General features: G+C 40.4%; 2 protein-coding genes across 3 annotated transcripts; one reads left to right on the plus strand and one right to left on the minus strand.

Annotated features, from left to right (window-relative positions):
- Positions 1-27,091: 27,091 nt before the first annotated feature.
- lbx2 (ladybird homeobox 2) lies at positions 27,092-29,509 on the plus strand. The gene is made up of 2 exons (XM_041048358.1): positions 27,092-27,698; positions 28,415-29,509. Exons 1-2 carry the CDS (start codon positions 27,374-27,376, stop codon positions 28,876-28,878), a joined length of 789 nt encoding a protein of 262 aa, XP_040904292.1. The 5' UTR covers positions 27,092-27,373; the 3' UTR covers positions 28,879-29,509.
- Positions 29,510-34,744: 5,235 nt separating this feature from the next.
- On the minus strand, positions 34,745-41,905 carry pcgf1 (polycomb group ring finger 1). Of its 2 annotated transcripts, none has more exons than XM_041048221.1 (9): positions 41,798-41,905; positions 39,822-39,927; positions 39,519-39,671; positions 39,248-39,319; positions 38,571-38,676; positions 38,365-38,407; positions 35,711-35,794; positions 35,223-35,303; positions 34,745-34,945 (listed from the first exon to the last, which is right to left on the minus strand). In XM_041048221.1, exons 1-9 carry the CDS (start codon positions 41,882-41,884, stop codon positions 34,895-34,897), a joined length of 783 nt encoding a protein of 260 aa, XP_040904155.1. In that variant the 5' UTR covers positions 41,885-41,905; the 3' UTR covers positions 34,745-34,894. The 2 variants fall into 2 exon arrangements, with proteins under 2 accessions (XP_040904155.1, XP_040904154.1); XM_041048220.1 differs by having other exon boundaries at positions 34,747-34,945; positions 35,711-35,797; positions 41,798-41,887.
- Between the last annotated feature and the right edge of the window lie 30,184 nt (positions 41,906-72,089).

A 72,089-nucleotide genomic window follows, 5' to 3' on the forward strand; every position in this document is an offset into this window, starting at 1 on the left:
GAACCAGGATCTGTAAAAATGGGAACTTAAGTAAAACATGCCATAAAATTCTGAAGTCTAACCATAAACTAAGCAATTTCTTTCATTCTTTTAAAGGGAACTCTAACTGAAACCTCCACGTAAACTTTTACGAGGATCCCTGGGGTCACCCGTAAACCCGTTAATAGAGATGAGATATGAGCGGGGTGCTTGGGCCTCCCATTTCGTTTGCATTTCTTTCTCTCTTTTTTTTTCGTCCTCCTGTTCCATTGCATTCTTGGAAGAGGTCACATGCTGTTCGGAGGCAAACACAGCCAAGTCTCCACTGTCGTTTTTATCAAAGGGCAATATGAAAATTCGATCCACGTGGACAGATTTGAGTGGATAAGTGTCGACACGTTCGAGCTGTTGGTCCACTTTGCACTGCTCGTGCTCTTTGCACCCTGCTCACTTTGACTGAGGGGAGATTGGTGCCGAGGTGTGAAAAGGTGAAGCTCACACTGTTTTAGTGGCCATCGTGCAGTGAGGGTTCTCTTTCATGTTCAGTTTGAGGCAATTCATTAGCCTCACTTACCCCATGATTGACAAACTAACGTTTTCAGTGACTCACAATGTGTTCGAATACATTTTTTATACCAAAAAATGTACACATGTTCATTCTCAGTCTGCAAACTGTGAAACTCGATTTGCAAATACAAGGAGAAAACAACACTGAAAGGCAGATGCCCATTAACAGCACATAACATACATAAACACACCAGGATTGCTGCTTCTTAAATGCAAAGTATTACACCATGGCTCAAATGACAGTTACAATTTTAACTAACACTACAATAAAGTAGATCACATCCAGACAACAGAGAAGTATCTTGAGAGTGTTAGAGGATTTAAACCCTCCCTAGACAATAACAAAAATAAATAAATAAAAATAAAGAGATAAAAATCTATGTTCTGGCAGGTCTGTAATCTTGTTAAAAACAATCCTAGGAGAGCTAATCAGTTTATTTGTTAGCTTTTGTTGCGTTTTAGTCCAATCTGTAATTTTAAACACATGATATTATTGTGGTTTGCAGTCTTGTTATTAAACACTGCAAGTGTAATTACCTTGACATTTTATTTCCTGATTAGTGCTTTATTAAAGAGAATAAACTCATTAACTCGTGGTCTTACTGACCTTACAAAATCTCTCTCCAACTTAAACATATAAGAGGGAAAAAAAAAAGGAAAATAAAAGTCTTGGACTGCTCCTAGTGTAGTGTTGGGAATCATTATCTACTTAAATGCTCCAGCCTCGGTCTCTTTGTTGCTTTACTCAAAGCATGAGCTGTGTTTCATATCCCGTTGAGACTAATGAGAACAGTCTTGGGACCGGTTGCGGTTATTTTGACAAATTGAGCCTGTAGTTGTTTTTCCTTTTACTCCCCCGTATATTGCAATCGAAATGACTACTCTTACTGTTATAGAGCTGATTTGGATCTTTAGTTTGGTGCTTTCTGGGACAAAATTATAACAGTGAGCATTGTAACCACATATCCTGGGAGTGAAGTAAGTGGTCACTGACTCATAGCAAATCTATTAGCACAGGAATGATGGTGGTGCTGAAAAATCTGACAAAACAATTGGTTAATTTTACAAATGATAATGATTTTTTTAAAGTCAGATGGCCCCTCCGGGCAACCAAAATATAGGCCTCGGTAAGATGTCAAGTCACAAGAGTTCATAAGTCTGCGATGCCTTTGGTCGACAGGACAGCCGCCCACATTTTTTAGTGCGACGCTAATGTCTCAAGTTACGCTGTAGCCCGAGCCAAGCAATGGCCTGAGACCACCCTTCAATTAATCTTAACCTTGTAGCGGCTTATAATTTGCCATTACAAAAGCCATTAAACCTGGGGGCCTGATTCCGAGCTCCGGGGACTGCTTTGGGAGGAGGGGACGGGGATCGGACAGGCCTCCAGTTGGCCCCTTGGACCCCGGACGAGCCCCCTTCCAGAAAAGAGACAGGTACTTAAAAACAGGGTGAAAAGATCACCTTAAAGAAAACAAGGATGATTAATGGGGAAAAATGAGGGCCCTTTAGGTTGCTTTCATCTGGCTCTGATTCAGGTCTTCAGTGAGCCATTAACCCAAAGGACAACTGTCCACCGCCAGCGTGAGAAATGAAGTCCCCATACGCCGGTTCAAACAAAAGTTGAACCGCCTCAACGCTTACAATGACAAACTTCACATCCTGTGTGAGTATACATCTTGCTTTTTGGACCTGCATAAATCTGATCACTAATACAGAAGTTCTGTTTACAGTAAACAATTAATTTTTATGGGACCACAGAAGAAGTCGGTGTGAAACGCTCAAGTCAATGGAGCAGATGAAAAGGCCAAACAGGGGCAGGTCAAAATGAATCAGAGTCAAGACTAATCTCTGCCCTGTGGAACACATAGTGTGTGACTTATTCAAATGACATAAAATATGATTTAAAAAAGGAAAGAAATTTAGAGGACTACTAAACCTGGGACAAACTGTTTTTGTAAATACAATATTACTACTCAAAGAAAAGATCGAGATACCGCATCCAAATGTTTTAACCAGTTTCTTGGGACACAGCATCGGATTTGATGCTTTTGGCTCTTCGCTCCACTGAGGACCGCAATTCCCCCTCATCCAGTTTTTGCAAATACCTCTCTGTTTAGCCCACATCAGTACCAGGTGTGGGGGGTTTACCACAACAGGCGACCTGGTAAATCTTGACAAGTACATGGGAGCGTTCAGAAGTCAATTTGCTTTGCTTATCTGTGATTAATCACTTACTGTACCTGACACAATGTGAAACATTGTGATGAGATAAATCTCAATCATCTGCTGCGGCAGCAGGCTCAAAGAAACTCTCAGCAAATTTCTAAGCAAATACTATTTTACCCAAATAGAAGTTCTGTTAATGCCATGTTAATAAAGAGAAGGTTCTTATGGAAGCTCAACAATGACAAAACTACAGAGCGAGCACAAAACAAATGTAATAATAAATGTAGGAGATGATTTCAAGCACAAGATGAATTGTGTTACCAGATTTCAGCGAGCAGTAGGACTTTATGTGTGTGCTGCTCCATTTGGCAGTTTGTAATCTTCACATGAGAACTCACGAGCAGTGGAAAGCCCATCAGATTTGACCTGGTAGTTTCATCATGAAGCATCATCCTGATAGACCTGCATAACATCAGGCTACCATCTCCAAGCCCGGTCATGTGTCCGCAGACTTCACTGTGAAATAAATTTAGTTAGCATGTGCTTCTCATGTTCAGAAGAACTTACAATCTGCCAAGACAGCTGGACAAAATTATGAAAAAAGCAGATTTGAAGATGAGTAAATGCAAAAACAGGATTTTTGTCTTGAAATGTGTTTTTACACTCACAAAATTGTGACTGGATACTGTAAAACCTTCACAAACTCAGACTGTTCCATACATGTCAAAGAAATGGTCTGCACCCTGTATTACCTGTAACATATAATACATAAAACCTGTAAACGCCTGGATACTGTTACTATTCGGGCATCGAGTTTTGCAGAAAGCGATATGGTGGACACCTCTTCCTGTGCACTTCTGATTTAGGCATTAGCAATTACGTTGTCACGCAGCCTCCAAAGGTGGGTATAAATAATACAGCGTTGGATGGGAAGGCCGGAGCGCCTGTACGGTTCGTGGCAAGTACAAAGCTCACACCTGGCCCCGGAATGAAATCAAATCTATCCTGAACTCTGTCTCTCCTCTCATTTTGCTTCGCCAGTTTTCCGTGAGCGCGGTTCTGGGTCAGGAGTCAGGAGGAGTGATTTGGGTTCAGGTCACACACACAGACAGTTTCACACAATAATGTGTTTCAAAGCTGTTGCATCACTGGGATAAAAAAAAGAAGCACATTAAAGTGCCTTTTTATTTTTCAAAAATTTCTCAGCATCATTGCTTAGATCCCTGGTTTGAAGAAATAAATACTCAATCCTGTTGATCCACCATTTTTCCTGCACTGCATCTTGTGAATCATTTACAGTTACACAGGCGGGCCCTTCACTGATAATGTGCCGTAATCACTGACCATTAAACCACTTTCCATGGATTAACACCCACTGAATCCTCTGTAAGTCACTGTGTTTTTGAAGGGGATCAATAAACCAATTCCTCTTGGTTATGTTTTCCTTGTCTGTGGCAATCAGTTCAGTGCTGATTAAATCACAGCAAATTATCTCCCTGGGATTTATCTTGCCTAAATTGAGTTTCTTTCACCCTCCCGGCCACGGGAGAGTGGGCAAAGCCTGCTGGGAGAGAGAAATAATCATTCATTAACCTCTGACCTGGAAGGAGTGTCAACTGAGTCACCCGACTGTGTTTTTTTTTCCCCCGCGCCCCCTGAGCGCCCAGCCAAGGCAAATTGACAATTTACACGCTGCAGCCCAAACTTTATTAACCTGTGCTGCAGTTTGATGCAGTCACTTGATCAGCTGGTAAAGCGAGGCGCAAAGATCATCTCAGATCTGAATTACATTTGTCGAAGGAGGAAATGATTTGTGCCTGTTTTCTCCTTTTGATTTTCAGGGTGATGTGGAAACACACCAAAGGGAAACAGTGGGTGAGTGGAGGGATTGCATGTGAAAACATAATTTGAGCTTAATTTATGGAGTGTGACGATCTCAAAGGGATGGACATGTAGATCATCTCATCTGTCATCATGGTTCCTAGCTGTCTTTCCTTCTTTTTGAACACCACATAGCTGCAGACCCAGTGTGGAGTTTTCAGTCTCAGTAGGGTTTGATGTCTTCATATGGTCACAGTGGGAGAGATAAATTACAGAAGACCTATTTTTTTTCTCTTCACCACATGGATGTCTTCATGTGTAGGCTCGCATTTGATTTTTTAACATGTTTCTTGCTTCAAACGTGTCCAAACAGAAATCATTCTGAATCAATTTTGTCACAGCAAGTGGCAAAATAATAAGCAAATGTTGCACAAAACCAACTTTCTTCTGACTGAAACTCAGCGTCTTCTTTCTCCGTTCTTTCACAAAACGAAGAAAAGCAAACCACCAAAAAGCTGGAAGGCTTGAATACACGCATTTCTGAGTAAAACTGCCACGTCTATGAACATCAGTGCCAGTTTATATATACTGAGCTGCACAGATTTCATCAGTGCAACAGTGCACCGATCATCATGCATGAAACAGAGAAGCAGAAATCTAAGCCAGAAAATGAATTTCCTCTGACTTTAAAAGCGTTACCTTGGGTATCGATTGTGTTGTCGATGGTAGCCTTGTGATATGAGTCATAACGTTATTTCTGTCCCTGCACGGTAGCAATAAACACAACCAAGCTGCCCCGAGATCTTTCCCTCTGACATTATTAGGAGCTACAACTGTGTGAGACTCAACATGGTGTAAAAACAAACCAAATGTCAGCACCGCTGCCCAAGTGCCTCTGCTATAGCCAACAGCAAATGTAATGAAAGCTTGGAAGGGTCTGTTAGTACGCCGCTGACCTTTTATACATTTATTGTTCTCCTGACATTTCTCCAAGATGGAGGAGGTGAAAAACAGAATGAGGTGCTAAAGCAGAAATCAGGATTTTCAACTTCCATCTCACCCCCCCGTTAGGGAATGACTTTCATTGATCCAAACTCTTGGACTTTACCAAGGGTCGATGCTCTGTGATTGCCAACACTAACTAACTTGCTGCTGCTCTCTCTGTAGACACGATACAGTTTTATTAGCTTTTGTGTCACTTTAGTGTTACTGGAAAGTGAAAAGGGAAGAATACGGTTTTCTTTTTCCTTTGGAACTAAATAGTGAACATTAAATTGGTTGGTGGTTTTCTAGACTTTACTCTCTTTTGACTTTGACATCAGTGTAGAGCAGATTTAGCAGAAAAACAAAATGACTATTTAAACCAAATAATGAAATGGACTGAGTTCTTCCACTTCCCGCTAACAACCATTTGTGACATTCTTGGTGAGGGCAAGAAGCTATTAAGTGAGCATTTATGAAATTTAGCATTTTCGGTTTGCTTAGTTTTTCTTTGTTAGCAGATCAGAGTTTGAGTTAAAATCCATTCTTGGAGACAGAAATCGCTCTTGTTAACTGAAATAACGTATGCGGGTTAGTTGGCTGACCTTGTTCAAATTAGCTATAAAACCTTTTCTTTGCAGGACGTCCAGTTCTGTTTTGTTCCATTGTATTTCGTTTGAGTGGTGTTCCAGAGCAACATTTCCATTAAAAAAAAAAAAAAAAAAAACAACAAAAAACTGAGCATTAGCAACTGCCACAGGGTAGAGATGAGTACTTTCCACATTGAATTTACAAAACTACAGAGCTTTCTTGAGAGCTGAACTGTCTGATGGGAAGTCAAAACTGGTCTATCACTGTGTCAGACAACATTATGTTCCTCTCCAAGAACCACTGGCACCAGTGTTTACTGGTTTTTAATTCACTACAACTGACTGTTATCTTTTACTTCTGCAGCCTGCATATCACCGGGGGCCTCTGCCCAGGGACTACGGATGGAAATGAGCTTTTAGCTCTGGTCCAATAAATGTGTGGTCCATTGTTCCGGTGAAATAAACAATAAATAAACACAATTCAAGGCAGTAATTTCATCTTCACTTACATAAAGCTACAGTGTAGAGGTGAGCTACATGACTTGCTTTCTAATCTTCAAAGCATTGAACTTCATGCATTGAACAAAATTATCTCTCTTTTTTTGACATTTAAGTTTGTTATGAATGGAAAACGGTACTTCTTTGTCTCTGTCAGCTGATTTTTGAACCAATTCAAGCCAAAAAGATGCTTAAAGCCGCATAATATGTTTGCCCTTGACCCCTTGTTTAATGTTCTCCTCTGAAGAAGGTTGTATTTTACTGCCGATGCTTGAAACTTAAAACAAGCAAAGAAATAAATAAAAGGTAAATCACATTTTTGCTCAATTAAAATTCGTCTCTCTCTTAGAAATGACAAAAAACCCACACCTAGAGTTACAATGTTAGAATGAGTGGTGTGTGGTAGACCTACCTGTGCTGGTAGACCTACCTGTGTGTTTCAGCATTCATGGGGCCGATTTAGAGCTCGTCACCTTCTACCTGTCTGCTGGTGCTGGGCAGCCGGCTTCTGAGAGGAAGTGATCTAGAGAGAAGGGAGAAACAGCTGCTTAATAATTCAGGATGCTGAGATTAAAAAGTGAATTTGCCGGGCGCGTTATTAAAAGGCGGAGTAATTACTTCAGAACTCCATGTCACCGCTTCAATGAGAGGCGCCTAATTTGGTTACTGCCACCTCACGTGTAATTGCTGAAGATGAACAATGCCTAGCACACAAAGAGAGGTCCAACCATAGTCCCCACTACAGTCCCCACACCAGATTCCATAAGAAGAAACCTCTGATAATGGTAATTGGGATTCTTTGCCACAGTGTTACAGACAATGGTCTGCTGCTGGATATACTGCACAGTATGAACAGTTCACACTGTGTGTGTGTGTGTGTGTGTGTGTGTGTGTGTGTGTGTATTTATCGCTGTATGCCTGTGTTATCGAAGGGGGCCCATGTGGGAGCTTCTTGTGTTAACATCTTTCTAAAGGAAGTCTGGTGATCTCATTCCGTTGATGTATATGTTTTTTTTTTATAGGAAAAAAAAAAGCACAAAATGAAAACAAAGTACGGCTGTTAAAGGATAAAGTTCATGGAAGACGGAACAACTTATATTTCAAGAATACTGCAGGATTAATTTAATTTTCAACGTAATTAAGGTAATTTTTTTTTAAACAAAATCTTGTGTAGTATTTTGGAAATGAGCTCATCAGAAGTGCATCACTCAGGTCGGCTGCTTTCCTTTAGCTTGACCCTGTCAAATCAGCAGTGTATGTGTATGTGTGCATCCATATTGGGACTGGACTCCTTCCCTCCACAGGCACTCCATCACAAAACAGAGGGAGTTGCTACCAGATGGTTAAACAAACACATCGCCCAACTGCCCATAACTCAAATCCACTTAGCACCCTCTTGTCAACATGTCTCTCACTCGTTCACTACCTCTCCCGTCTTCAGAGGAGAGGCGAGAGGAAGGAAGAGAGGAGAGAGAGAGGAGAGAGAGAAAAATAATGCGGAAATAATGAGAATCTGCAAGAAATTCCTGGGGGGTGTGTGTTTAATTTTAATCACCAAGACTATCCATCCTCAGTAGCTCTCATCTCTCCTCCTCTCTCCCTCCCCTAGAAGTATTGAAATGAAGGGGAATAGCGAGAACCTGGAGTGACAGCACGTGTAAAGGTCACAGAGACAAAGTCCAAATGTGATGTTTGACTCAGGCTTTTTTGAGACCTCTCAGGGAGGCGCCCAGGACTTAGGCCAGGGGTTAAGAGTTTGTAGGTCGTCGGGTCACACGATTTTCCCTTTTCCTTTGGCCTCATCCCTGTGCTTAAAACCTCAACGGTGTACTTGAGAGGGTAATTTATTATCCTGAGTGCTGTCCAGCTTGGACAAGAAGTTTGGAGCAGAGAATTAAGCTTCCCACTTTTGAGGACATAATGTCTTCTCTCTCCTTTTCCATGAGATATGACCATTACATTTTTGTCATTAGATTTTTGTCCACATACATGTAGCATGACTTACAGTATAATGCTCACAAATGAGTTGTTTTCTCTTATCAGCCACTGGACTGTAAATGTATTAACTCATGTTGTCCCTCTTGGTTATTTATCTTTTCTTGATTATTTCCCTTGATTTCAGGATTCTTTGTTATGTGATATGACAAAGAGGTCAGGCAAAAACAAAACCTCTTAGTCATGAAGGCTTTCTGCCAAAATGCATGTCTCTACTATTAACTGTGTATTTTTAGAGCCTGTATCAGCCTTAAAGATTAGCTGAATTTCTTATTTCTTTTTGCCGATTTTTTTTTTAAACTCATCTTGGTTGTATGACAGAACAAGGATTTATCTCACGAATGCTTTTCTAACAAGTGGCATGACTAAGTTCAAGGCTGCGGCACCCTGTATGGTATCTTCGCCACGTCGATAGCGCAGCCTTGCAGCGTTTCAGCACAGGTGAAAAGGTGAAAAGATAAGCATTATCTTGGACACATAATTGTCAAAGGCATGGATAATTGACATGCATGCCACTGATGTGCAAAAGTAGGCCTGCCGATGACAGCCAAACTGCATTTGGCCCCTGGAATGCGCAGAGGCCGTTCTCAGACATCTGAACATCAAACGGCGCTCAGCTCTGTCAATCTAATAGCTCTGGATGTGGGATTTATTGGCTCTCACAGGCCAAAAGAGAGACGAGGGGCGAAAGCAAAACCAGATTTTCTCTCCCATATCAGTTTCTCCTCTGTCAGTCATGCTCTTATAAGAGTGCTCAGGAGAAGAGGTGTGTTATATTATCACTTCAGATTAGCAAGATTAAAATCCATAAAATACGTGTTCCTGTGCTCAACTACAGAGAGTCTAGAGAGAGTGCAAAGTAAAATAACCTGGAAAAAACCATATAAAATAACAATGCACATAACCCATAACCTTGCAGACCACAGCCAGAAACCACATTTCAGCATGTATGTTTACTGCAGCCAGAGTTCGTTTAAAACCAAACAGCTAATAATAAATGTTTTCACTTTCCCATCAACATAATTCCAGCTGGTTTGTGATACAAACTGGCAAACGTCTTCATTTCTCTACACTCTGCAAATACTGCACTTGCTATTCTTACTTTTCCTCAATAAATCAAGAAGGTTCAAGTCGAGCTGTAATGTTGAGCATTAGATGAGACATGTGTGTTGAAGATGGGTAAAATTTGCAAACTATTTCGAGGGTGGATTTATTGATCATCCTGGTGGGTCTTCTGAGATCGTGTTGCACGTAGCAGAAATCAGCTGCGGTCTCGCATCATTAAACTTTTTTTTCAGGCTCTGAGACACAAACACGAGCTGAACGGCAAGCGGAACAACAAAGTGTGTTGCTGATGAAAACGAATGACAGACGGCCAAATATGGGGGAAGAGAAGCGCAGAGTGGGGCCAAAAGCTGAGGACACAAGTCAGGCTCGTCGTCCTCGAGCCTTGATAAAGACAAGGTTCTCATGGAGAAGGATGGAACCAAGAGGAGTTCTATTTATCTCTGTTAGCCCTCTGAAAAACTCCCCGTCCCTGCTTAGATAGCCCTGCCAATGCGCCATGATGTCATCCCCCTGGCGTGCGGTGATTGATGCATCCTGGCTGCCAGCTCTGCGCTAGCAGAAGGCGGGGGAGTGGGGATAGGAGGTCGAGGTGGGGAAGGGGTGAATTTTCCACAGATAGAGACATCCAAATGTGAACAGAGCCCAGCGTGGGGTCAGTTCAGAGCTCAGGCCAATACGCTGCATACCTGCAGCACTGTGCTGTTTTCAGTGTCCTGGCTCCCTACGGTCGGTCAGTTTTGATGTTTCAAATGTGCTCACGAGCAAGAAATTGAGGTGAGGGTTTTGCTAGCAAAGGTTTCATGGAGACACAATGGGGGGAAAAGGCCCGGCTCTGATTATGTACGTCAACTCCATCTTCCCTCTGAGTTCTGTTACATATCAAGGCCGAGGGAAGAAGGGAGGGAGTGGAGAGATGGAAGGGGCTATTGTGAGTGGAAGAGTAAGTGTTTCACAGATAGTCATGGAGACGTGCTGAGATGAACTCTACAGGGAGCCCCCGTCCTCTTGTCAGCTGGCCAAGTTAGTTCTGGTGCTGTAATGGCTCTATCATACGCTGTTTCATAATATTTCATAGTTATTCGTGTCCAAAGGCAGATACAGCGGAGATACAACCTTTTCTGGGCTTGAAGATTTTTAGTTTCCATGCGTGTTCAGTTATTTTTAGATGTTGAGGCATGAAATTTCTCAGATGTCTATTTCTTTTCATTTATATTTTTCTAGTCGTGCATGCAATATGGAAGGGAAGGCAGCAGGAAGTGCCGCACATAAACCAAAACCAACCAATCCATGCAGCAAGACCCAGCTGGTCAGCCCAGGGCTGAACCCATGACTTAGAAAAATACAGAGCTAATGATTACAAAAGAAATCTGCTGGATCACGCATCAAGCGTGGAAGTGTTTGTCTTAATTTACCAAAACATTCAAGACAAACTGCTCAGCTCCTCATCTATGTGGCTTTTTAATGGCACCTTTCTCAGAGGTGGTCATTATTACCTTTGGATCAATATCATTTAAAAATAAACATCCACACTGACATAAAGTCAATGATCCTTCACTGAACGTGTAAATGAGTAAACACAACCTCACGCATTTCAACTCAATATTGACAGATTCACATTTAATTAGGGCCTGTTTTCACTGCTCCCCATTAAAGGATTACAGAGTGTTTAAAGCTGCGTTTATTTAAAACTCAAACACGCTTCCAGTTTAACTTCTAACCGATTATAACATTTGGTCGAGTTTAACGTTTGAACACACTGTACATTTTTATTCACCAGCTTTTCTCAAACATCTAATGTTGTGTTTCCTTATACTGTAAGATAGATATAAACAACATGTAAATAGTTTTGTCTTGTGTAGTCGATGTAACGTCTACCTGAAAGGCTACTTTTGGAAGTAAACATTAGCTTAAAATGAGACAAGGTACATTTCAACATTACTTAAAAGTAAGAGTAAGAACAGGATTTTTGCTTTTTAAACATGGCATCACAGTATTCTGGTAACTGCAATGCCTGTAACTCTTTTAAAATGCTGAGCAATCTGCAGTCAGATTAGCAGCATGTTGTTAACCTGAGATACTAAGATTTTTATGTTTATATTTCTTGAAATGGCTGGTCTGTTTCTCCCTCAGTCTTCTTCAGTCTAATCTTTTATTTGGATGTTGTCTCTTAAATTGTGAAACAGTGATTTTAGTATAATGCATAATGTGTACCTACTTGAGCCACAGCTTTATTTAGCTTTGCCGGGGTTTAGTTTTGTAAATATGGATGTCAGATTATGTTTTCATTCTAGTGCTCAGATGCACAGTGCATCTATTTCTGTGCCTCTGCAGGTATTTAATATGTTTTAAGTGCGCGTGTCTGGAGATAGCCGTGTATGTGTTTGTGTGCTTGTCCGTTGTGTGCTTGGAAGTTTACATGCAGAGTGCTGCACATGTATCAGAGGGAAAGTGTCCACTGCTACGCAATCAGTATCGGCCCCTGCTCCTTTTCACTGTGGTCCGGCAACTGAGACTGAACATGAGGCGCAGGGAATTGAGGTGCATTGATCTGTCCTCTGCAGCGTCTCCCTGGACGGGTGAAATCATTAACCTCGCTGGCACAGACACAGGAAGCAACAACAGAGTATCTTTGAGAGGTTAATTAAAAATAAAAGCACAAGGGGGAAGGGCACGGGTGTATTCACCAGGGAAAAGCACACTGACTTCCAAATGAGCTCACTCCAATCGCTTAGTGGAAATGTTGTGGTCTGAGTACAAGAAAATATCAGGAGTACCTGGTTTTTATTTCTCGTTGAAACAGACCAACCAGGTGAGCCCAGGTTAAAGCTGCTAAACCTTATTTATTTTTCATTTTAGTCATGAACAACCTGCCTGATCATGTGACCACTCATGTTTCTTGGCCAAAAGTTATCCATGAAATTTAATGGACTATGCAACTCATTCATTTTCATCTATTCTCAGCTACTGTTTTTCAGTGATAATCTAAACTATTTATGTCCTTCTCCTCTCCTCTCCTCCATGCCCAGCTATCCTATCTTCCTGCTTTTCCTCCTTTCACCCAGCCCAGCTATCGGCAGGAGTGTCCCCTATATGAGCCAGCTTCTGCTCAAGGTTTCTTCCTGTTAAAAGGGAGATTTTTTCTTGCCACTGTCTTAAGTGCTTGCTCTGGGGTCAGGCTCTGGGTCTCTGTAAAGCGCTTTGACACAATTTTGATTGTGGAAGGCGCTATATAAATAAAACTGAACTGAATATGCTCGACAATATTTGTAACTTTTTTAATCAAATACACCGATAAGTTGGGTCCAGGTGGATGCTATTGAATTCATTTCTTTGTTGTTTTAGTCGTGGCTGAGAGATGAAGGTAATGGAGAGTAAACACTTCAAAGAAGCAAGATTGAAATGTTAAATTACGGAGGCCTGGACTGCACAAAAACTATTCTGTGGACTATTGTCCAGTAGAAGAGTGAATTTTACAGCATTTTTGATGACTTTCTGTAAGTGGTGCTCAGATTATAAACTCTGATGTTCCACAGAGTAGATGAAAACAAGGTTATCTTAATATCTACCTATACAATAACTTCAAAATGCAGGTAATAACAGTCCGTGGCCAGACATTATCCAATGAAACGCCATTCAACTGAGAGACCTTCAGTGTCTGTCAGTTCCCAGTGGGTGTGACAGCTTCGAGACAAACAACAGCTGATGTTTAAATGTCAATAAGATGTCAGATCAGCCCGTGTGATGAGGTTTGTAAGTCGACATCGATGAGAGCAGTGCTGAGAAATTTTGGACTATTTTAGTTTCACAGGACAGTGACACAAAGTGAACCGAACATTTTGGCAGGGCTCGTCGACTGCGATGGCCCGAGTTCTGCCTGAATTCATACATTCTTTATGAATGTGTTATTGAAAAGTCTCATTATGTTCATCAAAGACCTATTGGGACCAATGTTTCTTTACCCAATATTGTGTACAGTACAAGAGACATTATTTAAGAAGGCACTTCATTGGATTACATCCACACACAGCAATGAGTTGTTTTATTAGCTTGCTGCTGTTGTTTACAGCATAAATAGGTTAGGTGTTTGCAATTGTGTGAAAATGTGATGTGGATCAACTTGATAGGCCTATTGAGTAGTGTTATTGCAGTCTGCGGTCCCTGGGAACACTCGGGAAATGATGCTCCCCCTGTCAGCGCTGCAAAGCCCCTCTGCCTCTGGATCTATGGGTAATTACTGAGACTCTGCTGACTCAGGACACACACACACATACACACACAAACCCCTAGACACAAGCAAACAGCTCACATATGAATACAGACAGATGGACAAGCTCATTGCAAATCTCACACATGCTATAGAATAACACTGCCACAGACTGCAGATGGGACTTATCGTTTCACAGTGGGAGAGCTGCTCTGGAGGCAGAACTTATCTTGTTGGGTAAGTTAAACAACAATGTACAGGGCTTTAATAATAAGCTATGTAAATGTCAAAGATAACTAGCAGTGAAGCAGTTCAACATTTCCATGATCTTGGATAAACTCAGCAGGTGAGCTAATTAACTTACCTAGACCACTTATTCAACCCTGCACACACTACTCACTCATTCTGAGCCAGAATTCAAACTGGACGTCATACAGAAAGGTCCTCAAGCTCAGAATGTCCCATCAACATGGTTATTGTATACCAATCTCCTGTCACACAAACTGAGACAACCTCTGTGAAAATGTAAGACCAGCCACACTAACTAAACAACTTCATAACCGGCTTCACAGTTCTTTTGCTTTGGAGCATGATAACCATTTCTGTGACTCCACCCATTAACGTTTAACTCAGGTGATATCATTAGTTCTTGTTCCTGACCAGCTCTGCCTGTGACAATTATTTGTCCGCCAGACTTTCTCTGGTGATAATCCTTTTGATCCGAGATAACAGATTCACCAACTTCCATGGCAACCACCCACGGGACCTCATGATGTTTAAGTGAGAGAAAGCCCATCCCTTCTCTGACACGAAACGATTCCCAGGTTTATTAGCTTCTGGAAATTGGCTTCATTGGAAGGCGGAAAAACAAATCATTTGAATACATACCCGGGTGTCCTAATGTTCATTTCAATGCTGTCACTTAGAAGGGGGGAGGGAGGAGGGACATTGTGCTGCTGACAGGATTGGCTTTGTGTGTGATGAATGGGGCTGTCACAGACGGTGACAGGTTTGTGTTCAATACATGTGGATGTACAATACGCTCTGCATCCCGTGACAAGCTGGGAGGCTTTTTGTCCTGATAATCTCCATATAGTTTCAGCTCTGGCTGCTTATGGCGGATGTGGTCACTGAGGGGTGTGCCACGGCTGCTGCACACAGACTGTCGATCCAGTGGAAGCAAAAAAATGGGACACAAACTTGACTGATTTCAAGTGTTTTTTTTTTTCTTGCTGTTTTCAAAATCACTGAGAGTCTGTGGAAAATTCAGGTTGGAATTTCCTGTTCTACAAACATTCCTGATGCCCTGTTCACACATGACACCATGTGTCTGAGGTGAACTGATCACAAGTGAACAGCAACTGAATTAAGGTTTGAGTGCACCTAAAATACTCAGAGGATATACGTGGAAAACTAAGACCCCCTTTGAAAGTAGGTGCAGGGCGCATTAAATCAACAAGATCAACAAAACATTAGAAGATCTCAAATATAAATCTACAGCCAGTCAGATTCATACAAAAGAAAAATAAAATACTTAGATCCACTCAAAAGGAGCTGCACCAAACATCTGCAAAATACATTTTTTGGGAAACATAACCCCACCTGGATCAGGTTTTTCTTCAATCTTATCTTGAAGGAACGTATATGAAAATATCCAGGCCAGCATTTTTCAATTCTGTATTTTTTGAATACATCGAAACTACAGGATAGTAAAGGTCTGGTTGGGGTGAGGGAACGTCTTCCATTACCCTGTCACCCCTAAATTTTTGCAGCTGCATGTTTGCAATGCAGTTAAATAAACAGAATTTGTGGAGGAAACCGTTTAATTTACAGTAAGTTGCATGGTAAAAATAAAGAGTAAAACACAAACCAAATCACTTTTGAGGTAAAGTACTAAGTGCACAGCTTTTGTTTCTATCTGTACAGCTTTACAGTTTCTCACAGATAAAATCAATCAAACATAAGAAGGGAAGCTATGTCCTGTTACAAGTGTTCACCTGAGACACATGTATCCACATCTGGATGCATGTTGGTATAAAACCTAAAACTGCACGGCAGGCAGAAATGACTGAAAAAGTTCAGAGCTGTCTTTTGTTTTTGCTCTGGTTTTTAAGTGGCAGTCATGCACATATGAAAACTAAAGCAGGAATGGAGTAAAGAATGAGTAATAAAAATGCTAAGCACAATAAATTAATTTAATTTCATTATTATTACTAGTTTGATTTATTCACTGTGTTAGGTCAGCAGCAACTCCAAGCTTGGTGTGGTTAGTTTCAACATGCAAGCGAGCTCAGTCAGTGAGCTATGCTTTCAGTTTTTAACAAGAGCAAAAGGACTCTTAATATTATTGTGGCTTCCTCTTCTCTCCCTTTGCCTCTTCTTCTAAGCTTCAGGCCTAACATAAAAACTATGCTTCTGCTAATTTATGTCTCTTTTTCTGCCTCTAGAGCATCTCCTTCTACTGCATGAAAAACATTTCTAGGATCGAAAAAAGAAAGAACTGGAGTAGAAATACAGTATCTTGTGGTGTATTTAAGCTCCTCACATTTTTAAAATGTCTACCGTACTTGACGCCTCATAACTGGGACAAACGTAGTTTTGAAGAATCTACTGAAAATCTCAGTAATGAGAAAACGTCATCCAAAATTAACTATTTCATCAAGTGATTCAAAAGGTGCCTTTAAAAAATGTGTCCAGTAATTCCACAACTGGGCTGCACACCCGGGTGATGACAGCAAAACATGGAAAATATGGTAAAAGTATAATAACATTAGAGGAAATGGAGAAATTTATTAAAATGGCTGTACTGCAGGAAATAAAATCATAGAGAAAGTGACTGGGAGTGTGAATGCAAGCATGTCTGTCTCCCTACAATCTGTCTTTATGCAGGCAGAGTGTTAAAGGGAGCAGGGGGGAGAGTGAAACTCGCGTTAAGTTATAGTGGAAAAACCTAAAGCAGGACAGTTCATCATGCATCAGACAAATCCACTCAAAATTCAAAACTGACAATCACCAATTAAAAATGTTTAAATACTGATTACCTCTATCTGTTGTGCATCAAGAGACTAAACTGCTCGACACTGGACAAAATTTTTGTTCGGTTCCTAAAATATAACAGAAAACGCTCCGGTGGTTGTTAGTTTCAGAATCAAAATCTGTCTTGATACTGATTTGGGAAAGAAAAATAAAACTGACAAAAAAGGTTTGACAGTCAGAGGACGCAGGAGTTTTTCTCCATGGATTCATTGCTCATGGTTGCAATGGAGTGTGAGCCTATTCTTAATATTTATGAACTACTGTGACAGAGTAAGTTATGGACACGGATCGGGCCAAGACCTTGCTTAGTGTTTTCACTCCCCTAATATTTATGCTTCCCGACATTTTTTTCCCATTGCTATTTTTCCTGTTTTCGTCTCCATTAAAATATCTCAATCTGAGAAATGAAGGAAGCCAGAAGAAAGAATGAGTGTTGTCATATGGGAAAAGCACTACAGTGATGTCGGATAAGAAATTTATGAAAAGCGAACAACTCATTAAATCTCACTGCCTTTTCCAGTTGCTTGATTGTCTAAAGGTCTGTCACGTCTTTGCTTTTGAAGTTTTTCATGTATAATTCGTTGCAACTCGGATTCATGTAAATGGAACAAACTATGCAAATGTAGGAATTTGCTAAGATGGGTTTCCTGAGAGAATAACAATTCCCAATCATTGTTCTTGTTCTGGTAACTATCGTGCATGTGTCTGTTTCATAATAAATGAGTCATTATTTTCACAGGAACTCCAGCGTCTACAGCTGAGGGTTCCCCTAAAGCCTTGCATGTCAGCATAGCGCTAACAAAAGACAGGTTTTATCATCTGGCTAAAGGTTTTACTTTTGAACTTCCTGCACATTATCATGATTTGAATGCTTCAGGAAAAGTAGGAACGTCTTCCAAAAGGAGCAACTTCAATTTAAATCTTGTAAGAAAAATAGAAGGCAATAATAATGATTTAACAGCTGGCCAAAAACATCCAAACACATTCCAGTATGCACTGTATTGCACCTCAGCTGCGATACTCTTAGTTTAACATCTTATATTTCACCTATGTGGACATATTCATTATTCCATGAAGTGCATCTCAATTAAGGCCAAATAGCAGAGTATCTGTCAATAATTCTTAGTGCTTGTTTTATCCCGCTGGGGTGTGAGGTGGCTTCTGCGTCAAGACGATTCATACTTCACATGAAATCTTAATCACAGAGATGTATAATACAGCTACTGTCATCATGACTAAACTCTCTGGCAGTCATGTCGTCCTGTGTGAGCGTGGCTGTCCAGATAGGCAAAAACAAACAGGAGTTCAGACAAATCATTTTTAAACCTGTTGTCCTCGACTGGAAGAAATAATGATGCTCCCTGAGCAGTCTAACTTTTCAGCGCAGTGTCTATTAATAGAAACATATATACTGTACATGCATTGAACAAACACTGACATGTTCAAAAGTGTCAGAGTTGAAATTAAGATATGCCAGTGCCAGTGACAGCTCCTCTGTAAGAAAGATGATGTTTTATTTTAAACCTCCCTACTTAGCATTTATAATCAGTAAAGTAATAAACACGTGGTGCTATAAATGGTTTACATCACACTGCAATGTAGCTGTAAGTGGATATAAAATCAGACAAGTTTCTTTACTCCCACTGAGAGTGAGGAACATTACTGTTCTCATATACTCATATACTGAGACACTGGGAAATAACAAAAGCATTTATACAATATACTGGTGAACAGTATGAAATGGAGTTCTACCCAGCAAGGCCTATCATGCAGTAGGTGGCTTGGACATGTTTTTATCTGCACATTATCCCCTGATTCACTCTGCACCCAGTGTGTTGCTGAAAATGATGAAAAAGGTCCTTTAAATTCTGGACGTTTCCCACCGCAGTCCTCTCCTCTGAATATTAATAGAGGGCAGGTAAATTATACACAGCGCTTTCACCTTTAACCTCAACTTTAAATAGAAGATAACACAAACTCAATCAGCCCATTCACCCATGGGGATTATTCAACTTTCATCAGAGACAAAATGATGAGCCAATGACCACATTCGCATCTATAATGTGCTTTGGAAATGACCTCATATCCTGATTAAAGGCCATAAGATTACATACATCTTAATGTCGGGATCATAACTTTGCTAAGAGATACATCACAGACTTCAGTAACCGTCCGTTTACGATACTATACAGTAAGGTAAGTAAGCTGCCTTTAGTCAGTGTCTATATTTAATATCTTTAAATTGGACAAATATAAGATATTGATATGAATCAGGGTTCTGATTGATAATGGATTTGCAGCAATCGCATTCACGTTTCTGCTAACACTTTGTTATGGTTGGAATACTCTGCTCCGAATGCCATCAGAATATTAATGTGATTTTAAGTAAAAGCACTTTGTGTGTTCTTCATGTCACCTAATTAAATATCATAAGTCTTAAATGCTTATGTGTTGTACGTGTTGTGTGTGTTTACCTTTTGTGGAACTGCTGAATTTGCCAAAACATGACGCACAGGAACACGAGAGAAAACGGACGGCCCTGCAAAGTTCTGCCTCTCAGCCCTGGATATGTACTTATCCTAAATATTGTTTGACCTTCCCAGTGCCCGGCTATTACTCTCCTGTGAGCCCCCACCACCCCTCCCAGCTCCCCCCCTCTCCTTCTTTTTCCACAGATGGATTTTTTGTTGCATTAATCCCACAGATCAGGTGGGTTTTGTCAACGTGTTAAACTTTAATACTTTGGGTCATTTATCTTTACGGCCAAACCCGGGGTCTGTCAGCGACCAGACGAGCTATTTCCTCATTTGGTTTGGGAGCAAAGTGGCGCAGGAGAGAGCAAAGGAGGAGGGGGGTGGGGGGTGGTGATGGAGTGGAGTGAATTGGGGGGAGGGGGGGGGGGGGTGCTCTGTTCACCACTTAATGAAATCCTGATGTGAGGAGGGAGAGGAAGACTTGGTGGAGGGGTAGAGGGGTGATCTTGGAGGTCAAGGCGCCACACCATCTCAAGAAAACGACGACCCTCCAGAGAGGTGGCTTCACTTACTCATTTTTTTTCTTGTTTCGAGGAGCAGCTCAGGCTCGTAAAGAGCAGCAGACGACGTGCCCTTCATTACCTCTTGGACGCTGCACCAGGGACTCGCTGGGCGCCCAAGTGGACAAGGATAGAATTGCAAGTGATTAATTTGTCGAAAGCTCCCCTGGAACGTGGTGTGCTCACAAAAGCATTTGTCTTCATTTGCCAAGATATGTACAATGATATGAGAAGATAGGCCCTATAGGAGTCCTGAATGGAGCCCATGCCTTTTTTTCTCTAATCTTGGAAAACAATAGTTCAAGCTTTTGTAAAAAAAAAAAAAAAAAATGAAACTCAGCCAAAAAAAATTTGTTAGCTGAGTTTGAGTCTCACTGTCGCTCGTGTTCACGTGCTACTGAAAAACAAATTTCCTTGGTTGATTTAACAGTTAAATCCGTGGAACTAATGGGCAGATGATGAGTGTCATTATACTACTACTACATACATTATGTTTTGTTGCTTGTGCAGAAACAAGTGAAAAGTCAGTGGTGTAACTGCAACATATTCACACATACAACTCTAGATACAACTCTAAACACAATGAAGTAAAATTAGTACATGATTCCTCTGCAACAAATAACAAACTTAACCGGAGCTAAATTTATTCTACTTGGAGTTGGACAAAATGAGAAAAGAATTTTTCTGCACATTGTTCACTCAGGTCTAATGAGGTGTAAAGCACAGGATGAAATCATCTTAGCTCTTTCTTTGCAGAATTGTCTCCTTAACTTTCAGGCAGACGTAATTCATCCTGAGGAGAATCTACAGGAACAAATTTAACATTTAACACAACAAAATTAGGTGACGCAATTCTGGGCTGAGATCATCAGTGTCTTTTTCTGTCTTGATAACAAACTGCAGTTCTTATTTTACTTCTTCATCAAAGGTTATGAAGGTCTTAACTTTACTCGCCAGTTTGGCCTGTTGAGTGATCATGCTGTGGTCATTCCTGATCACAGAGCAGCTCAGCAGCAGACTCCCATCATCACCTATAAATAGATCTGGCTACATGCACTGTGTGTGTGTGTGTGTGTGTCAGTCTGTGTGTGTGAATGTGTGTTAACAATATGCTGAGTTGCTAAACAATGAGAAAGGTTCATCAGTGACTTTAATCTCAAACAGAATGAGACTCGATGGTAATTATGCTTAATGGTAACAAAAGGGTCCCACTGCCGAATCTCAGTCACTGGTCTTTTCTGATGCTGTGAAATTTTGTGAAATTTGTTAAAATTTGAGTTAAAAAAAAAATAATGTTTGCAGGTATAACTCAAAGGCCAAAGGATTGTGTATTTACTTTTATCAATATTCCCACATAAAGACACAAATTACATATCTGGTTAAAACAACATTTTTTTTCACTATTATTAACAGTAATATAATTAGTGTTCTGTCATCGGTCAGTCTCAGCTGCTCTTTTTGGCCAAGTTGGCTTTGGACACACACACACACACACACATCAACAATATAAATCTAATGTCTGGTATCAGATTCCATGCTGTTTACCTACAGTCAGTGGACTAATTACGTAATAATGAGGCTAATCAAGAGTCAAACAGGAGAAACATTCAGCCTTAATGCTGTAATCCTGCTTTAAGCCTCCACATATCCTTCTTTATGGTCTTAAATGGGCCCAGTGGGCCATTAGAGAGGAACCAGGACGACCACAGTCCACTCTCAAGAGAGAGGGGGGAGTAGGGGGTGGAGGGTGTGTGATTTCAGGCCATGGAACAAAATGAAGCCTCAGAGGTCTACAGTGGTGTTGTGTTCAGAGGTGTTAGAGCTCTGAAACGCTTTGCTGTTATTTATTTGGGAATCTCTGCCGGCCTGTGGGGAACCCTCATGGCTCAGTGTGTGTCAGTCCGAGGAGATCAGTTGTGGTGGCAGATCAACACAAAATAATCGATGCACGACAGAAACTACAGAGTTCATTCACTTCATCCCACAGTTGTAAATGACTCTGATTTATTTATCAAACTGTTACTGTAACAACGTCACCGTGTCCACTATGTCTGTAGAGCAGTTATTTACACACTGTGCACTAATGCTGCCTGTTAGGATACAAGAGATGACTGTAATTTACAATGTTGTCATAACAAGAAAGGATACAAGGTCTGTGCTGACAGATGCCAAACAAACCAAACGGTGAATACGCATGCTGACATTAGCTGCTGTTCATTTTGTTATATCTGAAGTGCCAGTGTTAAACATTATAGTATTAGTATATTATGCTGAGCGCATCACGCCTACTAATGTAAGGAAGACATAGGATAACTATGGGTGGTGGTTGTACAGGTGTCACTTAGAGCGAAAAGGATTTGTCGACTAATCAATTCGTCAGTCAAAAGAAAATTATTCACCAAATATTTTGATATTCGAATAATGGTTTCAGACTTTTTTTTCAAGCAAAAATGACAAACATTCACTGGCTTCAGCTTCTCAAATCTGTGATTTTGCTGCCTTTCTTTTGTCATATAGTGAAGTGAATATATTAGTCTGACAAAACAAGGGATTTAAAGACATCACCTCAGGTTTTGGCATAAATATACCTAAATTTCTGAGTCCAGTGTGTGGACTAGATTATTACAAAAGGCAAATATAAAGCAGATAGAACAGGAACTGATGAATTGGCTGCAGCAGGCACAATACTCCCTCTCAGGAGCTGAATTTTATGTCTGATACTAATCACAGAACAGCATCTTCATCCTTTCAGAAATCCAATCAACACCAGCAACACCAGATATAACTGAAACAAAAGGGCCCTGAGGATAATGATGTAATGGAAAGCCTTAGCCAATGAGAACTCTACGTTTGCAGGCGACGCATCACCTCCAAACAGGGTGAAGCTGCTGTGAAGATGAACACCTGTGCGCCTCAGCCGATGGAGCGACGTCAAACTGCAACGGTGCGTTCGAGGACAGCTTGGAAAGAGCAAATCTCCAAGGGTGACACCTACGCTCTAGTAATCTGATATCGGACTGATAAAACGCGCAGGGATCCACACACACACACACACACACAGAGCAGGTGGGATGAGTTGGATGAAGGCCGCTGTGAAGGATGCCATGCCTTCATCATTACGCACGAAAAAAAAACCCCCACCACTATAAAAATGTGTGAATATCTACTCATATTTTTCATTTTTATTTTCTGATTTTAAAAAAATGCATTCTCATTCTTTTTTTTTATTTAACTATTTTTCATTACTACAATTTGTAGTTTAGCCTTGGTCATTTATTCTACCTATCATTTGAAATAACATGATTTTAATTGTAAAACGCCATTAATTCATACATATTCATAAGCTATTGGTGCTGCAAAAATAAACTTAAAAGCTGTACACACTGTCCAACGCACGGCCCAGTTAATTTGGGAGCAGACGTGCTGTAGAGCCTCATCAACACACACCTTCATCAAGCCCCTCAGTCAGCCCACAGTGTGTTTTACAGTGGAAACAGCCCGGTTAAGAATGGAAACAAACACACCCACAGCGCCCTGAGCAGCCTTCTCCTGTATCATGTTATACTGAGAGGCGTTTACAGCTGTTTTGTTTCATAATACAGGAGGACACGCTGCGCTGTGAGAGCTGCCTCTTTACAGCAGCAGTGGAGACAAAAACGCAGCCTGTTCGGCCTTTACAATGATCCTAAATAACATCTGACCCCACAATAAACCCCTTATTTTGAAGGGATAAAATCATAATAAAATTCTAAAAATAAATAAATAAACAAACAACCCCAGAAGCATTTGAAAGGGGCTGAAAATATCTGTGGTGCTCAGAGCTTATTTAATGGTGACCTTGTCCTTATCCTTATTTATGTTATTTTTATTTAGTTATTTCTACAGTGTTTCTGTAGGTATTTGTAGTTTATCTCTGGTTTCCATCGTGAGGCAATGATGACCTTAGGTGATATTTTATCTCCTTATTAGTTGCTGGTATATATTTTGTGAATTTCCTACGGGAACTGTGGTGGAATTTTTGTATTAAAATGTTATTTTTCCCACAGCTTTTATTATGCAAATTTTATTTTAGACAAAAATAATCGATGAAAGAACAAGCAACGTTAAAGTATCTGTGCTTTACTCCACACTGAACTGCGTTAGGCCTTTGAACCAATCGAAATCGAAAAAAAAGGCATTAAAAAGAATCTATTCTCGGCTTACAAAACATTTTCTCTGTGCAAAGCACCCGGGCTGAGACGTTGGATCTGCATGGCTGTTTTCATGGAGAGCCGGGATGAGCGGTAACGCGTTACAGCACTGTAACTAATTACATTTTCAGGATTATTATTGCAGTTGTTGCGTTTGTCATCACCCTCTCTGGGTCTCCGATGGAGGCTGAATCGGATACTTTAAACATTCCCCGATATTCGCTCCGGAGCGTTGTGAATTAATTCGGTGATTAATGACAGAAAGGCTGACCTTTACCGGGTGGGCGTTTTCCCATTGCTTTGATTTTTATCGAGCTACAGGATGACACGAACACCGCGCACTTGGCCCTCCTGATTATTTACAGGGGGCCAGTGGAATTTAAATGTAAGAGAGAACGAACCGGGGGAGATGTGGTGCTGTTTGATTAACTGGCCCTCACAAAGAAAAAAAAAAAAAATCAAATATTCTCTTTAAGTGACTCAGTACAACGCACCACCTTTTGGGGTAAGGAGCCCGCTGCTGATAGGAGGTAAAAGCGAAGCGAATCATCCAATTAAATCCCCCATGAACTGATGATTGATGATGTCAGCTGCTCTGCTTCTAATTAACGTTTAAATTAAGCCAAAAAAGAAAAAAAAGAAAGAAAAAAGAAGAAGAAGAAAGAGAAAAAAAAAACTTTCGGACCAGCTTCACTTCAGACCTTAAAGCCCACTGGGCCGTTGTGTGGGGAGGTCTTGTGGCTATTCACGCTTAAACCAGATTTGAGGGTTAATAATCTACAGCAGCGCGGGTCCTGGTGGTCCGCGGAGCTCAGCTCAGGTTTATCTTTCGGAAGATCAAATCTATAAAATTGCCGTTGAAATAAAAAAGAAACAGAAGGGTTTCCACTTTCTCACAACTGGGCATGGCCCCTGTGTGGATGATAGAGGCCTGCAGGAAAAATGGCGATAAATGAAATAAAATATCTAAATCTAGTTGAAAAATGTATTTTTTCTGTCACAGTTATCATAAACAAACAAGTAGAAAATAATGTTACCCATGTAAACTCATCTCTGCTATCTCTAATAAAACGGAAGCATTTCTTTTCTTTTCTTATACTGTATTAATTTATTTGTGTGACAAACGTGCACAATAATAGTATAAATAAATTCCTTGTATGCTACAGTCTGCCTTCTTCCGTTTCTAAAATCTTAAACTCATTTCGTGCTCAAGTCTTAAAACGTCAAAATAAATCTAAATCACTGTGACATGAGGAGCTTCTCACACCAGCCTGAATCTTCGGCTTCCTGCACTTTCATCAAAACGATGCATGCTCCTGTCCAAATCCCCAAACTAAATTTACTGCTACAAACTCCTGCTTGTTATGGAGAAATATATATTCAAAGCAGCCACAAAGGGTAGACCCCCAAGGCAGCTAATAGAATTTCCTGCTGTTTTATAACTCTGTCCCTAAACCAATGTCACCATATGCTCCTGTTGGCACAAGAATCTCCGCAGTGGTTTCCTGGGCGGCAGGCTTTATCCGAATGGGTCAGAATAAGCTGATTGTATTTTGAAAATACTACATTTCTTCAGTGTTTGCTTTATTCAGCCTATGTCTTGTGGCGCCTAGATTATAATACAGCTGTTAAAATAAAGGTTAAATTGATATATTTCGGTAAACTTAGATTTTGAATGATGAAGCTTTGGTTCCATATTGGTCTAAGAAACGTCTATTTGTTATTGTTTTTTATTCAAATTGGTGAAATTTTAATCCCAGGAATTTCAAAGAATGTTGCCATGTACCAAACATTTCACAGCTGTCTTTTTTCCCCTATAATTGCAAAATGCAAATTTCGTTCTGCCTGCTGGTCGTGTATAATGTCTAGAAAAACATTAAAACGAATAAAGTGTCCACGTGGCGAAAATATCCAAAGTCTTAAATAAAACAAGGTGTGTTTCCTCTAAACAGACCTACCTGCTGCTCTCCTCACGGTCGGAGCCGTTCCCGTTTTCTGTCCCTACATCCTAAACCTCTTTCAGTAAAATTCACATTCTCCGTCCTCAGACTCTGAGCCACAGCTCGGCGTCACCTTTATTAGACGCTTGTTTCACGCTACCGCATTAAATTACACTGCAAGTCTGGGATTTTACCTGCAGGGCCATACTGATGCACGGACAATTTACCTAGGAAAGGGGAAAGAACATACGACAACAAACGACATGAACAATAATATAAATAGGTTCTGCAAATAAGGGATTTTTCCTCAATTTCTGCTTTCAAAATCTAAAAAAATCTAGTGTCTTGGTCCCAGAAATGTTCTTTCCAAGCCAAGTATTTAGTCAAGTAATGTAAAAAGTAATGTATAATATATAATAAAGTTAGAATAAAATAATATATATACATACATTTAAAAATCCACCACCTGTCATGTGGAAGAACGGGTTAACCTGGACAGGTTCTATTCATGAGAAGGAAAATATTTTTAATAGACTACAAAATCAGGTCCATGAATGTGCTCATTGCGGCTATTTTTAAACCAAATTCCCGTGCAGCACTGTGTCTAATGTGCACATCACGCTTAACGCTCTATGCGTAATTACGCACCAAAATAAGTATCTCTGCTGGAGACCATTGTTGCCTCGGTGTTCCTCCAAACTTTCCCATAATGCAAAGATGCTGGTGGCAGTACTTTAATGGCCATCAACTCTCCCTTTCTAGAAGAACAGACCAGCAGAGGGAAACAGATGCATAAACATTTCAGGGCATCTTTCTCCTCGGCAGCAACAGACTCCTCCTATTCCCCACGTCCAATTAGTTATTATGGTCCGGCCCTTTAAGACGCAGCAGCGGGTCAGCAAGTAGTGTAGTGTTTCTCTAATTGAACTTCGCCCAATCAACAATAACTCGTTAACAGTCGCTTTCTCTTTCTTGCTGCTTGAGACAGCTTTTTTTCCCTTGCAGGGATTCACCCCCCTCCAGTCTGCTACTTTCTAAAGATCTACATGGAGCTTGGCAGAGGAACTACGAATCTCTGAGGGGAATACAGTCCGGCTGCCTCTGCAACTACGCCCGAAGCATGGTTATTTTGGAGGAAAGCTCTCCGGCGAACTAAGTTGCGGCATTCGGCTTTTAAGTGTCAAAATACAGAGGAGGTCTTCGAGAACGCGTGGCACCAGTGGAAACATTTGTGAACGCTTAAAACGACAATTTGAATGAAATAATCAACTTTGTGGAAGCAGCGATTCTTCGGGACTGCGATGACCTCCAGTAAAGACATGAAGGCAGGTTCTGTGTTGCAGTCCAGCGGCGAGGAAAGGAGACGAGCTCCCTTGGACCAGCTGCCGCCGCCGGCCAACTCCAACAAGCCTTTAACGCCGTTCAGCATTGAGGATATCCTTAATAAACCCTCGGTAAAGAAGTCGGTCGCCAGTATCTGTCCGCCGAGAGTACTGGAGAAAGTCACGGGCTCTAACTCGGCGAGGAACGGGATCACCACTCCCTCCTCGCCGCTGTGCGCGCTGGAGGAGTTGGCCAGCAAAACGTTTAAGGGTCTGGAAGTCAGCGTTATCCAGGCAGCAGAAGGTAAAGGAAGGAATTTTGTATTTGCAGGACAAATATAAATATTCAGATAGAACGCCTTTAAAACGGTTTTTTTTATGGGAGCTAGCGCAATAATCATGTGGCAGACTCAGAGCTGAAATCACTGCTAGCTGGGTTTGTTTTGACTTTTAGTGTGGGCATGTAAGGACAGCTACACAGGAATGTCTACAAAATACAAAAATCAGACCATGTCAATTTGACATTTACGCGCTGAAATGCACACGCGCACAATCTACAAAACTGGCCAATAAGCTGCCTAATACACCAGTTTGCATGCTGTCAAAAAGTCTGCCATTATGACCAACTGCATGTGTCAGCATGCTGAATAAAAATGGACAGACTGACAGATAAACTGAAATGCCACGTGAATATTGTATATTTCTGATCCAGGGAAAAAATAATTCACGTAACTGTTTTATTTGGTTAAATTCTTGTTTGGTTCATAATGTGGGATGAATTTTAAGCTCAGGGGGTTTCCAGCAGGGCCGCTCGATTCAGACAAGTTCTCAAAAGTTGCCTCGTTGTTGTTTAAATCAAGTGAAATAAATATGAAAATTTGCTGTAAGGAAAAAAAAAGACTAAACCGAGCCTGTAAAACGAGGACAGGCCTGTTCTGCTGTGCCCCATGTTGCTGCTGCAGTGTGGGGGGGAAAGTTGTTTCATTCCTCTTGTATGTTTTCCTCTCGCACCTCTCCAAGGTCGTGAGCATCTAAACGCCTTCGGACAGAGACAGACGTCGAAAAAGAGGAGAAAGTCGCGGACGGCGTTCACGAACCATCAGATTTACGAACTGGAGAAGAGGTTTCTGTATCAGAAGTACCTTTCTCCGGCCGACCGCGACCAGATCGCGCAGCAGCTGGGGCTCTCCAACGCGCAGGTCATCACCTGGTTTCAGAACCGCAGGGCCAAACTCAAGCGGGACCTGGAGGAGATGAAAGCGGACGTGGAGTCGCTAAAGAAAATCACCCCACAGACGCTGCAGAAGCTCGTCAGCATGGAGAACATTGAGGATCCCCAGGGTGGGGGGTCCGAGGCCAGATCGCCCAGTCTCTCCCCGACCTCGCAAGAACACCGGGCCTTCCCACAGTCCCCCTCCTCATCCAGAGACCAAACCACGGATGAATTCTCGGAGGACGACGAGGAAATCGAGGTGGACGATTGACAAGTCAGAGGGCCTGTGATTTTCATAAGCAACAACTAAAACAAGAATATAAAAAGGGGGCATTTTTCTTCCCAAACTTTTGCACGGATATTGACAGAAAAGGAGAATATACACATATATAAACATTTCAGGAAAGTTTTTTTTCTCTTCCTCCTCCTTTTTTCCTCCGTTTTAATTTATTAACCGGACTTGTAAAGTTTCCAAGTCTGTCGTTTAGGTTTCACCACAATATCTGAGGAATATCCGGTTTCCTTTCATACAGACCTTACTGTTATGGTACAGGAAGATCGAAAATTGTGTAAACATTTTAATATTTCACGTTCGTTTTGGGGGGGATGTGTGTGGAAAGTTGTGCAATTATCTTTTTTTTTTCTGTTTGCCATTTATTCGCATTCTTCTGTTTAAGGAATCGGATCTGCCAAATATTTAAATGACCTCCTCCACCCCTTGTCTTTTTTTTTTCCTGCACAGCCGGGGATCGATGTGTCAGTCCATCCCACCTTAAGTGTAGCTATTTTTTTTTTTTTTGTCCTGAGCGAAACGTGTCTCTGCCACCGTGCAGGCCTGCTCGCAGCGCAAAGGAGGCATCACTATTAGTATCGACTGCAAACTTTTACACGCTCTGAGTTCTGTATATAGATCAAACATCCTATGCGATAATTTTATTGTAACATTCTATTTAATCAGCATCTATGTAAATAAAGGTTATATGATATTTCAAGAAGATTTCTGCGCGGTTGGATTTGTGATTGTTCATAAAATTATTTTAAGAATTTACTAAAAAAAAAAAAAAAAAAAAAATTAAAAATATGCGTTTGACGCAGAAATGCGTCCGTGTACGGATATTATATTATGATTAGACCATAAGAAATGTGATTTTAAAGAAAATATATTTTAAAATTAGAAAAAAGTACTATGGGGAAGCATATGTTATTAAATCCCTGAAGGAATATTAGAGGACCATAGGTGTTAAGGTGATCTGTAAGCTCAATGCTGAGCGCCACAGGCACTCCATAAATTCTCTACAGGAATACTGACATATTGCTATAAGAATATAATAACACATAGATTTGTCTTTAGAGATTAAGGAAACAGGAAATATTCAACCTAAAAAAAAATCTGCCTTGCTTGGTAAAAATGGGCGCTTTTGAATAATTGACCTCTGCTTTCAGCCATTAAGTGGCGTGACTTCAATTAGCAGCCGTCCGCTGCCTTTATTCTCATTCTCTCGTCCCGCTTTGAATACATCTTGTCACAAGAAGGTCCCGGTCTGGCTGCGGTGTTAAGAAAAGCTTGCCTCCACCCCTGCGCCATATGTTTTCTTCCTCCTCCTATGAATCGTCTTTAACACAACTAGTCGACATGATTGATTAGGTTAACCCGCCTTTGCCTTACATAAAACAGCTTCCACCGAGCCGCGGGCAATAATGGCACGCATCTGCCACTCTTGACTCGGGTTTGTTTGGAAAGAGAGAAAAAAGTCTCCCATGAATAGCAAACGGTTTAGTGTGATGATCCTAATGAATAAACCTCAATGGGAGGCAGTGGAAATGCGACGTGCTGCTGCTGCTGTCTGACCATTTGCAACAGTTTTGTAAGGGGATCAAGAGTTTGGTGTGTGTCCGTGTGTGTGTGTGTGTGTGTGTGAGGGAGGGGAGGGTGGTGTTATTGCAGTTATTTAGTGAGAAAATGTTGTTTATCCTAAAACTGTTAAAACTGTTCTCTGGTGTTTACTATTAACCGGCTCGCAGTGCAGATTTTTTTAAATATTGATTTTTATTTTGCGCGCTCAAATACGAAGGCCATTTTATTACCTGCTTAGAGACGCGGTTTATTATTTTGGAACTGGTGAACGATCATTAACGGAACCTGTTGTGGACATTTGAGGAAATAAATCAAGTAATTCAAGTTTTTTTAGGTTCTAGACATTAAATTTTTTTAAAAGCATTTTTTATGTATAATAACACTGACTGAATTTGGAAGGCAGATCAACCCGGTATTTAATGAAATACGTACTGCCATTTAATATAAATAAATTCAGACTGAATGTGAGAATATGAGAGTACTAGAGCAAACTTGAGAGCTTGTTAGGACCGTTTTTTTTGTTTTTTTATTTTTTTTGGGGGGGGTAGAGACAGAGCAGGCTGGCGCTCACAAAAGAAGTAATCGCTTGGAATCGTGAGGGTTGAAAAGTCAAGTAGGCCTTTTATTATGGAGCTACTCTGGACAGGCAGGAGGGACAACATGGGGAAGGGAGCTTTAAATAGGCGAAAAGTCAGTGGACAGCAAGGTTAAGTCTTCAGCCTTAAACCCCCAGATTAAACTGTAACGACGAAGTTTGACATATAAACTGACTTCATAACAAATATATTGTACTTAATATTCTTCCATGGTGTCACTACAATACTTACAACAGCATCAGTGTAATATTCTTTAAGGAACTTAAGGTTCATCTTATTGTTTTACTCTGAAATTTTAAATTGAAGATACGACATATCGCTCAACTTAGGAAAATTCAATTTATTATTGTTATTATTAGCAGTAATAATAGTCGTAGCAACAATAATAGTAGGTATTAATTTCCAATTTTCCACTTACTGTACTACAGTATCAATAATTTCAGATTAGTATTTCTGTCCTGAATTGATTTTAAAAATAATCTAAAAGCGCACAGGTGAATTACACGCTCAAGGCAGTGGCTCTTCAAAGCCAGCAGTTCCTTTTGTTTGGGGCCACATTCAGATGCAGATTTTTTTGGTAATATAATGAGAAAAATAAAAGCCCAGAGGTGCCAAGAGACATAAAATGCAATCTAACCGAGCACTCCAACAGGAACCTAAAAACCTTCATTCTGGCCTAAAGGTCACAGTTTTGGGGGATTTTTTTTTCCAACATGAAAATGCCCTGAAGGGACACGCTCAGACTTTATAAGGGTGGCTGGAGGAAACCTATAATATGCATGTATGTGTGCCTGTGTGTATGTACTGCTGCAGCTGGTGACTAACGTGCAGTTTGTCATGGAGATTATTTTATTCTTCATTTAGAAACACTGGTGACTGGGGCCTGATTTAAAACAGCCAAACATTCATATTAACTTCTAGGTACTATCAAGCTTATCGGGACAATGTTAGAATATCCTCTGAAGCAGAAACAGTTTTTGAAAAACGAGACTTAAAACAAAAAAAACCAACATCTTTTTGTTGATAACATCTTACCCTCAGTCATAAGAAGGCAAGTCCAGAGCCGCTGTCTTCCAGGTTACTGACCTCTGCACTAAAATGGAAAATTGTTATGTCTCACAAGGTCTTCTTCATATGGAAACCAAACTCCATTTCTAACCTTTAACCCTTTAGACAAAGAAACATCAAGCATTGATGTTTGTTGTCATATAACAATGGAATAAAACCTACCAACACAATGCTATCCAAAAGCAAAAAAATCATTAAGCATATTTACTCTTACTTTCTGCCAAAGAGGTATTTCTCAATATATTCAAAAGGCTACTCGTGCAACTCAGTACGCTGCTGATGAAATGTTCTGGCTTCTGCAGCACAGTCTACTTAGAAAGGGTAGAGACAGAATAAGATACAAGGCTTGTATACATTATCAGGCCCCGTCAGGTTCTCAGAGTCTTTCCTTTCACTCTGGACAAGATCACACACACATCAAAGACTCCTCCTGCCCCTGGCGTCTGAAAAGCGTGCACCATGTCTGCCACCTAGTGCTGATCTGGGAGGACTGAATTTGCAATGAGTGCACAACAGAGTTTGGTACAGACAGTGGCCAGTAAGATTCTGCAGAGATAAAGAGGTCATAAGTCTGCATGGACACAAGCTTTTGTTTTTCATGGGTCAAAAACAACAATCCTTGTTAAGCCTTCGCGGTGCAGAGTGCAGTTATCCACAGAGGTTTTTCACACCGTTTTCCCCGAAAGCCTCTAAAATGTGCAATAAAATATCACCACAGTTAGAGTGTCACATAAACATTTAAAAGATGAGGTAGAATGCCAGTTGGCTTTGCTGCTTTTTCATTTTGTAATGGAGACTATGCTGCTTAAAGGGGAACTCACTCCAGTGATTTTACACATGAAGCTCTGTTTGACCATCATAAGGAGAAATACACAGCCCGTGAAATGAGTTATATATTGTCTTGTCTTGGCTCAGCAGGGAGCTTTCTTAAAAACCTGACAAGGGTTATCTCCAGCTGGGCTTGCAGGCCGTAATTTATCACAGAAAGGCTTCCTTACAAACTGGGAGTATGGAGTTTGAAAGATGTGGGCATTTATCTGGCATGCAGGGTCTGATGAAAGATGCAATTGAGTTGAACTATTGGAAATGTTGGCTCCGGCATTTTTTGAGCGTGGCTCATACTGGTGACTCAAACTCAGGATTCTCAGCCTGTGCTGCAACATTCGACCATTCCTTTTAGAAGCTGTCTCTGGTGAGAGTCTCAACTTTATGGAAATGCAATGCAAATTCATCATTTACCATAAGTCAAACAGCTGAAGTGAAAGGTGCAACTCAAAAGAGGAAACAAGACAATTACCAAGGCACTGAACATCGCTCAGATTACAATAATAAGGTCAATTATAAAAACGGAAAGGATCTGGGCACAGCTGTAAATCTTCCTCGAGCAGGTATGAGGTCTGAGTATCTGCCAGAGAGGAGCAGACGTGAGGGAGGCGTGGACACCGAAGGAGCTACATGAACGAGACAGGAGACACACAAACCTGCTGTTGCTAAGCTTCACCAGGCGGAGCTCTCTGACAGCTGAAATAGAATAGAATCCAAAAAGAAAAACATGGGATCTGACACTGGTATTTGCCACAGGGTGTGTGGGAGATGGAAATGAAGCAGAAGGACATTCTGTGGTCTAATGAGACAAAACTGACATTTTTTTGACTGATAATATTAAAATACTATATTTGCTGTAATCACCACCGCAACACACATCAGCCAGAAACGCACCATAAGGAGCCTGGTGATGGCAGCAGCAGCTTGCTGTGGCAAGGTTTCCCTGCAGAAGACCTCAAAAGGCCTGGGAACATCAAAGACAAAATCAGTGCAGAAAAATCCTGCAGGAAAACCTGCTGCAGTCTGCAAAAGCACCGCAACTCAGGAGAAGATTTATTTCAACAAGACAACAGCGCCAAACATAAAGCCAAAGCTGGACAGAAACGGCTTCAGAACAACCAGGATTTGTGGCACGACTTTAAAATTACTGTTGACTCACAATCCCCGTGCAACCTGACAGAGGCCGAGCAGTTCGTAAAGAAGAAAGGGGAAAAAAACCAGCTGCGTGAAGCTGAACCAGACAGATCCACACAGACTCAGGGCTGAAGACTCAGGTGCTTTTGCTAAATACGCAAAAAACTATGAAATAATATCTTGGTGCTTTATGTTAATACTTCAGTCATTTCCATTTTTAGAGACTTGCTTTCCCTTTAACATTGTGTTTTTCTTTGGTGACTGGTGGGAAATTTATACCCTAAAAATATAACATGAAAAACTTTAGGGAAAACACAAGTGTTCCTGCACATAAGTACTTCTATAAAGGATCAAATGTCAATGTATATTACTCAAGTGTGAGACTTTGATTTAACTTTAACATTTAAAAGGCAAATTCATGACATGACATCATATAGGAGATTCGCTTGTAAACTTCAGATGATTTTGCACAACTGCAAGTACCACTGTAGCATCCATCAGCATGTTCCCTATCAAGATAACTAGCATACAGCCTGTATCTGTTGTTGATAGTTAATTTCCCTTAATATTAACAGTAAAACATAAATAAAATATGTGATGTTTAGATCTTGAAGATTCACTGTCGATCTTTATGTAGATGAAAAACATACTGTACCTTAGGCAAGTGATACAAACTATTATTTTTCCCATTTAAAATTTATTTTCAAAAATACAAAACAAGGAAAATAAGTATATGTACACAAACACTATTAAAATAGAATATGTATTGTACAAAATATGTACAGCTATCCTCAGACTGAAAACAAATCCTATCTGGTCCTTTTGTCCTTGATGGTGTAGTGAAGGACTAATGGTTGGGCCTGAGAGAAAAAAATTGTAAAAATATTATTTTTGCATTAGACACATATAAAGTAAGTTATTTCACTAGTAATGCAGAAATGCTCATTTCAATATGTTTTTAAAAAGTCAATATAACTATTAAGTTTGAGAATTGAGATTTTTTTTTGTCATTATACATCATCACTGATCTTCTAACCTGATTTTCCAAATAAGCCACATATAGTAAAAAGATAATCTGTTGAGTGTGAGAGAATGTATGACATTTGCTGGCGCTTGTTGATAGTGGTTGTACTGTACCTTGCCAAACCAGTGTGAAAGCCATAATCGTTTCATGGTCATGTGATCGGGCAGAGACTCGTTATTGAACAACATCTGGACCTATAGGGAGACCGCACAAACAGATGTCAAGCGGAATCTGAGAGGAGCATCTGTGATTATTTTTCTATGTGAAACATGTTTGCAGTTAGAAAAAGACGCAACGAGGAAGCAGAAATTCTTTTTTTCAACTCAAAACATACTCAGGCAAGTTCGTCTGGATGACACCATCAACATCATGAACTTATAGATTTGTTTTGTGAGACTTAATCACAATTATGGAAACATGTATGATTATAAGTTTAATCTTTTCCTTCCATAACTTTGTCTCATAACATAGCAGACATACTCAACAACCACATTTCACATATTTGTTCTCATTAGCATAAGCCAAGTGACAAGTCTTTAATGTAATGTCATATGTACCGTAACCTCTTCTTTCATTGAACCACTGATGGCTATTGACTGACCTGGTGTTTTTCCACGTTTAGCCGATGACAGAGCACTTTCCGTAGGTGTCTCACTTCTGCTCGGACAGAACAGCGAACAAACTTCTGCTGCAGATACAAGTTCAAACAAACGCATGTAAATCTTCAGACAAGCAACGTGATCAGAGATAATTCACATAAATCAGGCTTTACTGCTCCAACACGTGTGGACACCAGGGAGCCAGTCAAACAGATGTCTTAAGTTCTTGTTTATACTGCTGGTTAAGATGCCTGGTTTACTCTAACAAGCTACTGAACCATGGAAAATATCACTCATTTTACTTGCTCTTTCCATCAACTCGCTCTGTGTAAACAGCATCAGACTTAACTTTTTGCTCAGAGAGTTGACTTGCATTTCTGGTTTTGCTGTTCAGTCAAAGTTAAAAGCGTGACAGGCATAAATGTCTCTTTAGATTTGCTTGTAACACTAGACGTACTGGCTGCTGTCGATAAACTGCCGTTTAAAATTTTAGCATTTTTACAAATGTTTTTAAAATGTCTATCCAACACTAAACACAGTACCAAGCACACAAGAGAAGCAAGCTAATAATGAGGGAACTGTGGATCAACAGGGTGTGGCATACTCCTGTTACAACTTAGATTTACAGCTAACAAAATCCCAGGTTACTGCTGAGCGTTTTCCAGTCTCAGCTGACTTACTGCACACTCCAGCCATACAGCTAAATTTCCTCTCCCTCTGCATGCAGTACAAGACAGTATTTCTTTTAAAGCTGGGGCAGAAATTTCATTTACCAAATTTCCACCTCTGTGAAAACAGTTGAGGATGCATGGACATGCTGCGTGTTCAATCAGCGTGAGAGAACAGCACGTAACAAAGGTTAAAAGTCAAAATTCAAATCCAGAACACTACAAGGACATATCTTTCCCTGACAAACTGATCCAACATTACACCCCAGGCTGTATTTACGCTTTTGTTTTTATATTTTAATAAGGATCGTCACTATCTAATCTATTTTCACACAGAGGTTAGAGTGAAAGACGACTGCGTAGCAGGAGTCAGGAATGGAACCAATGAAGCTGCTTGTTCCCATTACTATTATTATAATGTAACATTAGATACAACAATAAACACATTTTAACTACACATAGTGGTCAGAGAGGACAAGGGTGGAGAGCGATGCCCTAACACACCCAGCAGTCACAAGATCACTGCGCTAAAAGACAGAATTCACAACCTCCTGTGTGACTTTCAAACTGTAAAACCAGATTAAGAACAAAACAACCCTGGTCTGCTTGAATGTAACATCTAGACCATGTGAAATAAAAGATAACATTTCCCATTCAAATTTATCTGGAAATATCAGAAAATGCCTGATGGCTTAGCATGTCAACAATCTTTAAAGTCGGCCATAGTGGAAACATTTTTAAAACAAATTCTGAAATCTTGATTTGAGCCCAGAGTTGGATTGGAGCCACACAGCAGCAGTGCCACACAGGCATTTGTTAAACAAGGGTGCCCTCTGCTGGCTGACCAAACTCTCTGCAGTCGGTCTAACGATGGTTGGGCAGTGTGGATGGAGGCTAAGCACAGAGGAATTTGGTACAAGCCATGTGTTTTAGTTAAATTCCTCCCACAATGATCATTAGTCAAGGCTTGATTCACACGTCCTTCAATAAATGGGCCTGTCAGGAGTGTCTGACCACACAAGGAAAACCACAGTAACAACTGACACGGTAGGCATTTGTTTCAGTTTAGTGGGTTTGGAATTGTTTAGCAAGCAGCGTTTCAAACACCTTTACTCTGAAACTGCTGGGGTGTAAATTTCTATAAACAGACGTGAGGAAAGACTAATAGAATGTAGATACTGTATGAAACTCATGGAGCTATACTTTAATCAATGTGCAGTCACCCATAGTTAAGGGAACTATCAGGATCACTGTTATAATAATTATTACATTTATGTTCAAATCAAACTTTGCTTTTTGCCAACTAATATATCATATTTTTATGTCTGTCTGTCCTCTTCTTATCGTGAAATCTGTCCCACAGGACAGAGCTGTAAATATTTAGGCAGGACAGGACAGTGTCATGTTCATTTTTCTTTTAAATTGGTGAGAGCACCAAACACTATAATTTGTTTGTTGCCACTATTTATTTCAGGTCTGCTTTGGACATAAATACAATAATGGCTGTGTGATATTTGGCCTGAAAGAGTTTTTTTGATCCTACGTTCTACAAGTCAGCTCTCATCACTAAAAACATTACTCACTCAACATCTTGGCCCAGTTGTTTGACACTTTCTCAAACAATTATAAAAACACCAATTATTGAGAAATTAGTGGTCTGGATGGGAAATACAGAATAATTATATGCTTCACTGGCGTTCTTGTCCCACTTATCAATGTCTCTCTGTGAGTGTGAGGCTTCATCTGCAGCCAGACTAACCAGCTCTGAGTGCTGATTTCTGCTGTTGCTGCAGATGTCATGGTGCCATGTATTTGCTTAGCAGTTAAGGGTAGAAAATTACTTGTTAAGGCTTCAAAAATGAGCCCCCGGAGACATGTTTTGAACGGCTGGGCAAACCTGTGTGCCAATTTGTTTTAAAAGCATCCACAACCAGCTCAACAATTTCTCCAAGTACATCTAGGAAAGTCAACTTGTGTATGTGACTTACCTGAAGAGTAAGTTTAGTCTTATCTTTTCCAGCAAGTGATGAACTATAAAGACAAAACAGAACAGACGGCACTGAAAAACAAGTTATGCAGCACAGGTTATCTTGAAACTCATGACTAACCAAACACATACTAACACAGTCACCTTCATATTTATATCAGACAAACACAGATAAATCCAAACATATAAAACTAATGTAAAGCTTACCTTAGCCTTTCTAAACACAGTGAAACCTGCTCATCGTATCTGTAGAAGTGAGCTTTTGAATGGTCAAAACTTGTGTACGGTAAACCTGTAGCATCAGGTACTGCATCTAGTGAGAAAAGAAATAAAGGTTTAACTTTACAAACGAAAAAAAACAATCATCACCATGTTGTCGATTTGCCAGGCTACTGCAATGTGATCAGCCACACAATATACATCATCACCCACGTAATTCAGGATACATGTTGTGCATTTTCACGATTATTGGGACAAAGAAGCAGAAAAAAAGGCAAATCAATTCTTTCACGATCAACCATGTAGCATCACCTTCGATTTAACATTCCTGTCAATAATGTAATTCAGCAGAGTTCCACTCCACACAATGAATTTCACCAGAATTGATCTTTTCAACTACATGCATACACATAGGTTACATGCATTGTACATAAGATGCCTTACTCTGTCAGAGATGTTCAAAATGTTCATATGAAACATCATAATGTTCAAACTGTCTGGATGAATATCTAATGAGGCAAAGCAAAGGTCACCACCAACAGTAAATCACAGGTGGCAGATATCCCAGCATGACCCTCTGTTGATCTGTCGTTTGACCCATGAGAGGTGCAGCATGTCACACAAATAAGATAAACAAAAAAAATCATAGAAAGCTGAACACTTACCGTCCCCAGCAGGTTGGATGACTCTCTCTAACCCTCGCGACTGATAAAATTCCTTTATTCGTTTGTCTTCACCTGTTAAAACGGGAACATGGATATCAAGTGATTAACTGCACAAACGTCACAGATAGATTGATAAATTAATATTTTATTCTGGTAAAGCGTTTTCTGTTTAGCTGTTCTTTTAGATTTCACAAGCACCAAACTCTAATACTGGCTGTCGGGGGTACGAGTGTTCCTAAACCTGACACTGAGAGCAGAGATTTTTACATACTTTCTTGAAGTCCAGGCACCAGTTTGTAGACAATGTCTTGCATCACTCGATCCAGTTTGAGGTTGAGTAAGGGCTGCGTCTCATGGATTTTGATGTTGCACATTGGACAATACTTGCTTGTTTGCAGGTATTTTACAATACAACTTTTACAGACTGTAGAGGAAAAAGAAAGAAAGAGACATTTCATTCTTACTAGCCTGACGACATCCCGCTGAAAAAGATTCTTGTGAAATGGCAGAAAAACCTTTTCGAATTAAGAACATGAGATCAGATTATTATTAGTCCAGCTCTGTTATAACTCACAGGTGTGCAAACACTCTGTAATTGTTGTGGCATCTATGAAGTAACCCGCACAAAGGTAGCAGACAATGTGTTCGTTCAGGTCCTTGATCTTCAGCTTGACCTCCTCCTGTTAAGACAAACAAAAAGGTGTTTTACAAATTTTACAAGATTAAAAGTTTGGTGTCAGTGTTTATTTATCCTCCAAACAAAGTTTAATAAGCACAATTCTCCTGCACTGCCAAGTTTTAAACTCAAAACAAACCTCTCATCTGAAAGCACAAGATGATTAAGGGATTAAGACAGCTTAAAAGAGAGATTCAGTTTTTTAAATCTGTCCTAAAACAACAGTGGGCTGCCTGTATGAACCGCTTAACCAGTTCTGCTTGCTGAAGTCATTTCTCCTGTCTATGCTGGACATTGAGAGATCCCTATATAACATGTTTCAGATAACACCTGTGGAAATTTGCTTGTTAGGGTGCTCACAAGCAAAACAGGAAAAAAGGATAAAGTGCAGAAAGTGCGCATGCAATTCAAGTACAAGTAAATGTGCAAAAAATAGCATAGTCACAAAATAAAAAAAAGTTAAATTACAAAACCAGTATACAAAAAGAGTTAAAAAAAAATGGCTATATACAAATTTACATGATGATGGAGGAGTGATGAGTAGGATAGTGTGAGAAAGAGAAAAAAAATATTGCACTTTTCAAATGGAAGAGATGAAAGACAAAATCCACAGTCTTCACTGTACAAAAATGTATCCCTGTGTTATGCATTAAACAAATGGATATATTCCAAGGCTACACCCTTTTTAAGTATGAAATTCCCTATTTGAAGGGATTTTGATAGGGATCTCTGTATGACCAGTATGAGCAGGAGGCCTATTTCAGTGAGCATATGGGAACGCGAGTACTCTTTTAAGACAAACATGAAAAACTGTGAACTTATCCTGAATAAAACAACTGAACCAGAAACTGTGATTCCACACGTTTAAGTAATGGTTCAATGGCCTCTCAGTCTTGGTCACGCGTGAATATAAAGCAGTCTAGTACAACACCACAACTAATTAAGAAAACAATACTAAAGCATATGATTTATTTATGGGTGTCAAAAAATTGAACTCTATAGATATCACCTGTACTTATGCAGGTTTTGTCAGCGGAAATCCAAAGCGAGTTTTCATGTAGTTCAGGCGTTTAACGGTAAATAAGTGTCTCTCGTCTTAATGCAGACGTAGATTTCCTAGTTCCTGCGTCTGCACGTGCTTTTGGACAAAACGCACAATCCCCACCAGCTCCAGGGGACCTGTTTAGCAGCTAGCTCTGACCTTTGACCTCCGTGTGTAACCACGAAAGTAAAAACAGAAGGCCGATGAATTATCAAAATAAAGCTACGCTAAACCTGAGCGGACGGGAACGTTTAAACTAAAAGTGGGTGGGCGTTCAAATCTGCGTTTCGGGCTGACGGGGGCAGCTGAAACCAGCGTCGCACGCAAACTCAGCGGCACCGAGCAAACCAAGTTCACTACAAAAACTAATAAAAGTGCAGCTGACAACTTAGTGCCGTCGTTCCCGTTAAACACAAACCGACGGCAGTTGGAAACTGACCGCCGTTACTTCGTTATACAACAAGCCGAGAGAGAGAGCCCGCGGAGTCAGCAGCCGTTACCGCACCTGTTCGCTCATACTGTGCTTGAACTAAAAGTAAATTCCCGGTTAATCTGGTGAACAGAATTTATTAACTAAAAACGACCGAAATATCAGTTAGTTAACGCAAATTCGGCACGTTGAGGCAGAACTACGCGGGTGGACTCTGCCCCCCCGTCCACGCATGCTCACACACGGCTCTCTTCAGCATCGCTCTCCCTCTCTCACCATCAGCGCCGCGGCGACGACAACGATCTCCCGTTAATGCGCGCGTTTAACTCGTCTCTGCCGGACTCCGACTCCCCGCACGTTTCTGCCCCGGTGCAGATGAGCTCGAACAACACGGCCACTCACCTCGTTCCTCAGCGGGTCCAGTTTGTAGACGGACTGTAGCTGATTTCGTAGCCGCATCGCTATGGCCATCGGACCTTGCTCCGCCATCTTTGGGAATTATGCTTACTTCCGGGTAAACCGGATGTGGCATTTTCAGCAAGCTGGAGAAGGCGGGTAACTGCGAAATATAAGCAAGGAAGAAAAATAAATAAATAAAATAAAAAAATAATAAATAATATAAACATAAAACAATAAGACACTACGCCACCACCGGGAAAAAAATAAATAAAAAGAGTTTGCTTTTAAAAGAACCCATCGTAGGTGCAAGTCTCAAATCAGACAAACTATTTCATACTTTTGGTGTGTATGCACTAACTGCAGTCTCCAGATATCAAGACGTGAAGAAGTTGGTGTCTTGTCGTTTAAGAGGTTGTAAACTGAAAGCACATTTCACAAATTATATTCTGAAAGTAACACGATTGGATAACATAAAGTGATTTTTTTCTACTTACTTAGGCTTTAAATTAATTTCCAAATTTTATACAACAGGTTGCTCTTTAATTTTATTTAATATAGTCCTACACAATAATTCATTTTTCAGTCAGGGATGCCTGTGTTCATCTATTTGTTAATCTTGATTCTGGGCAATAGAGGGCACTGCAGGCATACACTTCAGTCAATTGTTTGCAGCCTTTGGCATCTGCTGATATTTATTTAACATCACATAAAGAAATGTCATTCAGTCATTGATATACTCAGGAGTTTAATATAGTTGCTGAGAAGAAGATGACATTAAAACTTATGAATTCACTATAGCAGTCTTTTGCTCAGTGGGCCAGGCCTTTGAGTTGTCTTTATTAATATGAACACACAAAGTCTTAATGTTTTTGAACTAGCTGGTATCATATTCTTACATTTACTGTATAATTTGTTTTGATTACACATGCAGACCTACTTATGATAGAATCATGTATAGAATATACAGTACTTTATTATATGTTCGAACTTTGAAGCCTGCTGAAAAGGCTTCTAAGTTCAAGTCCACAAATGTATTTGGCACTGGCCCAGATTAACATGGGGAGAAGTGTACTAAGATAGTACTATACCCAAAGGTGTTCCAGGGTAAAGGCTGAAGTGTGGGAAAAACACAGTTAAACCAAACACAATCCTCAGCAACACAGAGAATGTGGTGGGTCTTGTAACCTGAATCCTCTGACATCCTGCATGCTGTCCCATTAGATCTGGTAAATTATGTCAGACACCTTGATGTGGATCTCATCAGTGTCCAACACTACAATGAAAAAGTGAATCAATTGTTGATGAAACGGTAACTCCATCACCATGTTGCATCTCACAGTGTACAAATAATACTTTGCAAATGCAAACAAGGTATACTCATCTTTATCAAAAATGTGCAACTGGAATGAAAACAGTTAAATTAGGTCTTAAAACTTTATGTAATCACTTAAAATAATCAGCTAAACTGATTTTAATTGGCTTCACAGCCTCACTAATCTTTACAGCAGTAACCCTTTTCTCTTAGAGGAGAGCTTGTGACTGATGTGTTTGAACCCCCAGACTGTATGGGTGGGTAGGGGGGTGGGGGATGAGTGCTTCTCTCCACTCCCTCAACAACAACTATCAAGGGGCTCTTGAGAAAAGCACTGAACCATCGGCTCAGTGGCCAGCTGTAGAGCACTGTGGTTGTTGTGGGGAGCTCCCAGACTTAAATATGTTTAAACATGTGTGCATATGAAGTAGGGTGTTGAAATGAAGGAGCATGTGGGTTCAGCAAACATTTCTTTAGGTAATCATGTGGCTTGTGCATTTGGTACAAGATTATTTAAATCAACAGTTTGTATTGTGTTGTGCTGTGTTTTGGGTATTTATTTTAGATTTTGAAGCAGTGAGATGTCTTTTACTTTTTCTACATATAATATATCTGGGGTTTCTACTCAGACGTGGGCAAGAACCAGTATGTTTTTCCAAAACATACTTACAATTATTTAATTATGGGAAGAATGGAAAGTAATAGCTTTGTGGAAAAATTAATTTTTACAAATGGGGGAGAAAATGTATTCTGGGTTGTGGCTAAGTTGCGTCTGTATTAACATCTACCCTGTTTCAACAGGTCGCCGTATTGGTATTATATGTGGAGGTCTCCTTGATCCCTCCCAGAGGGCTTCCAACCTGTGGACCACCCAAAAGCTGCCATCCTAAACAAAGACTCGCCCTTCATTCATCCTTTTGTAATTTCCCAGTGTAACGGAATGACTGGCAAGTTTCTCTTATTCCTACCACCTCAGTGAGTCTGCAGCAGCAGAATGTGCAAGCCATTTATTGAGACTGTTAAATCTGGCATGAATGCTTTGTTTTTGGGTGTCTATCAGTAATAATTAAGACTCATAATTGATGCAGTTTTTTCTTTTCTTTTTTTTAATATTTCTGAGAAATCTTATTTAATGAAATTACTCGGAACTTTAACTACTGCCTCATAACATTGGCTTTCCAAGTGTATGTATAATACAAAGTTCTACAAAGCATCATTCATTCTTGTTCCCTTTTCCATTCACACTTTTGAGAGAAAACTTGTAACACCTTGCACTGGGGTTTTTTTCTTCAGATGAAAAGACGAGAGCTTGCCAACAAGGTCTAAATCAGACTCAGTCAATAGAAATTGGGAGATAGAAAAGGCACAAGCAATATATTTTCATTCTTGGCAGCCGTTTTGAGTTTGAAGAGCCGTTGTGATCAGTCTCGCTTCACCGAACCTTCATAGTCAAGCCTTGTGTCCCCTGCTGTCTGCCATTTCCTCTTGCCATGTAACGTCTTATCTGCTGGGTCTGCGAGGTCATTGCTTATCTGATTGACAGGGCTTTGACTCCATGCAATATCCAAATAACCTGAGGGCCTGGAGGCGAAGGAGGACCACAGCATGGCAAAATCTACTGGCTGGGAGAGCAAGTGAGAGAGTGTGAAGAGGCAAAGGAGCCGATGAGAAGGGAGAGGATCAAGACAGATCCAAGCCTTTAATTTATTGTCATTACTTAACGTCAAAATCATGGACAATAGATCTCCTATTTTCTTGGAGTGTCTGCAGATCTGCCAGTTATTTCTCCCGTCCTTCACTTTTATTGGAAATGATTAGTTTATCTGTTGGATCAAACACCTGCCAGGACTACAAAGACAGTTCTATCATGAAGAATTTGAGGATTATTTTTCATTGAGTAAAACTGACAGAAATTTAAAAAAGGAATGGATTACAATGGATTATTATTCTCTGTGTCTGTCCTCAGGTTGGATGTTAACTATTACTCCACCTAATTAAATCATGCATGAGGAGGCTCCTTCAAACTGCAGGGATATGAATCATCTGGAAACTCACAGAACTGATAGAGACCCCATTTACCTCTGTCCTGAACATCCTGTGCCAAAACAACCAAACAACCACCCTGCTACTAGAATCCATGTTCCGCCATGCCAAAAAGGAGGCCCCCATCCTCTCTCTCTCATTTTCTCTCCCTCTCTCTCCCTCTCAAAGCAATCAGAGCATGCAGGGGTGGACTGCAGCTTTTGTCTCCTTTGCACCAGCAATTGGCCGCCAAGTGGCAAGCTAATGACGAGAGCCCTGTTGGAATGACTCCAGAGCAGTACAGCTTGTGCTATTTGATGGGCAAGGGCATAATGAATGATGTAGGGCAAGCCCTTAGGCCTCCCCCTGGCACAAAACCCAAACTCCCAATATCACAATCAGAATCACTTCAAATGCTGCAAAACATACATGCGCAGGAATTTGCCTCAGTGAGAAAATAGTGCCAAGATGTGCTGACAGTCACAGAATTGCATAGCATGCACAGCATGACATACACAGTACAATGAAAAAAGGAGTCAAATACAGTGTAGAAAAACAACAGTGCTGGTTTGTGCATCACTCAAAACAGAGCGCACACTGTTTGGTTTTCCATTGTTTTCATTAATCAGTTTATTTCACAGGGACAATGCCCGTAGAGCAACAGTGAAACTATAAATAACACAGTGTTAGCCTAGCAGGCACACTGTCATTTGTCATTCTTGGCTAGATGTTTCAAAAAAGCAAAACAATATTATACAACAACATTTGCTATTCCAACAACGCATATATAAAGTAGCACAGAAACAAACAGTAGTATGAATGCACCTGTGGCAAAACACCTCCTCACACAGAAACACGTGGAATGGAGTGGACACTTATACAACAACAACACTCTGCTACAGTCGTAATTAAACACAGACATTTTCATAAACATGCAAGGAAATGGCAAAAAAACAATACAACTGTCTTGACTGACAAGACGGTCAAGACAGTTGTGAATAAAATGTGAACAGAGAGGACAACAGACATAGTAATGTTAAAATGTTTGACACAGGCCACATTATAAGAGGTGCCAGCACTCAACAATGGAAGCCAAAATTCTGTCCAGCAACATCCTGCATGGTTTGAAAAAAGCACTACAAAACATGTTCATGTCCCTCATCATCATCAACACCAAGAAGTCCTGCAGGCTGTACCCAAGCCAAATGAGTTGTGTTGGTCTTTGTTCGATAATATGATAAAATGAGGAAGGTTTTTAAAGTTGGTGCATGTGAGTGTGTGCATGTCAACAGTCCTGCTTGTTAGTGCAGTCTGAGAAACTTTAGAAATATTATGAGATAATACGATCGTTATCAGTGATAATGATCATATGATCATATTCTCTATTGCACTACACAGTAAACAATCAAATAATGAAAACAGTTCATGCACACTGATTGCATTTCATTTTACTCTTTCAACAGTAACTTTCATATTTCCCCACCTGTGAGAACCAGGATGCCTTAAAAACTGAAGTCCTCAGTTAGTATTTAAGCTGGAGGCCAAATAATGAATGACACTAATGGAAGATGCTGAGATAAGACCAGTTTGCCAATAAGAACAAGTTGGCCTGCCGATGTCAGAGAAAAAGAAATGTCTGTATTAAATCTTATTAATGTGGCACAATAGAGCTTTGTTAGTGTGCGTGGCTTTATGCGTGGCTTTGCGGAGAGTGCATCTGTGTGCTCAAACCTGCATGCCATGTGTGTCAAGTGCACACACAAAATGCAGTGAGCGGTGATAACTCTTCTCAGTTATTTTAGGATTATTAAAGGACTTTGACTTTCCTCCACAAGATATGTAAAACATGAACCCTTGAATTGTAAAATAATATTAAAGTAATATAAATCCTGAGAGGTGGCTACTGGTACAAATTATCAAGTAACACCATCCCCAACCTTAAGAGCTACTGTCATTACTTTATCCCAGAATTGAGCAATTCCTTAAAAAAAATTGATGGTTTTAGACTTCCAAGCTCTCTCTCTCTTCTCACACACACACACACACGCGCGCGCACACACACACACACACACACACACACACACACACACAGTCATGCTAAGATAAGATGATTTGTTGCATGTACTCATAATCCACCCAATCATAACAAGGAGCCAATCCTGTTATTCATGGACCAGGGTATGTTGCATAATGGAGAATTTGAGTAGTTTTTGTGGAGATGTAAATTTCAACAAACCGTCTACTTCTAATTCTCATGATTGTTCATCTCTCATGTGATGTGACTGAAATGTTACAGGGATTGCTGAGTCCATTCATGCAAGACTCCCAACTCAACCTGCCCACACTGATCTCCCTTTGAAATTTAAGACCCACAAAGAGCTGAGGCACACTTACTCCTCTTGTCATCCACTGTATCTTCTCTGTGCAGGGAGGTGCACGCTCTCTTATCACACAGCCATCTTATCTTCATGGGCATTTAAGAGAATAAGGGTAAAGGGATAACAAACTCAGCAGAGAGGAAGCGTCGCCTAAATCCCAAAGAAGGATGCAGGCTGGACGAGTGCTGCGGTTACAAGCTGTCTACGCCACAGTTAGACCGATATATTTGTTTTTGTCAGTGCTGGACTTGTAATAAATCTGATGCACAGTATTTGCCAGTTATAAAGCATGGTGAATATTCCTTCTTGCCAAGAAGATAAAGAGTCTTGAATTGTCTCAACCATTAAATCAGATTTTTTTCCACTGTTTCAAAATGTAGTTTGTATGTTTTTGTGTTATAAATTCTTCATTTGAAGACAATAACACATGCCAAACTTTGCTGTATCACTTACATTTACAACAGGTGTTGTGTTGAGTTTTTGACCACTGGTGCTATGGAACAGTGTTTTCGTGGCTTGACGAATGTTTGATATATAGGTGAGAAAGGTGAGATGTGTCGTGCAGATCTTCGAACTCTAAATTGCTAACTTCTGACTCTGGTTTCATCATTTTAGATTCCACTGGAAACAAAACACAGCCCTGTTACAAATTATGACCGTGGACAGTGGACAGGAGATGAGGGCAGAGAAATTGAGGATGTTATACAATAAAGGTCACCAGCTGAACTTGAACCAGGGATACTGCATTTATGTCAGTGACAATGGCCATCTTTTTTTTTTTTCAAAGACACAATTATATATATATTTACACCAAGTTCTTGATGGTTTTTTAGTTTTCATTATGATTTTTTTTTCCTTTTTTACGCTGCCTACACAAATATCAGTATCGGTCTCATTCAACCCTCTGTAACTCGGTCGACTGCCTAAAACATGGTGGCCCAGAAATACCAGCTTGCAACATCCAGATAAATGCACATCAAAGCATTACACTGCTTCAAGAAGTCTCCGAGAATGCTATGAGTTTGTGTGTATTTGTGTGAGATAATGGCAATCCTTTGATGCCCAAGAGTGATTTGGTTCTAGCTTTCTGGCATATTATTTCCCTTTTGGCCTCCTGGAAGGAACTTTGATGAGGACCCAGAAGAGAAGACCCTTATTGCCTGCACTTACTGTGTCAGTAATGGAATTGTTTTGGAGACTTACCCCCCATCTCATCTTCTTCTCTTCCAGCCTCACATGCAGGCAGTCTTTCATCTATCTTTGCTATCTTCTTCCGTAGCATGCAACTGCTGAGATCACCAACCCACCGCGCCACCGCCTCTCACTGCTGGAGGAAGCAGTCTATCTGCACGAGTCGTCTTGATGCCGCTCGGTGTTCACTCTCACTGATACGCACAGGATGAGATGATGAGTGTTGTGTTTACACAACACATTCATAACACGCATATGATATGATTCAAAGGTACTCATGAGTGAACAGGCAGCAGTTCCTCTCTTTGTTACACATTTAGATGACATTTAGCAGCGTGCCACAGATTTTTAAACAAAAATGCTGTTATCCTGTTCATCTGAAGCTTCTATGTGTTGAATTTATATGTGATTGTAACACCTTTTAAATTATTCTGCTGACATTGTTTTTGTGTGTATAGTAAAATCCCAGTCAAAATTGGTGGTGTACATGCTGCTTTCATCTGATCCACAAAGGATCCACTTCCCAATTCCTCATACTTTTCATACTTTTTATACAACAAGGCAGTAAAAATATACAATGATCAGATTACAGATTTTCTACAAAACATTTGGGAAACAAGATTTTAATCCAACAAATTATTAAGATGTTGTGTTTTGAGACTATGGAGCTCAGTAAAGCTGCAGATTAGGGTCATAATTCTCTGCAGGGCCTTCACTATGAGCGACCTCTTTCTCATTCTTCACATTGTCATTTGATGCACTGGTATCACAAAAAGCAGCTGAAATCAAATCCTTTTGCATGAACTGTTACCTTAGTTCCTGGTCACACAAACCAGAGCCCAGTCCCTAATTCCTCACAAAATTAAGAAATTGTTAAAGGCCATACATCATTTTTCAGGCCCCGCAGAAGAAAGCGGCTGTTTCTAGTAATTACAGGGAATCAAAGACTAAGTGGTGCAAGATCAAAGGAAGGCATTTTTCTGTAATCCTGGGGTGTTGCAAATCTTTTGTAATCTGGTCACAGCGTTCCACCACTGTTTGACATCTATTTACTGTATAAAAAGGATCAGTGCCATCAATTACGGGCCTGATAATGCTATTGTTTACTTTTGCCGAACCCTGAGTGCCGGGGCCTGCTTTGTGAAATATAGGTCTCCCCTCTCCCCTGTTTGCTCTCCGCAGTCGAAGGTGTGCTCTCTTGCTTGCCCGTGGCTTTGGGTTGGGGGTCGTCTGACTGTTTCCTGGTCCACGATGTAGGCTGAGAGATTAAGGGGGATAGAGTTTTGGCAGCTCTCGGTTCTCGGCATGTTTGTTCAGTGCTGAGATGTGGAAACTGACATGTCCCTGTCTATCAACTAGATGCAGTGTCACAGTTCGTCATGTAATGTCTGCTGATGTTACTCTCTGTTACTCTCAGTTTTGTCTTCTTCCTGTGTTCTGTAGATACATCTAGTATTTTAGAGTCTGACCCACAGTGTAACTAAGATTTACATCAGGCGGAAAGCCGGACAGGCGATTAGATTGTTGTGTCACAATCAGTAGTTTTGTGTCCTGTCAAAGTGTCTTTGAGCTCTGGGGGGATATGAATCTGTGTCACGTATCATTCCCATCTCTTATCTGTGTCTATGAGCAGAAATTCCATAAAAATGATCTTAAAGGAATGCATTTGGCTGTGCTGGCTGAAATGCAATCATATAATCACAACATCCTGCATTCAGATCTGGCCTCTGATCCTTGTTGCATGTCATCTGTGTCTCTTTAAATGATCAAATAAACTCTTTCCTTTATTTTATATAAACCTGTGTTTGTTACAGGAACACTGGGAGATCAAAAGATGCCAGGTTTTGAACCCAGCCTCTGACCTGGAGACAGACTGGGTGTACCCACTGTCTGGTCGTATTCCTCTTCTGAGAGGCTTGGCCACAGCTGGTAAATGTGGAGGTTTGGCGAGGACAACCAGTCCGGTGCACACATTTCCCGGCTAATGGAGAATTTGTGAGTGAGAGCCTTTAATTTACCGATACGTGGGTGGATCAAAGATATGAGGTGATTAAAGGAGAAGTAAAGCACGCTATTCCATGAGAAGTAAGTGGACAAGGAATTCTTTCAGAAGCTTACATTTGTTTTCCTGTACGTAGTCACCCTCCTCGAGGATGGGGTCAAACTGAAACAAGTGATTTTATAGCTAAATATGACTTTCTCATGTAGTCATTAACTCAGTCATCTGCTGTTGCTAATAGAACTAAAAATATACCACAAGCTAACTCAGTGCTTTTTATGGGCTCAGACCACCAGCAACCATAGTAATGCTATGTAATGGCTAGTGATTGCTTCCTGTACTGTACAGCTGTGTTATGCAAATCACCTATTCTTTGCTGCAAGCTGAGGAAATGAGGCAAGACTGAACACCTAAATGGCACTTCAAGAAAACGTAATTTAAGGAAAGAATTTAAAAATGAAAATGTTTTTGAAACAATGAGGGAACGAGAAAAATTCTAAATCCAGACAAATTGCTGGTCTTTAGACAATAAAAATGATATATGCATTAACTCATAATTAACTAAACTTAAATCAAGCTGCATTCCTGTTTAATCAGAGATCCTCAATCACTGCTCCTGCTGTGAGAACTCTGATAAGAATGAGGAGCTGCCTGAAAATTGAGTAAATCTTCTCAGCTGGGTGCAGAATCATCTGTAGGTGGTCCAATCATCCCAGTTCCTCACCCAGACTCATCTTCCTTGGCATTTTTTCCCCCACAGTGACTTCACTTGAGCCTGTGACACACACACACACACACACACACACACACACACACACACACACACACACACACACACACCTCACATATGTGGTGCTGTTGACCCAAGAAGACAAATCAGAAAAGCCTCAGGCCTCGGCCTGCCCGACCAAAGAGATGAGGTCATCCGACAGAACCTCATTTTCCCTCAAATTGCACCTCTGATCAGCGCGGTGTTTCCTGCAACAATTACACTGACCCCAAGTCCTCATTAGCAAATAGTGTGGAGGAGAAAAAAAGGACAAAGACCACTTGGTTTGTGAAGAGAGGGATATTTAGTTCAGAGAGGTTTGCAGTGTTTTTCTATCCCTCCTCTTTATCTCCCGCCGTGTCTTGAGGATTCTTTTCAACAACGCCTTATGATTAGTGAATCCCGCGTCCTGCATCATGTGCTGGAAGTCTGAAGATGAGAGCGCTTACGGTAATGCAGAGGTCATGGTACTTTGTCCCTCACAAGAAGACAATTTGAGTTTTTGACAAATGGAAAGACTCGTTCCAAAAGGAGGTTTCTGCCATTTAAAAGAACACTCACCATTTAACTCGCAGACATGAAAGTAGAACTTTTCAAAGGAGTACATTTAGTTTGTTGGCTATTTTGGGGGCTTTAATTATGAGCATGTTTCTTCCTTTCTTAGTTTATTTCCTTTAACCTTGATGAAATGTGAACACATATTGCAGTGAATCTACAACTCTGATAACTTGCCACAAACGTTTTGCATCGAAGTGGGAGGTTCATATTTCTCCTTAATGATGCACACACGCACACACACGCACGCACACACACACGCACACACACACACACACAAAGGCAAAGACACACAAGCAGACTCTTTTAAAAGACAGTGTGCACCTGGCATGCTTAAGGTCAGATACAGGACAACCGAGGTACCATTTGTATGTTGTTTTGCAGCTGCACCAGCCTCATGACTTCACGGAGGGCAACGTCGTTCGGCTCTGGCCCAGACTGAAATATCTGAACAATGATTTGCCATGAAATCCTAAAGTTCTGACTTATTCAGTGAAATGTCTCAAGATTAACAGATTTTTGGCACATCCAGTGATCAGTATATGGCGTTTGTCTTGACTGGCATAAGCAGTTCTGCATGCTGTCATGGTCCAAGACAAATTTCCCTCCAAGGATGATAGAGGTTATCTTATCTACCTGCAAAGCTAACATCATTCCCATCAGCTATAGCAAACATTAGCATGCTAGCACCCGTCAGAATTGTCATCTCAAAATAATGGCAATCTCTCTCTTTTTGTTTTGCTGAAACAAAATTCATGCAGCAAGTGTCATCTCACCCACTTCTTGTTTGCAGAAGTGTATGATTTTTAGGGCTGAGCACAAGGTGATTTATTAATATGGACAGTTTGGCGATGTAGGAACTTGATTCATCCCCAAAACATGGGGGCCCTCCAAGTAAGAGCTGGAAACTGTTATAATTCATTCATGGCGCTCCAGGCCAAACAGCTCCCACTTGAGTCAGTATGATCTACGAGTGTCCATGAGCCCCAGACACATGTAAATGTACACCAAACTAATTGGTGCAGCAACAGTCAGGGGTTTTAAATCAGCAGTTATATCACCTGTTCTTTCAAACCAGAGGGCGAGAGAGAAGAGAAACACCTTCTGTGATTATTTTGTGATTTGTTTCAGTTTTCCAATTTCATATCTATTTGACTTTGTGCCCAGTTTGATCTGTGCTCACTGCTCTGTGTTACTACATTTATGTCCTTATGTACAATATGTCCTTAAAATATGAGTTTTCTCAAGGTTTACATAGAGCTGCTGGAAGGAAAGACAATAATATACTTGCTGCTTACAAGGAAACTGAACTTGCCCAAAACAGAAACAATGGATAAATATACAACCTATATATATTATATATAAACTTAAACTATACCTTTGTCAGATAGATAATGGGAGGGGGAAAGACGAGGGACGACATGCAATGGTGACAGTTATGACAGATGGAAGTCATGGTTGGTGCCTTGACCCCAGGCCACCAAGCCCAACAAGATTTTTTGTATAAAAAATTCTAAATTTTGGCCATTAGCTCCAATAAAATGAAAACATCTTGAAGAGTTGTACCAGTTCTTCTTTTTTGTTTCATTCATGCCTGCAGAACTTAAAAGCCCTTTTCAGCAGCTCTTTTTTGCTGCCTTGTCACGGCAGTAGCGACTCTTACTGGTTGAATGGGGTGTCTACAGGACTACATTCTGTTTGAAGAGGTTAAGGGTCTCAACTTCTCCGCCTCTTACTGATCTTATCAGTCTCCTATTCTTCTTTTCTCTCTGTCTTCAGCTGGTTCCTTTTATTCTTCACCACAACAAATTGACAGTAATCTCCATCCTTAGCTCATAATCCAGAATCATTCATTACTGCAACCTACCATCCAGCACTGATAAAACAGTTTTGACATTCAAAATATTTTGCCGTCCTCATTACTGCTTCATTGTTCGTCTCTTACAGCGTCACTGTATCAAGACTGTCCTCTCACAGAGTTTGACCCAGAAAGCAAAAAGCTGTCAAACATGGTATGCTTTCATTTATCTTTACTGTGCAAACCTGACACGATACCTCAGCTGTCATATAAAAAATGGGTGGGGATAGATTAAATATTTGACCTTTGCTAAACAAAATATTAACATTTTTCTGTAGTGATCTTGCGCTGGCTGCCACGCTTGTCAATGAGAAATAGAAACTCTCACAGTTTGTTTGGATGACGCTGAATCTAATGTCCTCGCAGCTCTCTTTGATGTCCAAAGTTTGCGTTAGCTTGCAGAAACAGCTAATGCAGCCCATACCTGAACTTCACCTGAATGACAAAACATGAAGCTGTCCAGGCTGAAATGATCATAAAGAATATTATAGAAGACAGACACTGGGTTGTCCTGAAGATTTTGACACTCCATTGGTCAAGAGCTGTTCCATCAAAGCACTGTAGACTGTATGAGTACTGTGTACTTCTGTTTAAGCCAGTGGCTCGTAGTTGATATACGCAGTAAACTCTTGACTTTACCTCCATTCTCCTGTGTTTTCTCATGCATTCTCATTTTACACTGAGGCCATATGCAAAAAGCAAATAAAACTGATACTTTTTGGAGCAATTCAGCTAAACCCCTCCATACGTAGAAAACCTAAACTCTATTACTACTTACGTAACTTGCGTACAAGGAGCAGTATTGTTTCATTTTGCATTTTTCCTGCAGAAACACATCAAACTAAGGATTAAAAGAGAGACAGAGTATTTGTAGTTTCTATGTCTTAGGCCCTGAACTCTTCTGTTACTGTTTTTGTAAGCACTTCTCCTTGGTGAAACAAACCTGGCTGCTACCAAACATACGCTGGCAAATGTTTGACAACTCTCGGCAAGTTTTCTCTCCCTGCATTGCTTTTTGACAGTACAAATGGTCTCTGAGACAAACAATACAAATGTCCAAATGAGTTGTCATCGTCAAATGTATATGCCATGTTTCAGTCAGTCATCTTGTCTAACGTGTAACCTTAGTCCTACGTGGCAAGCTGACACCACTTTTGTGTTCTTTCAAATTGTTTTTATCCTTTTCTGTACAGCTGACACATCAGTTGACTGGTACGCTCATCAGGTGCTTTGCACATGCTCGTGCTTGCTCCCTGACACACGTTGGAGCCGAGTTTCCAGCAAAGACAGTGGTGCTGTCACTGCAGACACCTGAATAAAAAATGTTGCAAATAGTTTGCAAGCAGATATGTGCTGGCTCGTTGGCAGAGTCGCGGGGCTTTTGTGGTTCAACAAGAAGCAACTGAATCCAGTGAGTGCTGAGACGGAAGGAGAGGAAAATGCTCCCATACAAAGACAGACAGAGAAATGCATGCATGCACATACACAGACCAGATCTGTAAATGCATGTGCGTGTCTGAGACATCTTAGGATCCTCAACAACAGAGGAGATTTAGTTAAAATGAGGAAGTATATCCTGAAATATAACCTAATACACTTGCTGTAGGTTTGATTGTGCCTTTAAGCCCAGAGCTTTAAGCTTGGAGATGTTTTCTGTCCATCAACAGCTAGCTTAGCTTACGTGACTACATGCAGGAATATACTATATTCATGGTGAGTTGATGCGGTGAAGCTGAGTTCACCCACCTTCCAACGTTTTGACCACGTAATGCATCGTAATACCATCTAACACACACATTACTGCTTAAAAACAACTTTTATCTTTGTCTTTTTTACTGTATGAAGAATTTCTGTTTCCTTTATTACTTCAGACACTTCCTGTGGGCCACAGGAAACAAGAAAAATGCAGTTTTCAGAACTGAACTGGTGTGAGTGCTTTACTTCAGGTTTTCGAGTTAAGTATTTAATTGATTCATTTGAGGAAGTTTATTATTGTTTTATTTCTTAGTTACGTTCAGCTCTGGTGCAAAGAACCATCCTTACAATATCATAGTAAATTGAGATTACAACTGTCTTATAATTAAATGCTGCAAGACAATGAAGAACTGTTTCCCAGCTCTGTTGTGACTACGCCTGCCCTGTTGTTCTCCACTCAGATGGGAAAAAATCTGTTGTCTGTTTCAGGGGAATCACACTCCTGCAACCTGGCAAAGCCAAACACAGGGTAACAGTCTAACATGTACATCAACGTTCCAGAGAGCAAACATTTGCCAGGCTCTGCGGAAGATGATATCCAATGCCACCCAAGGACCGTAACAAATGACTCAATATTTCTGAGCATCAAAGCCACAGTGTGCAATGTGGCGTCTGACCTGCGAGGTCGCTGGACTCCATGACATCAGATCCAGTATCACGTCATGGTCAACCTCAGCCCCTGAGTGCTAATTAACACCAGACAAAGGGATCACGGACAAAGCTCAGGGCATTCCCATTCATCACTGAGCGGCTTAGTTTGTTTATTTGCAGATGTAGAAGAGAGAATAATAACAGATTGTGCAAATTAGAAGAAAGAAAACCCAGGGGATGTATAAATTAATAAATGAAAAGGTGGGTAAACTTAGAGTATGAGGTTTCACTGTCTGCTACATCGCAGCATCTCTGCCACACTGCTGATTACACTGCAGCACCACACTCCAGGCCCTTCTCTCATGTGACCCACTAGTCTGTGAAGTGTTATCAACCTTTATGAGACGGAAGGGCCCAGAAGAGAGGCCTAAAAGCCTGTACATGAAAGAGACAATGTTTGCTTTGCTGCCTTTAAATAGACCCAGCAAAGAGCAGTGCAGAGAAAAAGAAATGAGGGAAGAGAAATGGTGAAAAACAGATGCAGCTTATTCGTGGAAGATCTTTCTCTAAACAGTGAGCAGCAAGTCCTCCCTGTGCTTTTAAACATGAATTAATGTAGATTCCAGGCGTATTTTAAGTCTGTCTGTGACGCCTCGACTCACCGGTGTGGTGGAATTTCGTAGGGGTGCGGGAATCTTGCTGTAATGGGCATTCCATCGCAGCAACATTACCACTGTTTCCCAACAATCAATCATGGTCAGTGTGCTTCAAGAGGAGGAGTAAAGAGAGGCTGCAGGAGTTTGTTTTGTGCAAGAGTTTGTGTGTGTGTCTGTGTGTGGCATTTAACATGTAAAACACTTTATCTATGTAAGTAAGTTCTCAGTCTTTACCACAACACCAACCGCCTATTGCACCCACCTACTGCACCCACTGCATACACTAAATGATATTGACAGCAGGCCTGAGAGGTGAAGGTGAGAGGTGGAGAATAAGTACATATTTTACACCAGATAACCAGTCTCATAGGACCGAGGGTAGATCCTCTTACCATGAGAAATAATGTTAAGCTGTATGTCAGTGAGAGGCAGCATAGCACTGCCGGAGTTTGGGGTTTAACTCTTTCGGGGCCACCTATATTAAAAAAGACTGTATACAATTATGGTAATGCAGTGTATTCTGGTTAAAAGAATCCATCAAACTGCCAGCTATATTAACTTTAGAATTTAAAGTATAGCTGTAAAGATTGCTCTTGTCAGACTCGTAATGCCGGTGACCTGAACTAAAGAAGTTTTGCAGAGATCGGCGGTTTCCTGTGTATCAGTAAGAGTAAGTGGGAGTGTGCTGGTGCTTTTCAAAACAAAGGTGAACATCCTTTGCATTTGCAGCAGGTTTTACTGTGCAAAAGCCACAGTAAAACTGCAACTGTAAAACAAAATATAGTGGCAGCTGTTGTAGAAACAACAGTTAAAAGGGAAAGAAAAACTAAAACCAAACTAAAAACCAAGAAGTTGTGACAATGGACAATCGTCACAACTTGAAAAGTGGAACTCAAGTCTGTTTGAACAGCCCCAGTGTTGACTGGGTTGATTGATCCCTGATAGTGACTGAATAATTGTGCTGCTGCCCCCTGCCCCCACTCCAAACAAGCAAGCTGTAAAGACTGAAAAGCCTTATTCTCAGGCCATAAAAGGAAACTGCATAGCAGCGGAATCATTCCAGCATCATACATTGTAATACGTGACCTTTCTGCTCTCACTGGCTCGCCTACTCATCACTGTGATATAAAGGTGACTCCACTGCATCATGCAGAAAACATCACAAGCTGAATGACCTGCTGATATTCGTATAGTCTCTACTGGATACCGATAAAGGATCAGAAAAGCCATAACTGTAACTTTGTGCCCTTTTAATGGCCACCACCCATTTAATTACACACATCCAATATGTGCACACCCTCCTGTCGTTTATCAGAAAAATTGTTATTTTACGTAACACTGTGAATTTTCCCCATGCTTAGCTAAGTATGTAGCGGTTGAATGGTGTCATCTGTTTACGTTATCGCTCCTGCTCATCATCACGACTGTTTTACAGCAGAGTCAGGGAAGAAGCCCAACAACTACTAATGCACAGGTTCTTGTTCTTTGTTGTAAATTAAATGCACATTGCAGATACAATGTGCTCTTGAGCTGGAATGTGCTGTGTGTTAAAAATCTGCAAACCATTCATATGCAAACTGTTAATATTTCCAGATTTATAACATCCAGCAAGACCTTGGATTTGGTCCATGTTGGCTTGACAGTTAAAACAAAGACATGGCTGCAGCTTTATTGTCAACATGTCTTCTTGGGTGTTGCAATGGCCTTATTTCTTTATTAATAATCATCTTATCTGATATTATTTCATCATAAATCATTCTTTCCTGGTATATACTATACTTCTCGTATCCAGATCAACTTTTGATATATATGCAAAGATAATTTTGCAGCCTGATATCACCAAATGCTGTATGAATAACATGAGAAATTGAGTTATTTCATATGTTATCATCATGCATTTTTTTTCTTTTTATGTGTCATTTGAGGCCACATCATTTCTCTACTGACTAACCCAAAGCCTTAAGGACTAAACAGGGTTAAATATACAGGTAAAGGTGCAGGCACCTCCATATTTTCCCAGAAGCAGTACCCTCTGTGATCGCCAAGCCTGCATCATGAGCCCAACAATCCAAATACTTTAGTTAGGAAGGCCTTGCCTTAAAAAGCAGGTTTTATTGCTTTTATGTTCAGTAACAGTGGATATATAGGCCAGCGGCTGACCTATATAGTTTTCTCCAGCCACACAGAATATGATATCACTCCAAAGGAGACTAACTCTCTGGCAGACTCCTTCTGTTAAAACAGATAATTGCGTGACAAGCTTTTTGCACCCTTCACTGTCTGACTTCCTCTGTCCGTATGTGTTTGAGGACGGTTGCACTGAGGTGCTGGGCAGTGCCTCACTTATTTGACAATGACATTGAACACAAGCACTTTTTGACACCGCCGAGGGCCGGCACATGTGCTCCGCTCACCGTCAGATCACGTTCTCCCTGCACTGAGGAGGGAGGCGGACGAAGTTGTGAAGCAAACTAGAGGGCGTTCACCGCCGTGTTCCACACATTCTCAGCTAATCAGGAACTGCCCTCCTTGGAGACACAGCATGCAGTGATAAGGTCACCAAATTAACTAAAGCTGGAATCAAGAATCTGAAGCCTTTTTTAATCCGTGACTGACAAGATTAGAGGGTTTCCACTCAACATATGGGTCACTGGAGGAATCACTCATGGACCCGAGCTGGTCTGGACTGGGACAGAGCTCGAAAGCTTTGCTCTGAAATAAAACATCTACTTTAAAATGGAAGTTATTTACTGGTCATGCAGTAATCGCCGGGTTTGTTGTTTGACTCTCAGCTAACATCGTATCAAAGGCTCTGACCTGATCAGGTCTCTGCCAGGAATGTAAGACTGTGTCTGCAACTGTCAGTCTAAACACAATGCAATCTGTAGCCATGACTCAATCATTAAACTGTAAAGTTTTAAGTGGTGATAAGGATGTTTTCAAGTGTTTATTAATGTATTTGTCAAAACTATAAACTGCAACTGTAAAGGTAAAGCATCTATAATTGGTAAACAGATTATAAAAGAAAAATTTATTATCAGTTTATCATTTTACTATTAAATATTTAGCAAACTCCATCGTCTGACGAGGGGCATGAGATATGGCTGAAATCTCCAGGAGAGCTGAAGTAAGTGGCTCTTGAGTTAAATTTAGAAACTACTATTTCTGGGGAACCTTCAAACTCAGAACGTCTTCCTACATAATTATGTGTACAAAAAGTTTTAAAGGATGTGTTCATGTGTGTAATCATCTACACGTTTCCTCTCAGATTAGTCAGCAAATTTTCTACAGGCCAGCATCTGCCTCCAAACACCTCAGGTGCAAAGGTTAGGATTTGTTTTATCTTACATTGGTGGATTTCATTGTTTGACAAAAACCTAAAAATGAATTTTATAGTTTGGGGAAAAAATGCTGAGGTTTTCACCTAAAGGGCTGATTTAAAGGTGCATTGAGAGAAAGTTTGAAAGCTTTGAGCGTCCTTTGTACGGCGAGAAGTACAAAAGGACAGTGAGTGATTTGTGTCTGGTAAAAGCTGAACAATATGCAAAACAAGTCTGTTTTTTTCCCAAAGCGAAGGCAGCCTCGTCTCTGAAAAGGTTCCATACATGAGGTAGCGAGGAGAAAGCCACACAGGCTAAAAAGACGAACTGGGGAGAGGAGAGAATACACTTTCTCCCTCCCTCTCCTTGCTCAGTGATCCAGCACAGTGAACACAAAAGCTCCTGTTTGCCACTGGGCTGAGGAATCCGACCATTTACCTCAATGAGAAAGAAGCCCGAAAAGTGCTTCTCATAGAAAACACAATGCAAAGGATCAGAAATCAGCAAGACATGTCTCAATGGAAAGTGAGATATATGATTTGAAGTTAAAAAAAAAAAAAAAGACTGGCATTTACTCTTACAAAATGATAAAATAATAAACAATTATGATTTAGCAGGACAGGTGTTTCAAATGAAAACATCACGTGTGTGGCCACAGAAAGATGAATGTGGATGCGACAGACATACTGTAAATGGTGCATTAAGTGCTCAAATCCTTTACACAGAGCTGTGTTTAAGGACATGTTCATCCAAATCACAAAAACAAACTGATTTTTACTTTTGGTTACAGACTCGAATGCTGATTTTTAGTGTAACTGGCAATGATTATTAATATGTTACAATACGTACCTAATCAGTGACCGTTATATTAATTAAATGGAGCAAACAGTTAAGTCTGTCCTATTGAAATGTAATATAGTAAACAAAAAAAAACTCTCACACATCTCCAAAGTCCTGTACATAAAATATAGTGGTTCCAAATTAACAAAAAAAATGTCCTTCACACTCCTTTTTGCAAAAAGTAAGCATCTGTGTTCATTAAATTTCTTCACACTTGAGCAGTAAAAAATGTGAAACTTCTGCATGGTAAACAGAGCTGTGCTGGATGAGCATTTGCAGTCAGTCCAGTCCAGATTTCTGCTAAAGATTTCTTGGTCTTTGTGTCTGCTGGGAACCACACGCATCCATGATAAATCATCAGTGCTTTATGCTGCTTTTAGAGGAGCATAATTCTTGGAGGCTGGTGTTTTTATCACTCAGTGTTTATCCTGGGAACACTTGCTCACTAGACAAATTTCACATTGGACTAACAGCGGATATTTATCTTCATCAGAGGGAGATCTTTCTGCAGATTTGTGCCTTTTAACCGTGCTTACATTTCAATCTGAGGAAAGAGAAGCACTCACGTATGAGAATCAAATTATCATCCAGATAAGACCTGATGATGTGGTTTACAAGTACCACCGCATTCATAACGTTCTTTTCTATCAACACGGTTTCATGTTGCAGCGTACCACCTTGTCAAGGTGTGATGGGTGAGATTACAGGGTTTTAGTGTAAGATTCGGCTTGTTATGCTACAATGCATGCATTTCAACAAGGAAAAAAATTAAGAGATGAACTCATCAGTCCCTAATTCTCACTGCTTTTTTTTGTTGTTGTTTTTTACAAAACAACTTTCACAGATTTCAATCTTACATAATTTTGAGATTATGAATAATGAAATTCAGGAAGTGGATCTTTACAAAAATAGATGTGTGATATTTCAGGCAAGAACTCAGGTTTATTTTATTTTTCACCTGTAGCAACTGTCTCTCCTGTGTTTTATTTAGACATGCATTCCAACGGGACCACATTTAGAGAAAGGTTTATCATACCTGTCATATTTTCAGAGCCATTTCCCTCCCTTATGAAGCCTAATATGCTCAGTCACATTCTCAGGATGAGACCACACAGTTTCTTATACAACAGATAGTTGAAGCCAAGCCACCTGATTGGTCGAGGATGCGTTCCAGCCGTGTCGGTAATCCCACAATGCACCAGCTGGATGTTATGAAATATGGAAATGGTTTTCGATACCATATTTTCAGAAATACACCATAACACCTCAGGGTGGTGACTGGTACCACTCTGTGCCAAAACCATATTCAGACTCAGCAAACTTGCACTGCAGTTTTACAATTTTAATACAATCAACACAGTCTGATTTCTAAATGTCAGTGAAACACACAATGCACTTAAAAGTAATGATTCTGTCTTTCAGATGGGCCTGGACACAGCGCCACAGAGCCAAGCCATTCACATACCAACCCAACAGAAATCTGAAGACCGGCTCAACAATATGCCATTAATTTTGGAACACAGCATTCTGCTTATCAAAATATTTTGCTCCGCCTTTCATCAAAATACCTCAGTAACCTTGGAATCTGTCAAAACAGTTTGGGTGCATCGAGTTTACCTGACGGAGTCCGATTCCATCAGAATAGATGTCTAAAATATTCAGACGTCACAGATTAGTGGGTGTTTTGTTAAACAAAGGTGGGTTTGATTCTGAGCAGAGCTCAGCACTCCACCTCTCAGGCATTACATAAAGTGTGAGCCTCAACTTGGCATTGTCTGCCTCTAACAACGCTCCATGAGAACATGACTGAGCAATGCTAAACCCATGACCCCGCTTACACTTGTACCCCACATCACCCTGCCACCCCCTCCACAACTCATTTTCTCCATTTCAGTCTTTCACCTCACTGCCTTCCTCTGTTTTCCCTCTTAAACACATCACCCTGTGCTGGATATAAAGATGTTTGTAATTTTATGTTCACTGTTATCGGTAGCATTAGTAGCAGTATTTGCTGTAGTAATAGTAGCACTGGAGGAGGTGGTTGTACCAACAAAGTCCAAAAACTGTCACTGTTTCACTAAATAAACTCCAGCTGAGAGCTGCTCAAAATTAAAAATAACATTAATTACAATAACAATACAATTCAATACTTCTAACATTTCAGAAAATCCTATTCATTTCAACACTAAAGTGTTATATATATCTCTTTACTGCTCTTCCATGTATTGTATTGCTGGACGGTGCTTCCAGACTGTTGTTGTCTGCTGCTTGGTAAAAACTGGTGGCAGCAGGGTGCTACTCCTTCACCAAGGCTACCATCTACATCCAGTCCTACTACCAACTAGTACCATACACTGTGGTTGCTGCCATCCACTTTCCTTAATCTCAACACAAAAGTGGCTAAAACGAATGTGAAGTACTCGCAGAAAAAACTCTTCTTTCCGTGGTGACAACTGCTTACAGTTTGAAAGAAACTTTACAGGTTCAGTGCAGCCAAGTAGCAGAGGCAGTTGTTGTTTGGTAGCTTTAGTATCAGGGGGAGTGAATGTAGTAGTTAAAGTAGGATAAAAGCAGTAATCACAGCAGTATGATGGCAGAAGCTGTGGTGGAGGTAAGAGCTGTAGTGGCAGTTGGTGCAGAAGTGATGGTAGTTCTATAACAATTTTTTTTTTTATCATGATTGTTGTTGTTTCTGTGTCTGGCTTCCTCTCTGTTCTACCTGCTAAGACTTGCAGTACTGCAGGTCCAGCCAGTACACTGTGTACCATAACATGATCTGTGATTCCGTGGCTTCAAATCTTTCTCATCCTATTTGTTTTGTGTCTCACTCTTCCTCGTAAATCCTCTCACATCTTTTCTGTCATTTATTTAATCGCACATCAAAAGGCTGCTCGGTTTCATCACAGCGAATCAAATCATATCAAAATATCACCGCTGTCACCGGCTCTGTTGTTATAAAGAGCGATGACGCTCTTGTCCACACTCTTTGCATATTGTTGGTGGAGCACAGCCAAGCTAAGTAGCTATAGTGATATCAGTTAATATCGTCTTCAGTCACTCATACACCTACTGCCACTCTAAACGTGTAAAACATGGAGAACGGAACAGAGAAGCAATTTTAAAGATGGAGAAACACAAGAAGGTGGACAGAAAAGACCAGGTAAGCACTGACTCCACATTTAAACCGATAACACACATACACAAACACACACACAGTTACCCAGTATAATCATTTCAATGATAGTAGTTTTTATTAATAGCAAAGAGCAAGCTGAAAAGGCTCAGGGATCCTCTTGTCTTTAGTAATGAAGATGTGTATTTTGGGATCAAGCAACACTGTTTTTAGTGCAAAGCTTCAGTGCATATAGTGACACTGCGCAGCTCAACGGTTGCTTCAGTAATTTGTTACAATTACAGCTTCTCCTTGAAACGATTGTCTCTAAATTTCATATAGTGAATGACACAATGTCATTTTGGGAATGACACATCCATCTAGTGTTGCAGTGGTGCTACGAGAAACAGAATACGTCAGCTGAGAAGCATAAATCAGGTTTTATGCTGCTGGCAACAGAAAGCTCCACTGAGTGAAGCATTTCATACCCTCTGACCTCAGCTCAGTTTAGTTGAGCTTGGTTTGGTTAAGTTGAGTTAACATGCCCCATTAGCCAAACCGTCAGCGACTGAAGATCAGAGCGAGGCCTCAGCTCAGCGGACATCCCCCGCCCACCTCCCCGCTCAATGACAGGCATCATTGTCTCTCCACCTCTGCAGCAGCCGAGGATTCTTTAGGGATTGAATAAATGCAGGTGAGTTGCTGCTTTGACAGGGAAGAGAAATAGTCCTATATTGTATAAACATTACATCACCCACTCTATAAGCTGCAACTGGCAATTGTCCACAAGTTATTGGATGGAGGAACGCAGTGCTTTGTCTCTGAGGTCTCAGTGTCGCCTGCCTCTCCAACTGAATCCAAAGGACTCTTAGCTCTTACTTCACTGTACCTACAAGAAAGTTTGTTTGTGGAGTTTTATTTTTATTTAACTTTTGCTCAAAAAATGGTTCTAGATTTGATTGTTTTCACATAAAAAAGCTGACATGAGGTGTAAATTGGGCAAAAAGTCTTTTGGTTTGAAAACTCACAGTGCATGTGATCGTGCTGCTACACTTCATGTTTGTTACTTTCGACTCTGTGTGCGGGTGATTGAACCAGCAACTGTCTGGACCCTCCCTTAACCTCTGATCTGCCCCCAGTCAATGAACCGAGTGAAGCTCCACTGCCAGCAGACACTTAGCACCACAACTTTGCTGAGGCTGATGACAGACAAATATTATTATCATCTACAGGATAAGCTCTGCTTAAGACCAAGACATTTTCTTTTATTACCTCCTGGCACGTTTAAAATATTCCACTTATTCTGTCCCTCCTCCTCTGCTCATCCACAAACATCTGATAAAATAACCAGACTTAAATACTTTGGAAGCAACTGAATATCTTTCTTTTTTTGGTGCAGGTCACACAGTATATTCCCCCTTTTTACTTGTGTGGGGTATTCTTTGGTGTAAACCAGACATTTATTAGTTTAAGAGGACCTGTGAGAAAAGACAAGACACAGCAGACGTCCACGTTCAGAACTGTGAAGGCATTTCTACGTTTTCTTTCCCCAGACGGAAGGACATGACACAGGCACACATCTGCACTGCTTTTCTGACACTGTCAAGTGATACTTTTAAACACTGTGCTAGTTATGGTTATATTTATGCCAAAGAATCTGTGAGAAAGAATCTCAACGTGCATTCACATGATAGGAGGACGACACAGGATGCTGTCATAATCTGAAACAGTGAATATTTCACATAGATAAAAAAAATGTCTGTCTGTCTAAGCCATTCTTTCTCCACCACCTCATCGAAGTTTATACCTGTTAGAGATGGTCTGTTGGGAGATCTACCTGTCTACCTGCCGTTTATCACACTGGAGGAATACAGTTCATTCATGACATCAACATTTTGCTTCATGCAAGTTTAAAATAAAAGATCTCAAAAGTTCTTCGTTTAATCTTAAGAGTTCCCTCAATTCATGGATGTACCATGAGAACTTCATGGCACTCATTCATTCCAATTCAAGTTGCTCACCTATAGCTCAGTGGTCTCTTTGTGCTACAGCCCAGTTCCTCATGCAGGCCTGTCTCATTTTCCTCATGTGTTGATTTATTTTTAGTTGTAGTATTTTCTTTCCAGTTCTGACCTAAAAAACAAGAAGAACTGGGAATGTGAGGCACAGGTACTACAGCCAGGGACTGACTGGGGTCCCTGCCTAGGTGGGTGCTTTTTCCTTGTTTTGCCTCTATGTAGATTGTTTTACGTGTAGAATTCAAAAAAGTCTGTGATGTGAGGTAACTACTTTCAGAAGTAAAGATCTTGGTCATATCTATTTTTCTACCTAGCAGTCATTCATCAGTTTCCTCACAACTTGGGCAGATCGTTCTGGACTGAAACACTCTGGTTTCTCATCTATAACATCTGATGGATCAGCAGGAGGTGCTGCAATCTGATCACAGATAATCTGAGGATAATCTGTGAGACTATACATCACAGCTGCATGACAACAGTTTCAGTTTTGAACTCCTCCAATTCCTTGGATGACAGTGAACTCTGTGCAAACAAAAATCCTCTGACGTGCAATCCGTCACCATCTGTGCAACCTATACATGACAAAGCAACAAATTGCCTTTGAATTTCTTGTTGCGGGTGAAATCCCAGCTTCAGGGAAGAGTTTTTTCCTCCTCCCTCAAAGCAATGAATCATAAAAATGTGACAAATATGGTTTGACATTGCTTTTTGGGGCTGATTAATGACTGTAGCTATAGTCACAGTGGAAAGTCCCACACAGACAAGTTTGAAGATTTCTGTTTAGCGCTGGAGCAGTGAAGAAAAGCCTCTTCATGTGTGTCCTGGCATTGAACACAGGTTGGCTGGTTGACATGCAATCAGCCCGTTCCCCTTATGTGAACCTTAAAATTTCCTTTAAAGCGTGCTGCTGTCTTTTTAACCGTGCCTACAATAACAACGAAATGATCAATTAAAATGAAGAAATACTGAATACAGCGATTTGAGCGTAGACAGTGTAGAGGACTAATGCTTCAGCATGTGAAGTAATACTGTACAAAAAAATAGTGATGGCATACCACTAGAAAACTTAATCCTCAGTTTTTAAACACAAGATGCACTGAGATAGCAGTTTCTTCTGGGTGAACCTGATGAAACCCACGGAGAAAAACTCAGCACTCAGTATCACTCGTTCTACTACAAATACAAACTATTAGAGAAGATTTATAAAAACCTCCTTGTGTGTGATGATTCACTTCTGATGCTGCTGTGATATGACTCCTGTTTTCATCATCACCCTTGAAGATATCCCTGTGCACAGAGCAGTTCTGCTTGTATTTGGCATCAGTCCATCACAAACAACACACAAACGTTTATGGGTCAGATTAATGAAATAAAATGAAAACAAAATGATTAAAATGAATGAAAGTTGGACAAACTTTTGACCTGCAGCACTGCTGGTGTTGGATGGATCAATGTGCTTTTAAACTACTCCTAATCTTCCACATCATCATCATCATCTGTATTTAACCCATGCACAAATAGAAAACAAGACATTGCATTTAGACAAGCAGTCCAAGGGCGTGTGTCTCCACACACACACACGTGTGTTTCACTGCACACGTGCAAACAGCATCAGAGAAACAAGCATCGCAGCAGTAAGAAGGATGTGATCTAGTGTAGTATTACCAGTACTTTAGTTAGACTGGCTGTACTGGTTGTTATAATGATGAAGTTTTCTGAGAGTTGGGGGAAAGTAAAGTTCCCTGTGTTGTTTCAGAGCTTCACCACACAGAGACACAGTGGATATTTTACAGTGGAAGAGTTATAACAGTTAAATATGAAATCATCATCTTCAGCTATAAAAAGTCACTGGTATTTCTGGTGTCGGCGCCTGTGATAGTAACCATGACTTCATACAGAGCTGTTTGGAAACAACCTCTTCATATTCACTAAACTCTCACCAGTTTATTTTATTTGTCACCTGTAGCAACATGTTCGTCTGTGTTTTATTTAGACGAGCATTCCAACTGGACTACATTTAGAGAGAGGTTTATCATACCTGTCATTCTTTCAGAGCCATTTTCCTCCCTTATGAAGCCTAATATGCTCAGTCAGACCACACAGACCATACAGCTTATTATACAACATCCAAGAGAAGAGATTGGTCAATGATGCATTCCAGTTGTGCTGGTAATTCTCACAATACACTGAAGAGCTGTGGTAAATAGTCAAGGTAAAAGTCAGATGAAAATGTACAATACACCCGGCTGCATTACAGCTGCATCCGTTCACATAGTAAAGAACATTTTCTCGGGAATTCCAGTGAAGTCACCTAATAGCTGGTCTGTCAGCATTTCACATTTCCTTAAATTTGACAAAGAAACATATACTCAAACAATGCCATTGTTCAGTGTTTGTCAGGCACGTTGTTGTGTTAGGGTGGAATACCCTCAGAAACAGCATGTTGTATGCAGGCTATTTTAACCAGCTAAACATTACCATTACTACCTTTGAACAAAGAATTAAACTACACAGTTTCCATCATATTAGTAGCTGAAACTGAAAACCAAACATACCTAAGAGCAAAATGTTCATATTTAGTGTCCATCCGTATTTAGACATTACAAATTCTAACTTAAGATGAGTTTCAGGAAGGTCATCTGTAACTGCAGGAAAATCACAGGTGTACATAATTCAATTAATGACTGATCTCTATTTGATTACTTCAGTTTCAGGTATTGTGCATCTTGGCTAACTGACACTGTGACGGTTTCCTGGGACACTTAAATCAAATAGAGCAAGTGCTAATATTATTAGCAACACCTGGGGTTTTCCTACTACGACAAGTCTAAATGCCAGTTATTAAGAAGACTCATTTTTACCCTTTTTCAGGAAGTACAAGTACTAGTTCTTGTACAGTGGAGAAAACTCAACTAACTACCTCACAAAAAAGCAGTACTGAAACAACTGGACCTACGCAAGAAAAGGCAGCCATGCACTGGTTAAGACAAGTGTGTTTTTCTTACTTCCTAAAAAGTTGACAAGTTAGACTTTTGACTGCACACAGAGAAATAATGAAATATGTGTAAGTGGGATAACAGCTCTGTAAAACAGCCCACAACACATACTGTATAGTACACAGAGGCTGGTCATAGATAATTGCCTTTAAATTACAAAATTGAACTAAATAAATCATATCCGTAACTGTAAACCTGACAATATCCAGCATTCATTGCAAACTATTACATTAATAAAAATCCTTACCTTGACAGCACCAGCTGAATGCAACCATGAGGAATTAGAAGCTGTAAGGATAGCACAATATGAGTTACAGATCTACAGTGAGCTCAAACGCAATAGAGTATAAATAAAAATAAAATGTATAAATGTACAAACTTTCCTCCACAACCAGAGCAGCCACGTTTGAGCGTGTAACCTGGCCCATGGAAAGGAGGAATGACATTTTGCAATGCAAAACTTCTATTATGAAAAAAAGCTTACAGCTATTTTTTTTATTCTGCTTTTCTTGTTTTTTCTTGTGAAGTGAAAATTCACAAGGTTTTTCAGTTACTGAGTGAGCTTTGTGATCCTCACACTCTGAAACTTGCTAAAACGCTGCCATATTTATTTCAAACCCCCTGGATGTCAATAAGAAAACAAGCATGCTTTTCATTCTTTGCTCTGTGGTTTTGTCCCACAGCTGCAAAATAGCTGTAATAACTTTTGTCCCGTTACAACACACTGTGTGATTTCAGCATTGTTTGGGAATTTCCCTGAAGAAGCTTAATATTGCAGAATATTATTATGCCACAAGACAGCATGAAGACTTTGGCTTTGGAATAGGTAGAGACAATTTTTCAGATGATTCAGCTGCTACAATAATAAACATTGGCATTCCTGTCTTTATCTTGCTATCTAGAGTTACACATACGCCTCCAAAATGAGCAAGGTGGGTTTTTTTCCCCCTCCCAATGTGCAATATATATGATAAGACAAGAATATTTGTTACATATCTTGTCAGGACAGGATGCTTTTGACCCTTGGTCTTCTGAAAACAAAGCTCTAAATGCTGTTAAGATTTTCTTTATGTTTTCATACATATTTGCTGAAATTTTTACAATGAAAATGAGCAAACAAAATGTTCAGTAAGATCATACTGAACATATCTGCAAAACAATCATTGTCAACATCTTCAAGCCCAGTAATGGTATGATTAAGCTTAAGAAACTAAGCCCACTTGATAAGTCCATCTACTGTAATTATGGGTTTTTAGTGACATACTCCAGCTTTGATGAGCTGCCTCAGGCTGTGCTTTGTGCACATACTCTAACTAATGAAGACTATGGTGAAATTAATCTGACTTCGTCCAGGGTAGCATAGATAAGGCATCACTACTCAAAACTCACTGGTTTACTTTATGTCCTTTCCAGGAAAAAGGCCCAACTGGAAAGAACAACTAGCTTTACAGGGATTTATAGCATCTTTCAGCTAATTGTTTTGGTTTTATGACGCTCAAATATATTGCTTTAGTTCAGCCTCACCACTCTCACTCATCAGCCTTGTTTTCCAGCCATAGCAGACAGCTGTTTTCAGCTCTGATAAACTCACTGTGCACCGCCTGTCCAGCACCAAACAGCAAACACATTATAATGAACCAGCTGATTTAGACACTTAAGGCTGGGACATTTCCCTCAGCTTGTGAAGACCAAAACAGACTTAGAAGAATATTGTACTTACATTCATCAGAGCACAACTCGAAGTTAAGGCTCGTGTTGTTCTGTTTCTGCTGGATGGTAAATAAAACACTGATTTCTAACATGTCTGCCATTTTAACATGACTATAAGTCAGTGTTGTGGCCACTGCTTGTTTCCATTCCTTCAAGTGGCCAAAAATTAAATTAATGCTGCTTTAAGATCAGACAACTTAAACCACTTGCTTAACTCATTCCACCAAATTCTGGGCTTTCAGCTTTGATGAGCAGCCTCAGGCTGTGCTGTGTGCACATACTCTCACTAATGAGGACTAACACAGGTGATTGAAATTAGTCTTGTTTAACTTAGTCCAGGCCCTCATGGTTAAGACATCACTGATCTTACCTTAAGAAGGGTTACAGGAGGGCACCTTTTAAACAGTAAAGCCTACACCTGGTTTCATTTATATCTTTTCTGGCTTCTTTTCTGAAGTCAGTCCAACTAGTAAGTACAAGTACTAGTTCTTGTAAGTCTGTGGAGCAAACACAAAGCATCAAAGAAACAGGAAGCCTCAAGGCCTTATTTAAAAAAAAAAAATAATAAAATTATATATATATATATTGTTTTGTACAGTATTGTTCATATGTGCACAATATACATTCTAACACTGCAGCAGTAAAAATAAAATAGTTGCAAATTTTACACATCCAGCAGTTACAGAGCAGCGTTAGCTTATGTGTGGAGTCAAGTTTCTGGCCACCTGATGAATTTAAGTCCACTCTGCTTCTAAGTCTGGCTCTTTATCTGCTAAATGCTCCACTGTGTTCACCAGTCACAAGCTGACTGCGTCTGCCTGCTGTGGCTGGAAATGACACTGAAGAGTCCTGAGAGTGAACTGAGCAGGGAAGCTGAGAGCTATAAAACCAAAACAAAGAGCTGAAAAACTCTACAATGCTCTGCAGAGCTGAATAGAGCTTCAAAGTTGGTTGCTCTGTGGATATGTTACAGTTAGTCATGTGATCCACTGTTAATATAAAATTATAGACCTGTATAGCTTGAAATTGAAAATAAAAACCTTGAAATACAAAGTGGGGCTGCAATAAAGAAGACTTTCCTCCTCACCAGTTGAGATACAATACATGCGTGTGCATCTGTCCAGACCATGTCCATATTCAGGATAAAAATAAAAACATTTTATTCTCAAACACCTTTTCACTGAGAACTGCTCACTGTCGATGAATAACTCTT

This window comes from Toxotes jaculatrix, chromosome 10 (genome assembly GCF_017976425.1).
Source record: "Toxotes jaculatrix isolate fToxJac2 chromosome 10, fToxJac2.pri, whole genome shotgun sequence".
In the NCBI taxonomy this organism is placed as follows: Eukaryota; Metazoa; Chordata; class Actinopteri; family Toxotidae; genus Toxotes; species Toxotes jaculatrix.

Bases quoted from the DNA above. Each gene is read 5' to 3' on its own strand.
- pcgf1 (XM_041048220.1), bottom strand. From the start codon at position 41,884: ATGGCGGAGCAAGGTCCGATGGCCATAGCGATGCGGCTACGAAATCAG. The intron at 38,408-38,570 runs GTAAGCTTTACA...TTGTCTTTATAG, and splicing joins CTGTGTTTAGAAAGGCTAAG to TTCATCACTTGCTGGAAAAG. The intron at 35,304-35,710 runs GTCAGTCAATAG...GTCTCCCTATAG, and splicing joins TAAACGTGGAAAAACACCAG to GTCCAGATGTTGTTCAATAA.
- lbx2 (XM_041048358.1), top strand. From the start codon at position 27,374: ATGACCTCCAGTAAAGACATGAAGGCAGGTTCTGTGTTGCAGTCCAGC. The intron at 27,699-28,414 runs GTAAAGGAAGGA...CACCTCTCCAAG, and splicing joins CGTTATCCAGGCAGCAGAAG to GTCGTGAGCATCTAAACGCC.